At 36.4% G+C, this 72,089-nt stretch overlaps 1 protein-coding gene across 3 annotated transcripts; it reads left to right on the top strand.

Annotated features, from left to right (window-relative positions):
- Positions 1–18,158: 18,158 nt before the first annotated feature.
- Positions 18,159–71,552, top strand: LOC130654399 (H(+)/Cl(-) exchange transporter 5-like). Of its 3 annotated transcripts, none has more exons than XM_057456968.1 (17): positions 18,159–18,627; positions 20,147–20,509; positions 27,116–27,322; positions 27,413–27,493; positions 27,946–28,128; positions 28,218–28,307; positions 34,165–34,289; positions 34,705–34,858; positions 34,964–35,049; positions 47,824–47,948; positions 49,255–49,369; positions 49,620–49,715; positions 53,150–53,208; positions 53,283–53,390; positions 61,363–61,484; positions 61,835–62,019; positions 71,314–71,552. In XM_057456968.1, exons 1-16 carry the CDS (start codon positions 18,256–18,258, stop codon positions 61,970–61,972), a joined length of 2,424 nt encoding a protein of 807 aa, XP_057312951.1. In that variant the 5' UTR covers positions 18,159–18,255; the 3' UTR covers positions 61,973–62,019; positions 71,314–71,552. The 3 variants fall into 3 exon arrangements, with proteins under 3 accessions (XP_057312951.1, XP_057312952.1, XP_057312950.1); XM_057456969.1 differs by lacking the exon at positions 71,314–71,552 and adding an exon at positions 62,132–67,388; XM_057456967.1 differs by having other exon boundaries at positions 18,162–18,627; positions 61,835–61,929.
- The last annotated feature ends 537 nt before the right edge of the window (positions 71,553–72,089 follow it).

The following is a 72,089-nucleotide window of genomic DNA, read 5'->3' as shown; positions in this document are numbered from 1 at the left end:
AAGCCATGGCGCCAAAGAAAACGACTTGGGACGTCGTATTCCATTGAGAGTGGAAGAACCAAACCAATGCTCGCCAGCGCTGGCACGTGGAACCACATAATTTTCGTGTAAGACCTTTATTAGGCGGTAAATGACGATATTACGGCCTTTAGAAAACTCTGCACGTAGTTGTCGGTCTTTTAAAGCCATGAGGCAAAAAAAATCGACTTGGAACGGCGTAGTCCATTGCGAGTGGCAAAATAGATGGATGGTAACTGGCACTGGCACGTGGAACCAAGTAATTTACGTGTAAGCCCTTTAATTGGGCCGTAAAAAGCCTTATTACGGTCTTTAAGGGACTGTGCAAGTAGTTGACGGTGTTCTAAAGCCATAGAGCCAAGGGAAATCACTTGCGACGTCATAGTCTGATAAGAGTGGACGACTAGACTGATGGTAACCTGCGCTGGCACGTGGATCCACGTATTTTACGTGTAAGACTGTTATTAGGCGATAAAAAGCGATATTACAGCCTTTACTATCTTGTGAACGTAGTTGCTGGTCTTTTAAAGCCATTGCATCACTTGAACTTAATTACACTTAAGACGTCTTAGCCCACTAGGAGTGGGAGAACTAGACCAATGCTAACCAGCGCAGGCTCGTGGAACCTCGTGATTTACGTCTGAGGACTTGATTAACCGACTATATGCCATATTAGACAACTTTTAGAGGCAGTGCAAGTAGTTGACAGTGTTCTAAGGCCATGGCGGCAAAGAAAGGGACTTAGGACGTCGTAGTCCTGTGCAAGTAGTTAACGATGTGCTAAAACCATGACACCAAGGAAAACGACTTAGAACGTCATAGTCCATTGAGAGTGGAAGGACTAGATGGATTGTAGCTTGCGCTGGCTTGTTGAAGCACGTGATTTACGTGTAAGGCCTTTATTAGGCGGTAAATGGCGATATTACGGCCTTTAGAAAACTGTGCACGAAGTTGTCGGTCCTTTAAAGCCACGACGCCAAGGAAATCCACTCGGAACGTCGTAGCCCTTTGAGAGTGGACGAAATAGATGGATGGAAACTGGCACTGGCACGTGGAACCACGTAATGTATGTGTAAGACCTTTGCTAGGCCGTAAAAAGCCTTATTGCGGTCTTTAAGGGACTGTGCAAGTAGTTGACAGTGTTCTAAAGCCATAGAGCCAAGGGAAATCACTTGGAACGTCATAGTCTATTGAGAGTGGAAGGACTAGATGGATGGTAGCTTGCGCTGGCTCGTGGAACCACATAATTTTCGTGTAAGACCTTTATTAGGCGGTAAATGACGATATTACGGCCTTTAGAAAACTCTGCACGTAGTTGTCGGTCTTTTAAAGCCATGAGGCCAAAAAAATTGACCTGGAACGGCGTAGTCCATTGCGAGTGGCAAAATAGATGGATGCTAACTGGCGCTGGCACGTGGAACCACGTAATTTTCGTGCAAGACCTTTGTTAGGCGGTAAAAGGACATATTACAGCCTTTAAGGGATTGTGCAAGTAGTTCACGGTGTTCTGAAGAAAAGTACGTCAAGGAAAACAACTTGGAACGTCGTACTCTATTAGAAGTGGACGGACTAGACCGATGGTAACCTGCGCTGGCAAGTGGAATCACATAATTCACGTGTAAAACCTTTGTTAGGCGGCAAATGGCGATATTACGGCCTTTAGAAAACTGTGCAATTAGTTGTCCATCTTTTAAAACCGTGAGGGCTAGGAAATCGACTCGGAACGTCGTGTACCATTGAGAGTGGACGAATTAGATGGATGGTAACTGGCGCTGGCACGTGAAACCACGTATTTTACGTGTAAGACTTTTAATTAGGCCGTAAAAAGCCTTATTACAATCTTTAGAGGCCCATTCAAGTAGTTGACAGTGTTCTAAGGCAGGGACGCCAAGGAAAGCAATTTGAAACATCGTAGTCCATTGAGAGTGGACGGACTAGATGGATGGTAACTTGCGCTGGCTCGTAGAACCACGTGACTTACGTGTAAGGCTTTTGCTAAGCGGTAAGAGGCGATATTACAGCCTTTAGAAGCCTGTGAACGTAGTTGCTGGTCTTTTAAAGCCATTGCGTCAAGCAAAAGCACTAAAAACGTCTTAGCCCATTGAGATTGGAAGAATTGGACCAATGCTAGCCATCCCAGGCTCGTGGAGCCTCGTGATTTACGTGTAAGACTTTTGTTATGCCGTAACAGACCATATTGCAGCCTTTAAGGGACTGTGCAAGTAGTTGACGGTGTTCTAAAGCCATAGAGCCACGGGAAACCACTTGGGACGTCATAGTCTATTAAGAGTGGACGGACTAGTATGATGGTAACCTGCGCTGGCACGTGGAACCACATAATTCACGTGTAAGACCTTTGTTAGGCGGTAAAAGGAGATATTAGAGCTTTTAGAAGTCTGTGCACGTAGTTGCTGGTCTTTTAAAGCCATGGTAGAAAGGTAGAGTACTTAATCGTCGTAGTCCTTTATAAGTGGAAGAACTAGACCAATGCTAACCAGCGCACGCTCTTGGAACCACGTGATTTACGTGTAAGACCTTTATTAGATGGTATAAGGCCATATTACATCCTTTAAGGGACTGTGCAAGATGTTCCCGCTGGTCTAAAGCCATGCGTCAAGAAAAAGGACTTGGGACCTCGTAATTGGACGGACTAGATGTATGGTAACCTACGCAGGCATGTGGAAATACGTGCTTTAGATGTAACAGCTTTATTAGGCGGTAAAAGGCCTATTACAGCCTGTAAAGGCATGTGCACGTAATTGACGGTCTTTCAAAGCCATGGCACCATGGAAAAGCACTTAAGACATTGCAGTCCATTGATAGTGGGAGAACTAGACCAATGCTAACCAGCGCAGGCTCTTGGAACCACGTGATTTACATGTACGACCTTTTTTAGAATCAAGACATCGTAGTCCAATGAGAGTGGAAGGACTAGACCGATGGTAACCTGCACAGCCACGTGGAACCACGTGATTTACGTGTCAGACCTTTGTTAGGCGGTAAAAGGCCATATTACAGTAGAGGCCTTTCCAGGTAGTCCACGCTGTTCTAAAGCCATGGCGACAAAAATAACGCCTTGGAACGTCGTAGTCCATTGAGAGTGGAAAGACTAGACCGATGGTGACCTACGAAGGCACGTGGAACTACGTGCTTTACATATAAATTTTTTATTACGGCGGTAAAAGGCCTTATTAAGGCCAGTAGAGGCCTGTCCAAGCAGTTCACGGTGTTCTAAAGCCATGGCGTCAAAGAAAATGACTTGGGACGTCGTAATCCATTGAGAGAGGACGATATAGACTGATGATAACCTGCACAGGCACGTGGAGCAACGTTCTTTCCGTGTAAGACATTCATTAGGCGGTAAAAAGCCATATTACGTACTTTGGAGGCCTATACAAGTAGTTGGCGGTGTTCAAAAGCCATGACGCCAAGGAACACCACTTAGGACGTCGTATTCCATAAGCATTGGAAGAACTGGACCAATGCTAATCCGCGCAGGCTCGTGGAACCACGTGATTTACGTGTAAGATCTTTGTTAGGCGGTATAAGGCCTTTATACGTTGTTTGGAGGCCTATGCAAATAGTTGGCGGTGTTCTAAAGCAATGACACCAAAGAAAACGACTTAAGACGTCCTAGTCCATTGAGAGTGGGAGAACTAGACCAACGCTAACGAGCGTAGGCACGTGGAATCACGCTATTTTCGCATCAGACCTTTATTAGGCGGTAAAGACTATAATACAGCCCTTAGAAGCCTGAGCACGTAGTTGCCATCTTTTAAAGCCATGGCGCAATGGAAAAGGACTTAACACGTCGTAGTGCATTGAGAGAGACCAACGAGAGAGAGACCAGGTGTGAGATGATAAGACTGCATAGTCTTCTACTTACTCCTGCCATTTTATTCTACGTACGTGATACAGTTATATATATATATATATGTATATATATATATATATCTTAATGTGGAAATTTATGCCTGTACTTATGTGTATGTAGAACTTGTATCTGTAATTTTGAAATAGTTGTATGTAAATTTCTTTTGGCGAAACTGATGATAACCTGCGCAGGCACGTAAACCGTTATCGGGATAAAATACCCGCTCGGGGCTACTCTGCATCCGCTCGATCTTTTCACCTCTGCAAATGATCTTGGTCTTAATACCTTCACAGTCATTTTGTTTGTGTCGTGTGAGGTTCTCTGATCTGTTGAATCTTTGTGTACAAACGTCGCATTCCCAATGCTGAGTTAGTACCTCCATTTTCTTGATATAAAAACAATGACCCTGTAACATACCAATATTGATCGTGTCTAAGTCTTTTTTGCATTGGCCTTGTCCATATACGAGACGCCATGGGGCCTTATCGTTGTTTGTTTTTGGTTCAAAGACTCTTATCTTAATTTTGAATTTTTTGGCAATGCCCTTCAAATCCACAAGCTTCGTGGCACGTACCTATTCTCTTTAGCTTGGGATTCTCGTAGTACTCGCGTGCTAATTTGAGGACCTTTTGCGTAATATGTTTTTCACGTTGCTTTCGATTCTCGCGGTAATGAACGGCCAAGCATCTCCAAAAGCATAGACTGTCCGTTCTTTCGTCTGTCTTGTCAAAACTATAAATGCATCTCTTAGCCCGCAGCCAATCTGGCAAAGGTCCACATCCAAGTAGGGGCTCTCTAGTAGAGATTATCTTGACTTGTACGTGCTTGAATACTATTTTGCCTTCATATGCTCCTGGGGTCTCGATGGTTCTGTCGGGTGGTAAATAAGCCTTGAACCAAAATTCTGCATCTTCCAGATCCAGGCGCTTCATCTCGCATTTATCCATAAAAGCCTCGATTTCAGCCATGCTTGAGAGTGACCCGGAGCTCTAAGGCCTCTGTAAATATCACAGCTAAAGCTGTATACCACTTTCACACGCATGTCTACGTGTGGTGTGATTTTTCGCATAATTGGATCTGTCAATGGCTGGTTAAGGTTTTTGTTGAACCTCCATGTTTTGATGCGGTGTCCGTCTTCTATCATTTCCGCGTCATCATCAAGAATATTATGCATATCCTCAATTACATCAGTATTGGTGGCATGCTTAGATTCTTTCCCGAACATGTGTTTAAGGTCCTCGATTCCTTGGTATTCATCTTCGATGGTGACCCGTTGAACCTCATCGTTGAGAGTTGGTGTTCCTGAAAATTTATCCCTGAACCTGTTATAATAGTAACTAACGGTATCCCGAACGCTCCTTAGTTGGTTAGCGAGAGCTTCGCGAGTTGCCGCTACTGGTGCTGATACTGTATCATATAGTTTACTGATTGCCTTTTTGAAAAAATTCATCCTTTTATTATAGGTACATTTTATTCCAACCAGCAAAAATTTTGATTTGGTCAGGCAGTTGTATGGAAATCGGCCTTAAAGGCCCCATGGGCATTCTTTGGTAGGAGGTGTTGTTTACCCATGGGCATTCTTCGGTAGGAGGTGTTGTTTACCTTGGCGTATTGCATCCTTCAAAGCCTGACGCTTGTCTATAGGTTTTTCAAGCGCTTCTGCTGGGGTATCAACAACATCAAAAGTTTTAGCCAATTCCGACATCTTTATTATTAGTCGTCTGTATCTTAAATAACCGAAGGTGATTAAGACGTATGGGAGGGTGCTTTGTTGTTTTTGTTTGAACCCAGAGGGTTTTTGATTCTGTGAGTATACCACTCAGAGCCTTTGGTTTTCCATATCCAAGGTGTTTTTTCAGTGCTGTTCTGCTTTGCAGGCTTAGCGTACTTGCTCTTTATACTCTATACAGAATGTCGCGCTTGTACTACGCATTAACGAAACCCACCTTTTTAAGTGAGCACTTTCAGAGGCCGTTCCTAGCACTGACATTTAACCGGCATTTTGGCACAATTTTTTTCCCGACTGACACGGTGTGTGGTAGAAACCGGGGCGAGACGGCCGCCTCCAGGTAAGGCATGGTCTTTCCCGCCCATCCGTACCCTTCACCCAGGTCTAAGCCTGCTACCACAATTTTACTATATATCAAGCTTCCTATATAGCTATTCAGTATCACTTTGAGTATTACCTGTGTAAAAATTAACGCATCACCGGTTAGGTCGTTTACGCATCATGTAGAAAACCTCTTGATTATTCAGAAAGGTTTAACATTTCTGAATGGATGAGGCAAATGAGTTTAATCTTGTTGCTACCGCCTCATACTGAAGAGGCGCTATATCTACAACCTTTCTTTTGATTCTCCTCGATCCACATGGGCAGGCGCGGATCCATGAAATTGGAGGTGTTTATTATTTTACTCGTACAAAACCCGCGAGTACTCAGCAGATTGTCGAAACAAGTACACAAGATCAGCAAAAGCCCATGGGTATACAACAAACATGAATGTTGTTAAAGATCCAAGCACTACAATATTTACAGGCCCTACCTCATGTGGAAAAACGCAACGAGTTATCGATCTTTTGGAAAATGAATATAAGCACCATTTCCACAACATAGTAGTTCTGTGTCCAACGATCCGGTGGAACACAACGCACTTGGAGAGATCCTCTCTATGGAAAGATGACTATATTTTTTTGATAGAACCGCAGGATCAACTATTTGAATGGATTGAACGATTATTAAATATCCTCGCCGGTGAGAGCACATTCTTCATAGTTGATGACATGATCGCGGATGAATCAATGGATAAAAAACTCCAGAGCTTGCTTGAATTAGTCATTAGCGGAAGGCACAGGAAACATTCCTTGTGGCTAATAACACAGAGTAATAACACATACCGCAATTCCCAAAAACCTTAGGAGGCAGAAGAAACAGTTATTCATGTGGTACCCGCACGAAAGGAGTGACATGAAATTGGTGGATGAAGAGACAAACATAATTAACGACTGGGAAGCGATCAAGAATCAGTTGAAAAAATCCAAACATGCCTGTTTGTATGTTAGACTGGACCATCCCAGAGCTTGGAGTATATTGGATTAAATAAATATGTTATACATACATCAATTAAAAAATCAGCTGGCTGCTTGTCACAAAGAAATGGATAGAATCCCCCATTTAGAGCGGAGCCTTGAGGTTCTTTTGAAGATCTTCGTGATGTACTTGAAAGGGTAAGGTATCAGACGAACACCATGTATTTTTTCATATTAATGTCAACTGTTCTAATGACATACATCCTGGTGGGAATATAATTGGGAAGGTTATATATTGACCGTTTCAAAATATTTCAATATATAATTAAGCGTTAAAGAAAAATGGAAAAGTACGTACAGAGTCAGCAATTTACAAAGTATTACGATGTGACAGTACCGGTTCTGCGATGCTGTATCAATGCAGGTTCCACTACCGGTTATTGTTCACAGTATTTGGAGAATTTTAGTTATCGAAATGGCTACTGCTGGGAGGGATTTATACATCCGGATGATGATGAGCTTTTGGATAGAGTGCAATCAGGAGAGAAGCCCTGGGCGAGAATTGCATGTGAGGAGGAGGATGAAGTGCTCGAATACGATATTGAGGATCGCAGGGGTCTGCATTTTGTATCAGCGAACGTTAACGAGTGGGGGGTAATTTGCTATGAAATCATAAATGATAAGGACCTAAAGCTCTCGGATCTGGCAGACTTGGAGAAAATTGGTGAGATATTAAAAATTCAAATCGAGGATAGGCGCCTAGTTGATATCGATGACATTGATATCGAACCATTGGTTCACATTAAGTATCAACCATATACTATATACCATACACAACTGAGTGGTTCCCCCGCTACGGGGGAACCGGTGAAATGGCCCTACCAATCTTTCACATGCTCCGGAGGTACTTCAACACCCTCGGGTACCAGTAGCAATTTCTCTGCCACGAAACTACGATCGGGACCTCCATCGAGATAATATAGGAGACGGGTGCCTTTACCTATACGATTTTAACTATACGAGTCTGTACGTCTTTTTGCTCCAATAGCCATCTGTCGCACGTCTCCTTGCATTTCCATGTTCCTCGCCCGGTTGAAGCAAGTACAAATAGAGCCCGTCTTCTGGTAGAGGCTTTTCTTCAGGATATTCCTCGCTTTTCGCAAGTGGTACGTCATCAAGCTTAATTGCTTTTGAAGGTTTCATATGGATCATAGCCGTCTTACTATTGTTCATGCTTTTCACGATATTGTAGAGGTGCTTGACCCATGTAGTACTAGTTTCATCAGAGGAAATCTCTTGGGCATCTTAAGGCTTGAACAATCTTTCCGCGAGTACTTTGTTGTAGCTTTCAACAAAAGCAGCTTTGTCACGTCCGACTTAAATTCCGAACCGTTATCGCATTGGAAGGTCTTCGGATAGCGGAGAGGTCCGGCTTTGTATATATCCCTGAGCATATCAGCGACTTCGCTGGCTTTTTTCGTTCTCAGGGGCCTCGCCACTTTGTAGCGCGAAGCTACATCGAGACCCGTCAAAATGTATTTATAGGTGTTTCCATAGACTTTGTCATGGGGCATGTAGAGCAAGTCAAATTGATGCATCTCGTTTGGCTTTGTGATTATGAAATGTGGGTAGTTGATGCGCTTGGGCCCTTTGACATGTCGGAGCCAGAGCAGTTGGCAAGATAGCCAGTGAGTAACACGCTTCTTAGAGAGATCACTCTGCTCGGAGAGTTGTTTAATGGCTTTCCGTCCAGTCCAGAAATGTTCGGGTTGGTAATAGATTTGGCTTAGCTGTTTAGCTTCCTCAGCCGTAACTATATGTGCTTTTGACATTTATTGTACATGTCACAAATGTTCTTACATATACTTGTACACGACGAAACCCAGCAGAGCCAAGGAGCCAAGGTTAAACGTCAGTTCACCGTCTTGTTGCTATTTGCTGGGTACATAGTAGTCGGAGAGTTTGGGAGCGTTTTCGATCGTCGCGATATAGTACTGTCGCATGCCTTCATTGAGTTCTTTAAGACTCTCGCCAGCTTGACGCTTAAGCTCCCGTCGCTGATTGTACCAATCGATCTTCGCTTGACGATCCTGCACCCACTGGCTTTAAGCAGCTTGGAGTTGTTCGATTGCTTTATCGTGCCTTTTGCGCTCTTCCTCGCCGTGCTCACTGAGTTTGCTGAACAAAAAATTAGACCCTGAAAGGGCCAATGCGTTAATTAACGCTCCTCCTGCCGTTTCTGCTTAGGTAGCCATCTTTATTTTAGTATTCTACACTGTGAAATCTGCCCTCCAAAATATTCAGCTGCACATCTTGGAGCAAGTACACATAGCAACGCATATCCCCAGTTTCATCCGCCTTCTTGGTCATATGGAGAGTGATGCCGTCCGACAATCTCTGCAAGGGCCTTCCAGAACCATGCAAGCTGTGATCTGGACTACTGCGGAAGTCAATGAACAGCGCGTATCTTTCACTGAAAAACTGCCCAATGGTCACTCTGCTATCGTGGGATCCAAAAAGTTCAAAGACTTGTTCCAGATGGTCCTTCGGCAACATGGCGTGGCTATAAAGTTCGTTAGGCTCACTTTCCACCGTGATTGCGATTTTCTCGATCTTGGGGTTGTAGAAGACCTTGTTGTTCCCCGAATAGGCCTTCACTTTTCCCGGATCTACGAATAGTAGTAAGACGCCCTTCAGAGACTTAGCAGGAGTATCGATCTGGACATTGAGGCTGGTATCAGCCTTTTTCATGGTCACCACTTTGCTCCTCAAGATCCGTTCGAACGGCAGGGCGAGACCGGATGTATCGTGACATCATTCCACTGCTAAGCCCCTCGTTTGTCACTTTATCAAACTCGGGCGCGATATTGGTAATTTTATAACCAGCATCAGCTGGCTTGGCTGCCGTGCTTCCAGCAGCCGCCGTACCAGCATCTTTGATGACTTGGTCGTGAGGTGCAAAAAGTATTACGAACTGCAGCCTGTCGTGTAAACCTGCTGGATAGAAGGGCAAGTCTCGTGTCAACTCGAAAAATTTGCGGATAGGGATGGCAAAAGTATTACCATACGCTGCCACGATCGCCTTTTCCTCGTCATTTCCTACATGGTCGCTGGCTTTTACTTGCAGAGCTCTGATGGTGCCATCGTTAGGATTTATGCCCTTTAAAATTAGGTTGTTCTCTCGGTCAAATTTGGGTAGCCACAGATCTCGATACACTGCCAGGGTGTTGTAGTCGGCGATGTTTTGCACTTCGTGACCGTTCAAGCTGATGCGAAGGTTTTGAACCAGGGTTTTGCCGATATTGCTGACAATGGTGCGTTTGGTGTTGGTACCAGTAAGCTCCAAGTCAAAGAGGAGTTTAAGAGAGCCTGGGAAAATTACATCATTCTGTCCCATGCTTGGTACATCGACATACAAATCTTCGTTCTGGTTGATTGTCGACGGAACATGGCTCACCTTGACACGCTGCTTCTTCCCCTTCGTAGCAAGCATTGTCTTTTATTCCTTATGCGGATTTAAGATGGTTTCGTACATTTATTAGTAGGCAATTGTGGGTTGAATAAATGCCTATTAATCCAATATATGAAGGAGATGACTTTACGTCAGAGGAAGATATTCAAGACGAACCCAAGGAGTTCAGTATCAAGAGCGAGCTCATTCGACCAGCACCTGATGTCGGCTTAACACCAGAAGAGCAGGGTCAATCGTCTAACGGAGATATCACGACCTACGCAAGGGGAAAGTTGCTCAAATCGAAGGTAGACGATCTTTATGATCTCCTACGTAAGGAGCTGGGGAAGGAGCCGAGTACGAGACACTACAATTTTGAGGTCGATGGGTACCGGCTTTTATACGATGGTGTAGAGCTCACTAAAATGAATGGTGAGCTCAGGAGTGTTGCCGAGATACGTAGGAGGTTACGTGCGGGGCGATTACGAGCTATGGGGTTCGACGACTATACTATACCACACAAGGGCAGTAATACTATGGCTCAGAACCTCGCGCTAGAGGTTGATCTTCTTGTATTAAATAGGAATGATGAGGAGGAGACTTCGGTTAAAGAGGAGGGTGAGACGATTGAAATGAAAACAATTGATAGCATTCAAAATTTTGCTCGTGACGTAGAGGGTTATGTAGGATCGACGATGAGATCGAGGTTCCTGATATAAGAAAGTTAAAGCTCGACATTGAAAACCAGCAGAAGACTATTAATCGTTTTGCTGTTGGTCTCCTGATTTCAACCATCGTGCTCGCCGTTACGGGAGGTGGAGGCACTGCCGGAGGAGCTTCTGGAGGAAGTACAGGTGGGAAAGGTTTTGTACGAAAACAGCTTAAAAAACTTGGACGATTTTTGAAGTACTTAGCAGGCAAAGCGGGTGCAGCCCTTCCGGGGATTATTGGCAGCGTGATGTCGTTCTTTTTCAGAGTTGCAGCGAGAGTCGTTTAGTTCGGAGCAAAGCACTTGTACATGGCCTTGGCTACTGCTGTGGGTATCGTGGTGGCTTATGTGGGTAACAGGAGGAGTAAGGGCAATCGCACTAAGAGTTTAATTTTCTGATCAACAGATTAGACTTACTTCCACCAAATATATTTGAGGCTAAGTCCTACCCCCAACGTGATAATGGTAGCCTTGGTATCATCATGTTTTTGAGCTTTGCCAAGGGTGGTCTTAGTAATGACCCCCATTTCAGGACTTGGTGCTTGATGTTTCAACGATTCGATATGTTGCCTCGGAGGTGTAGTGAAGGATGCCCCATGTTTGACAGCATGACCCATGGTGTTCAGATCTAGCGCTACACCTACACCTATGTTAGAGGGCGCAATTAGAACGTTGTTGTTAAACCCCACAATCTTTCCAATGAGTAGGTCCATGTTGGAGGGGAGCATGTAGACGCTGGACATCACGGCAAAGTTTACTGGAGTCCGTGCATACTGGAGCACCTTTTGAAACTTGGTGATATCCTCACCTACGTTTTCCTTACGTTTAACCATGGCCTCGAATTTCTGCAGGAGGATCTGTCTAGCCGTGAAGTTATCGGCGTTAGAGCCTAGGATTGAGGCCTTGGCACTCGCTTGGGATCCTAGTAGCAAGATCACGTAAACGCGAATACTTTCGCTAAGCTTCATCAAGCCCTCCGATGTCAGACCCTGGCTAGTGGGGATGATAAACTTGTCCCAATCCCCATCAACCTGCGGCCACCATCTACCATTTGTCAACGCTGACACCAATGCTTTGAACTTGTAGAAGGCGTTGGGGTCCGCACCGTACTCACGACATATTTGCGCATACTCCGAGGTGGAGTAGGGGTTCTCGTACTAGGAAAAGCCTCCTTCGTATGGCATGGGTACCTTTATTCTCGCGAAAATGCGACGCATCTGGTAGTACACGTGGAATTTGAAAATAGATTGAACGAGGGGTACATGTGCTTGGCAGAGATCCCCAACGCCGTTGTCGCGCAATGGCAAGCGAAATTCACCTGGATGTTCCAATAGTCCAAGGCTTGCCCCTCCCAATTTACACTCACAGGATCGTTCAACAGGTTAGTGGGAACTTTGATGGGGTACTTGGTGAACTGTGGGAAGGCCACGGAAATGGTCTGAGTCGTAGAAACGTAGCGGTCCTGATGCTCCAGGTTAGTTACACCGAGAGGCCACTCGCCTCTGTTGGACTTGTACCTTGCTTTTGGGTTATACGAGTAAATGCTCATGTTTCTTTAAAGAAACATGAGGCAACTATATGTCACAGATATAGAGAACCCTACGATTTTTCAGGACTACCTAGGGCAGGACACAAGGATAGCCCTGAAGTTGCCCAGTATCCGCCCTAGGAGGGTGAACCTCTTCACTAAGAGCGAGAGCAACATCCATAAGGCGGGGTCTAAGCCGACTGAAGTCGGGGATTTGGAAGTCTCCATCTCGATTGCGCCGGGTTTGTATAGAATTGAGGAACTTGCGACCACAGTCAACAGTCAAGCGGGAGAGAGGATCAAGCTCTTCGTACTCAGGAACGGAGTCTGTAGACTCCGTGTCAACGAGGGGTACAATGCGATAATCGATCAAGCACTGCAGGACATTATGGGACGGGCCTTTGATAACAAGGTAAAGTTTACCAAAGGCGACCATGACAGCATCTACAAGACTGACGTTCACCAGCGGCTGAGACTCGTATGCTCCCAGTTGGATCCGGATTATTCTCTTTTAAATGGTGAGAAATCCAATATACTAGCCCTGCTTCCCATCAAAGAGCTAAACACTTGGGGAGATATGGTGACATGGAGTTTTGACACTCCTGTATACCTCCCTCTTAAAGGTTCAACAGAAAGGTTAGAGTTCAAGCTCATCAACGAGTATCAAGACGATAAGAACCCTTTCGTTGGAATTACCATGCACTTACTGATACAATAAATGACAGATATTACAAAGCTTTATCCGAGCTTACCGCGAAGTGCGCCTGAGCAAGAGCCTACGGATAATACCCTAGAAGAGAGCCAGGTCCATCGGTTGAAAAAGATCGACGAGATCGAAGCGTTCTTCCGTGATGAGATCAAAGAGCGGGAGAAGCTGAACAAAAAGTTCAAAGTCTGGGGGATAAGATTGAGATATGCAGATCATGGAATGATCGCAGTAACTATGATAACCGCCACAGCTGGCCTTGCCACACTTACAACGGGGTGTGGCGCTCCGATAGCCATAGGTCTGGAAGCAGCGGCTCTTGCAGTAGGTATGGGGCAAGTAGGTTTAAAGAATGCGTCCAAACGCATAAGTGTTAAGGTCCACAAACATGAATGTATAAAAATCCTAGCGGAGTCTAAGCTGAACACCGTGTTCGACAAAATCTCCAAAGCGATACAGGATGGTGTAATATCAGATAACGAATTCACCATGATTATACAGGAAAAGCACCGTTATATGATGCTTAGAGAACAAATACGTCAAAGAACCAAAAAAGCCTTCAATATGAATAACGATAACGAGCGCGCGGAATTGTTGGCACAGGGACGACAGTAGGCCAGAGCAGAACTGTTAAAAAACTTGCAGTCTGCGCAGTATGTAAGCGCTACCTAGACGAGCCGCCTGCGTATTCATAATCTAATGTGTATTAACAATACATTAGATGGTACCAAGTACTTCACCGGTACTGGCATCAATCATTAGGTCACCTTTATATTTAATGGTTCGCTTTTGTTTCGCTTCCAAGCCTCTGATGTACTCATCCAATATTTTCATAGCTGTGATTTCTAGGCATGGCTTGCAATGAGGAACAAGGGTTTGTGTTGCAATATCTCTATATTTAACTTTGTGGATGGCAGTGATAAGATCAGATTTCTTAAGAGTTGAATATCCACGAATACTCAGCGACTTTGCCTCTTTTTTCAAATCATTCATGTTTATTACACTACAACGAACGGGTCCTCGTCATCTGAATCAAGGTGTCGTGTCCTTAAGGTTACAGGTACCGGCTTGTACTTGCACTCTTCGAGCAAAAACTGCAGATAGTGCTTATTCCCTTGTTTACAAATACTGGATATTTTTAAAATGCAGATGCATTTACACGGCTGCTTCAGTGGTACTGGTTGATCATAAAAATCAGTTGTCACCTCACCTTCCCATTCCTTGACCTTTGCGTTCAGATATCGATCATTCTTTACTGGCGAGACTGTGAATTCATTTCCATATAGTTTCTCGATCCTGGCTAGGATGATCTGATATCCCTCCAGCCATTCTGGATATTGATGCATATCGAATGACATGGTAAGCGACGAGTAATCGCTAAAGCGCGAGGCACCCCTGCTATATAAACCCTTTGGTGTTCGAATTAATAGCGATGATATCTTACTGTCATTCTTATAGCCTATAACATATCTAGTATCTTTACCCCCTTTGGCTTGAATTGGATCGCTGAGTACGATGTTTTCAATTTGAACCTCATCGATGCTTAGTACTGTTGGTTCGCTTTTAGAATCCCTTGTCTCTACGGAGTCGTTATAAAATTTGAACATTTATTTATGAAAATTGGACTCCAACTAGGGCTTTTTACAAGGGCAGTAGTCTCCATTGTACGTTACGTACATGATATAATGTTGCCAACGCAGCATTTTTCCACATATAATTAACCTTCGTCCACACTTCTCGCATCTGTCATATTTATCAAGATCAATCCCACATTCATCGCATTGTTCCTTCATCGTTTATTTACTCCACAAGAGCTTGAGGTCCGCCTTTTCATCTTCCGAGAAGCACCAGCCTATAACTCTGTCGGGATGCCAGGCCAATGGAAGCAGCTCCTCCTTAATCCTTGCCTTCTCCGCTTTCCACTGACGATAAGCATCGAGCAATCAAGGATCAGTGCTACTACACATGTCCCGCGTCTTAAACCTGTCGGGGGTATACTTGAATAGATGGGGTTTATCTCGAACCGCCATAGTGCACATGTCCCGCGTCTTGAACCTGTCAAGGTATACTTGAATAGCCAGGGTTCTTTTGAACAACCTTGTTGCACATTTCCTGGGTCTTGAATTGGTCCGGTACATACCTTACCACTGGGGGATCCTCTTCAACCAATTTTTTCCATCTTTCTTGCCTCCAACTCATCTTTATTATCCCGACCTCGGCATGGGATCCTTGAGTAAGGGACTTTCCATACTTAATTGCGCAATCTCTATTTTTTGTTGATGTAAGCAATATTACCAACGGCGTGTGCGCATGCGTTGGATTTATCGGAATCGGAATTTATCGGATTTATTTTCGAATGCTGTCGGATTTACTGATTTTAGGTGGGGGTGGAGGTGGTGGAAGCGGGGTTTTAAGAGGTAAAGGTGCAAAAACTCTCCTCCAAGTTGTTGTTGTTGTCAAATGAAACGAAATTTCGTGGCAAATACTAAATTTTGGGATTCGCAAGTTTAATAACTTTTCACTAAACTTAAGGCGTGAGTATACAAAAAATGTGTGATATTTTAAAATGCTTTTAATTCACCAAAACTTTATTTTGATATATTAATGTAAATATTTTTAGAAAGCCTATATGATTACCTATATAATGGTATAAAAATTATTAAGAAAAAAAAAAAAATTTGAAGGTTCAATAGACACGAAAAAAAAATGACCCCTCTCCTACAAATGCGATCTCTTTTACAAAACTACTAATTTCTCAAGTTTGCTGTTTGCTTTTTTGTGATCACAAGACATTGATCTAAAAACGCTTTTTTAATTTTTTCTTAATGTTTTTTACTTTTGTAGTTATTTAGTATTAAAATTTTTCCCACAATTTTTAACCTCTAATTGTCAGAAAACTCATCATAACTCGCGTTCTACTCATTCTCAAGAAATATAAAAAAAACTTTTTTAGATCAAACATTCCTCTCCACGCTAAGTGCGCTCTCCACCCCAAATCCTTTATAGTTTTGTAAAAGAGATTTAAAACGTAAGTGATACTGTTCTGCCTAGATTGCAAAAACGGCCTGTTTACAACCGGGACAGCCGGATTATGTACGCATGGTCCGATTATGTTTTTTTTGCACTGGTTATGTCGTGGTGACCGGATTATAAACGCTGATATAATGGTTGGCCAGACAGACTGAGATTGGCATTTTCTTCGAACTTTTGTAAATTAAACATTCTTTGGAAAATAGAACACCCCTAAAAACTATACATGGCGAAAGAAAAAAGTATCGATGTAATTCTTATACTTTGAAGTAACTAAATTTCACGGAACCTAAATTATTCTTTTTGCAGGAATTAAGTTTGGTGAAAAGTTATTAAACTTACGAATCCCAAAATTTAGTATTTGCCACAAAAATTCGTTTTATTTGAGAATAACAAAAACTTTGCTACCAGGGCTATTTGCTTGTCAGAAGTGATGACAAATGATATAAAAGTGGTGGGCCCCGATTATATTTGTCTCGAATAATATTTGACTGTCATACTTAAGTCGGCCTGTCTTGATTATGTTCGTTCTATAGTGAGAAATAATATTACACTGTCGTATATAAACAGGCCTGTCCTGGTTATGTTCCTTTTATAAGTGCCAAATAATATTTTTTGAGTAATAAGCCGATCTGTCCTGATTATGTTGCCCTGATTATGTATTTTCTGCCCTGTTCTTAACTGGGGCAAGCTGCTGTACTTAATCAGGCCAATATTCATTATCCGGGCAGAACAATACTCTCTTAAAAATTTAACACTGTGAAAAAGAGCTTTTAAGTTTCTTACAGAAATCTTATACTTCTGCATAATAATTGATCACTATGGTAACGACTATTTGTTAACAGGTTTTTTTTCACATCTTCTGTTGAAGCTGCACGTGTTCGCTCACATTCGCAATTATACACAGTTAAGTATTGGTAAAACAAAAACAAACTCTAGAAACAAAAATCTTTTCGACTAGTGCTAGCTTGGCGATCGGCAGTAGAAACGTTTTACTTTAATCTTCTTTTAGCTGGCAAGTCAAATATTTTTGTTTTGGATTTTCTTCTTTTTTTTTATATAAAAGCTTTATGACGATATGACATTTTTATTCGCTTTTAACTTATAAACTGGTTTTGCCATGTTTTTCACAGTAAATTATATTCAACTTCGGAAGACAAAAAAGAAAAAGAAAATATCTTATGGGAAATAGGAGAAAAACTTCAAAAGAATCTTTCAACTACATACGAAAATCATTTTCCTCTTTGAGTCGGCTATCATTTATAACCTTGAACATAATTGAGTAGTAAAAATTAATACCCAAGATGATTACGTGTGAACAAATATTTGATCTTTATCGCATAACAAAAAAGTAATTTATCAAAAAAAATTTTGGGGGGATAATAATCTATCTTAAATACATTTTTTTAAAAATATTTTTGCACCATTTTAAAGCCCAGATCTTTTTCTATCTAATCACTGAAAAAAATTTTTTTTAAAAAAAAACCCATTTTTTTCGTATACTCATGCCTTAACTCCCGCAAAAAGAATAATTTAGGTTCCGTGAAATTTAGTTACTTCAAAGTATATTATGTTGAAATGTATTTACTACAAGAGTAGTTTATACTAAGAATTACGTCTAGACTTTTTTCTTTCGCCATGTCTAGTTTTTAGGGGTGTTCTATCTTCCAGAGAATGTTTAATTCACAAAAGTTCAAAGAAAATTCCAATCACGGCCTGCATGGCCAGCCATTTATATCAGCGTTCATAATCCGGTCACCACGACATAACCAGTGCAAAAAAAACATAATCGGATCATGCGTACATATTCTGGTTGTCCCGGTTGTAAACAGGCCGTTTTAGCAATCTGGGCAGAACAGACCTGCGACCTGTGACCTGTGGAATATATACACCATCCGTCAGAATCCCTTTAATGTTTGACAGGGAAGCCAATAATTATCACAGGTCAATGCCATCAAGAGTTAGGTACTCAAGAATGCTTCACAGAATAGAATCTATTCCAGAGGAGGGTATAAGCAACCATGAAGATGCTATTCACATTGTTTCGTATCCTGCCTGCTCATCCCATGAAGAAGACGACGAAGAAGATCTCATAATGCAAAGTATAAAACACAGTCCATATGATGATGAAATTTGGGCTAAAAATAAGTCAGAGGCTGATGCACTTGGAAAGTATGATGACTTTCACACAATTGATTGGTCAAGAGATCGGATGAGGGATAGAATTCGATTTCGAAAGTACAAGAAGATGAAATACCAGGGAACATTGTGGGAAAAAATTAAGGTAAATAAGAATGTTTTCCATTTTACAAGCGCAATAGAATTTTTGTTGTTCTTTTGCATAGAATACACTATTATTTTCAAGATTATTTTTTTAAATCTAATTTAAACCAATTTTGTAAAAAGTTTGGAATTTTGTAGAACATGGATATAAAGGGAGAAGGAGTACATGTTTTTATAGAGCTGTTGAAATCATGCTACATGATGCACTGTGGGGTCTATCCAGTTTAAGGTTGGGTTGCTCTGAATAAAAATCACTGCATATTAAAAAACATAGGCCTCTTCTTAATAATGGACTAAAAGCCTCTAGGGAACTTTTCTTATTTTCTTAATTTTATTTCGTCACAAATTGGTCATTTTATCACTTAATAGTTTTTTAGTTGCCTGAAAAATGTATACGTTGTTGTACAAAATATATATATAGCCTTTTATAAATTTTTTTTTATCTTGTTGCTTTGAATATCGAGTATATACAAATAAATTTATTTGGACTAAGTTTCTTACTATAAAGAATAGACTGAAATGTCATCAACCTAGCCCCTATGGAGTTGGTAATTGGAGATTGCAGCTGATACGTGTGGAGGTTGATGAAACACAGATGAAACAAGTCTTCATAATTGCATTATTCCATCCTTTAAAATTTTTTTCTAGTTTTAAAAGTAAAATATTTTCCTACAAAACGAGGTTTTTTCTGTATTGCTGTGCCAAACAAGCCAAGGCCTAATGCCTTGGCTCGTTTGGCATTCCTAATAACTGAGAGGTATAGTAACGAATGAAGTAGTTACATAGAACATATAAATTATAAGCCATAGTTTATAGTCTTCTCGATTTGAATGAAGGTGGCATGCGCGAAAATAGACTAAAAATTATCACAAGAAAAGGACTTTTTTGGTGTTGTGGCCCAGCGAAATTTGGAGATTGCTTTTGAATAGTAAAGAATGTTCATCTTATCTAGATGAAAAAACAATTAGAAAAGCAAATTCATAGTGTCAAGTTCAGAAATCTATATCACTCAGCTAGTCAAAGTTTTTGTGGAACTGGGGAGCAATTAGTGGCTCAGCTATTATCTCATTTCTTGCAACTAGGCGCGTCTTTGTGTATGCTAAGGCGAGGGTGAGTGCTTTCCCCTTATTGATAGGCCTAAAACTCGAAGCCATACACAATAAAAGCAACAGCTAAAAAAAAAATGTGCATTGGTTAGTCTCCTTTAAAGCTGATCAGAACTGATCACAATCCTATACATTAGTTTGATCAGCGTTTTATGTGGTACACAATAATGGCAACAAGCTAACAAATTACTTAAAATCCTTATTTCTGTAACCATTTTTTCCTAATTAAGTGGAATTCATGGGCTTAGCGACTAGTAATCAAATAATCATAGAGATTATTCTTTCTGTGACAGTTGTTATTACAACAACTATAACCAATCCAAGAAAGCTTTTTTTTACAAAAAAATTAACAAATATAACTCAAGAATAAGTGTCAAATTTTGCGTTTTGTATACTAATTTTTTTGGTTTTCAGGGTTTTCATGATGCCTGGTCAGGTTGGGTTATTGTGTTTATAGTTGGAGTAGTATCTGGCTTTGCAGCTGGTGTGATTGACATTGGAGCAGATTGGATGTCAGATTTGAAAGAGGGTGTTTGCTCAGAGCGCTTTTGGTTTAATAAGGAGTCATGTTGCTGGGCCTCAACTATTCAATTTGGGGAAGACAAATGTGAAGCATGGATGAGTTGGTCAGAACTCCTGGGATTAACTTCTGGTGAATCTGGATTTTATGCTGCTAACTATTTCATTTATGTTTGTTCTGCTTTTTTTTTTGCTGCACTTACAGTTGGCTTAGTGAGATTTTTTGCTCCATATGCATGTGGGAGTGGTATACCCGAGGTAATACTTTATTTTTTGTGTTACAGTACTGCTATCAGGAAGCCTAACAATCCACGATCTGTGTGCTCAAAGGTGAAATAATGCCATCGTGGAAGACACAATCTATTGTGTCACGATGCATCATAAGTCTCCAGGCCATTCCTTGAGACGAGTGCGATCGCACGCGCACTCGCCCGCACACTGGTAAAAAAATTTACAAGTGCTTTTTATCGCACTCGTAAATTTTTTCTTTTTCTAAAATATTATAGAATGATGAAAAGGGCTATTAAACCTACAGTAAAAATTCGTTTTTTTATGTATTTTTTTAGCATGAAAATAAACAACATAATATTTATCACGCCTTTTCTGTAACAGCGATGTACGGAACAATCTTTTCTAACGTTTATAGAATTTTGTTATCTATTTATATCTCAACAATCACAGTGTGCATGATGAAATGAATGGTGGCAATAAAATGGAGATAGTTGCGTGTGTCTAATTAATTGTATTTTATATTTATTTTTGATATTCTCTGTGGCCACCTGTTGCTTGAAGGTAGCGAACATAAAAAACGAAAATTATCATCTATACTATTTATCTATTTATTATAACATTTATCAATATTTTCAACAGGAATTGATAATTAAGTCCTGGGCACTAGGTTGTGAAATACATGTCAATTAAACCTAAAAATGATACCTGCTATATTGCTCTATTACCAGAAGCAAATCATTTTAATGTGCTCAATGTGATTGCAAAGATATAAATAGATTAGAATTACATTCAACACAAAAGAAAAATGATCTCCAGCATTGTGTTTCAGAGAGAGCTCATAACATTAGCAAGCAATAGAAAGTTAAAGCAATTTCACAACATTTTTTTGAATAGCAGAAAAAAAGATGTTGTGCAATAATTGAAATGTATTTTTATATTTTCACCACCAGGTGGCTGAAGAAAACACCTTCTTGGTGGCCCACAAATATAATTGTTCGTACACAAGAAGAGTATGAGGTGAATATTCATCTTTATGCCCTTCAAAAATAAATATTAAAAAAAAAATTGTTTTATTCATACACAATGAGAGTGCACAACTCAAAATTTTCCTTTTATATTTCTTTTAATCATATATTTCTTGCAAGACTTCATTTCTATACAGCTTAAATAGCATATAACGTTGCGGTAAACAAAAAAAAAGTTAAGTGTGAATCACACTTGCAGATATTCACATTGCACTTGTAAATTTTGCTTACGAGTGCGATTTTTCACACACCATAGCACTCGTAATTTTTTTAACGGGTGCTTTTTGTAGCTCTGGCATAGTTTTATTCAAGAAATGGCCTGAGTCTCATGATCATATAAAAATCAAAATCAAGTTTGTCATGATGCAATTTTTTCACTCGAGTGGCATATATTTTTTTAAGTTTTATTAGTTTAATAACCATTCAAATCAAGAGCAATTAAAAAAATCACCGTATTCTTTGTTTAACATGATGCCCTACTCCGTTTACATTTCCTAACTCAGTTTGTGTTCACATATTGATGATAAAAATGTATTCCAAACTATTAAGATTTAGCTTCTTTTATAAATTTAAATGTAAGGGTTTATCTGAATTTTAAGATACCGTAATTCATGAGTTACGGCGACGACAGCCCCAGCTTTTTTGCTAGATAATGATCATGTGAATATTCTTGTTTGTCGAGTTCCCTATAGCTAGTCAGATTGAGGAAGAGAGATTATGCTGGGAAACTTTAAATTTCGATTTTTAGGTAAAGAAACAAACAAACAAACAAATTTTTATTATAATATTGTACATACGGATGATTTAAGAATTGTAGCTAAGAATTTGTATGTTTTAAAATTATTGTGTTTTAACTGAACAATGTTGTATTTACATGTTAAGTGTCAAATTTTTTTAAAAATATTTAGTTAATGTTTTTTATTTTTTTATTTTTTTTTCATATGCCCTTTCACAAGGGCACAACTCGCACTCGGTTTTACTTTATTTCTGTGTAATCTTTTGAAATAAGCTCTCCTTATGCAGAGGACAACAGCATGCACACGAAAATAATCTATTTTTAAAAAAAACACCTGTGCGGAGTATTATTAAAAATGGTTATTGAATTTTAAAGTGTGCAGAAAGTTTGATGAACTCAGCACTATCTTAAAAGTCTCTATCAAAATATACATCAGAGATAAGATTTATTCTTGACAATTGTTTTCTACATGTGTGATTTCAAACCAACCTATTTTTATGATAAAAATTTTACAAAGACTTTACAAGGTATAGAAAAGAAAAAAACAATCGTGATCATCTTGTTTTTCTGCTGCGTTTGTTTATTGCCCTCTTGTATTTTTCTTCTTCCTCCCAAAAACTCTTTGGAACACATACTCTCTTATCTTTTCTAACTTGGCTCAGTTGAGATGGTTTTTTCATTTTGCGCCACTGCAGTTGCTGTCTGTACTTTCCTTTTTAAGAATATAACAACTGCAAGGTTCCTTGCAAAATTCTTTTGTTTCTTCCTTTGTTTGGTGTGACATCCTTTTTTACTCCCATCTGCATAGCGGAAACGGGAAAATTATTTACGATTGAAAAAAATTTTCCATTGCACTAGTCGGTTCTACAGACTTCGACAATGGCTCAAATGGTACTGGCGTGCTTAAAATATTTTTTGGAGTCAGCTTTGTAGAAAATTTCTTGGTGTGTAGACAACCTTATTTTGATCAAGAATTGCTAATTTTTAAATGATCCGTTCTTAATTGGCCCATGACTTGATGAAGGACGCCCTGTAAGTAAATATTTTTTGCTTTTATTTCAGCAATCTGTTGAGCAAGCAAAGTGTTTTGTTGCAGGAGGCTTGAAAAGCAGGCACTGTGGTATTGCTGGGCTGCCACAGTATTAATAATCAGTAATATTTACCACACATGACCAATTTGTAGAACAAGTGTAATATGAAAAATGTATTTGTTAATTTACTGACGAATCGATGGATTCCTTATCAAAATCTGGTATTTCAAAAACTTATGTTGTTTTCCACTACTTTCATCACCAGTGCTTTGTAAAGGTTAAACAATCCATTAATTCTGTTTCATTTTCACTGTTTCTTCAGTTTCTACAGCATTATTACGAATACCAGCTGTATTTTCTAGCAATCTGTTTTACGTTACTTCAACACATGCGTTGTTTTTTTCTTTCCAGTCGTTTTTATTTGCGCCTGCTTCAGTATCTGCAAATGTTATCATCATAGCCTAAAAATTAATTATTATTACTATGTGCAAAAATGTTAAATTTCTAGGTCAGTAATTTTCTGATAACTCTTAAAAATTTGGTTTAACATTTTGCTTTGTAATTTTCCTCCTAGAGTTTTTTCTTTTATATCAGATTTTTAAAGAGCCCTATAAACAAGTTTTTACAAAAGTTTTTGGTGGGTTGACTTTTCTTTTTCTTTCTTTTCCTTTTCTTTCTTTTCCTTTTCCTTTTCTTTTTCTTTGCTCCTTTTTTCTTTTTTAACGCTACTTTTGACCTTTTTGTTCTTTCGCTTACCTCCGCACTTTAAAACCATCTTAAAGTCTTGTCATCTATACAAAAGTATATAATATAAAAAGAAAAAAAACTCTATCCATTTTATAGTTATAAAATTAGAAGTCACAAATTACCATTTAAATCATTGATTTCTGCTAGCTCTATTTGTTTTGTGCACTGTCCACAATATTCACTGTCATGCCAAATTGGTTAATCTCATTTTTTATGTATTTTTTTGGTAAGACCATTCATGTTTTATCTGAATAATCAGACATTTTTGTAAACTTTCATGCAGACCTCTTTTGATGAAAGTTGAGATAAATTCTTAACTTGAAGGAACCGTGAAATATAACTGATGCGTTTTGTATTATAGCAATCATTTTTTGTATGACGAAGTGAAACATAACAGCTTTCTTACAAGTGTAAAAAGCATTGTAAAAGTGATCATTTATTTTGCCGCGATAAACCTTGTTCCCAGATATTTTCTCTTGAGCAGCTCCAACAGTGGTTCTATGATTGGATTGGGTACGGGTAAAACCATCCATTTTTTATCCCTTTTGTTAGATTTAATAGCCACAGAAAACACCATGAAACCTCGAGAGTTAACAGCTTTTGTTTTAGTTAAATGTTTGAGAAAACAGGTGTAATTTTTAATTGTTACAACAGCGTGGCTGGCTTGTAAAGAAAAATAAAACAAAGAAATGTTGATGCTAATTTAAACATTTTAAAAACTGGTAAAACACACACAAGAAAAACAAAATAGGAGCTTTAGCTGAATTATGCTAGTGCCCAGATGCCTTTCCTTTATGGTTAATAACAATTGGAACAACTTTACTGATATACTTGATGTATCGCTGGCGCTTTTTCCAATCAAAAGTTTTCCAAAAATCGCATACACTGTTTACTAAGTCATCTTTTACAGATGGTTTTATTTTTTTACGTATTAAGATTTTTTAATTCATGCCATAACATTTCGATATGATTAGGATCAGGAGTCTCAATTGGAGTTGGCCAATAGTTTATGTTATTGTCCTAAATAAACTTCATTGCTAATTCACCTAAGTTAATATAAGGGGAAAGATTATAAAAAAGGCTGTGTTAAAAACTAAAATGTCCAAAAAATTTTTTGTTTGTTTCTTAAAGAATGAAAGAAGTAGACAATATTGAAGTTATCTTGTTAAAAACAGCAGTATAGTAGCACAAAGGAAATTATAAGTCTGAAATTACTTTTTTCTTAGTAATTTTAAACTCGCATTGTCTTGTTCTTATAATTTATGAAAGAATTCAGGATTGAGGTTATCAACAGGTTCTTATAAAAAGTGTATTGTTGTTTTAAAGGTCCTACTTTTATGCTTAATAAATAATAAATGGAAGCAAAGTATCTTTCAATATGTCTACATAAAATAGTTTTTTCATGATTCCTGAAAATATTGTTATTTTCGTGGGACCACGCTTTAAAATACAGCCCACACATGTGATTTATACAGATGTTTTTGGATTAGGTTTGAGGCGTGGCAAGCGGTTTTTCGAAAACATATTTTTCCATGCTTTTCCATCATGACTGTAGATTCGTTGGTGAATATGATGTCATCAAACATGTTTTGTTGTTTTGTTGTATAACTCCAAATATAACTCTAGTCTAGCAACCTGGTTTGCCTCTCTTATTGATTGGCAATATTTTGGACCACTTAACGTCCATCCCAATGTTTTTCTTGTTTTTTTTATTGTACCGGTCAAATCTTCCCAATCAAACTTTTCTTTTAAAACTTTAATGATATGCTAATTTCCTAATGATAGATATGTTTTAAAAGCAAAAAGATTGGGAGAGAATTGAAATAAACCATATGACATTTTTACATTGAGGAATAATATTGTAACTAAATTGCTTTTTATTCATTCTTCTGACAAAAATATAATATAAACTGTTTTGCAATACATCCCTTCAGACAAGCTGGTACTCAGGGCTTTTTCTTAAGAGAGAGAGAAGTTTTTCGGCTTTTCTGTGAAATCATTGTTTGCTTATTAAGTTTGTAAGAAAGTTACACGCGCTAAAAAAATTTTTTTTATAAAAAATTTACCTATTGACCTTAGTTCATCATTTTCTTCGTAGCAACTGTCTATAACATAATGTCTTTTTTCCAAAATCTTTGTTGACCAGGTTTTGGCGCAATCCAACCTGTGTTTTTAACTTTCGCATATACGTTGGATATGGCTTATCGTGATACCGTAGCATTATCTTCTTTCAATAGTATGGATGAAATTTCACTAAGATATCAAAAGTTGGTAATGCCTGTGTATTTGCAGCATGCAAATAATAAAGACGTTCCTTTAAATATGATGTGTTATCCAATAATAAAGTAAATTCATCATGCTAAACTGGAGCAGGACGGCAAATGTGCAGCATGAAATTAGTTGTAAAAAAACATTGACTTGTATACACTATATTTAATCAAAACAAAATTCATTTAAAATTTGTTACGTATAGCCATGTTAAAGAAGGCCATTTCTTATTTCCACGTGTGCGATCTTAAATCTTAAAAAAATTTTCAAGAAGGAAAAGAAAGAACACAATTCCTTAGTTCCTTAACACTGCACAAGGATTATTGTTTTGGCTTGGGGAACACTTGAAGTGTATGTTCTATGAAATTTCATAGCCGGGAATTAAAACCCATGTCCGAAAAATCGTGAATATGTACTTTGTAACTACTTGTGCAACTAAAAATATTTAATGTAAATTAAATTACAAAAAGTTGAACGACGGCTGATAACAACACTAACGATGGATCATATTTCACTAATTTTGGAAAGCTTTACGCAGATCAAAGAAAAACAAGGATTTTCATAATTAAATTGTGATGTCCGTCATAAAACTATTGTGGCTTTCATGATCCATTGCTATTTACATGATCATCATGATAGGTACACAATCTGCTATATAATATTTTTATAATTATGACGGACATGATAGGATTGTAGATCATGGGTGTCACGCATGATACACAATCACGCTGTTAGGCTTCCTGATAGCGTTACTGTAATTATGATAAGAAAACTTTATATGCTTTATGATACAATCAGTGATTTTACATTCATAATATTCTTCTAGATAAAAACAATACTTGGTGGTTTTATTATAAAAGGCTATCTAGGCTACTGGACCCTTGTTATCAAATCTATCACATTAGTTACAGCAGTATCGTCTGGATTGAGCTTGGGAAAAGAAGGTCCTCTTGTCCATGTTGCAGCATGCATTGGTAATGTTTTTGTCCGCATGTTTCCAAAGTATTATGGAAATGAGGCTAAAAGAAGAGAGGTATATTGCTTTGTTTCAAGGTTTAAGAGGGAATGCTCCTGTGTCTTTCTCTTGTAACTCAGTGTTTAAATTAATATTTATTTTATTTAGGTTATTTCCGCAGCGGCTGCGGCTGGTGTTTCTATTGCTTTTGGTGCCCCAGTTGGTGGAGTTCTATTTAGTTTGGAGGAAGTATGCATATTTTAGTTATTGTTCTATCGATTTATGCCAGAATCTGTTTTCTTGTTAGTTGTCTTTGTTTTATTCTGCTTCTACAACTGTTTCATGTAATAAAGTGGAAAAATCACTGTTTACCTGGCTTACACATGTGCTAAAGTAAAACTTTTACAGCCTACCAATTGCAAAGTATTGGCGAATTGATGCTAGTCATTTCAGGAAATAGCTACAGCATCACAAATATTATTTCCAGGGTTGTAGCATTCCTTCTATTGCAAAAGCAATTTACCATCAGCGTTAAATCAGCACTGTGTGTTTAGGGCACTACTAACTTACCCTAAAGATTGCTTAGAAGCATTCTTTAGGTTAAGATATGTGTGGCACAATATTTTAATTTAAGGTGAGATATATCAAATTTTTGCATTATTTGTTTATTATTGAAAAGAATTTCAGATTTTTTTTTTAAGGTCAGCTATTATTTTCCAATGAAGACATTATGGCGGACTTTCTTTTGTGCATTGATGGCAGCTCTAACATTGGGTTACATGAATCCATATGGCAATGGCAGATTGGTCATGTTTTATGTAAATTACCATATGCCATGGCAGATATTTGAATTGATTCCTTTTATCCTTTTGGGTGTTTTTGGCGTATGTAGAGCTTCATTTTTTGATTTCATTTGATATTGTGAGTTTTGCTGAACAAGCGACTTCATGCTCCATAAATTGTATGAATTTAGGGTCTGTTTGGTGCATTTTTCATTAAATGCAACATTATTTGGTGCAAGTTAAGAAAGAGCACTCGACTTGGCAGGAATCCAATAATTGAGGTATAATTTAGATTTCTTTCTCTCTTACTGACTATGTAGTTAATATTTCTTATTAACGTAAACATTTTAAGCTATTATTCACCACCAACAAGCATAAAGAATAGTATTTTTTTCTCAATAACTGAATTTTTTATTGTACAATTTCTGCTAGCTCTCCAAGGGGAAAATAATTGTTCCATTTGCAAAACTTATTTAAACGCAGACCTATTCTATCGTTCTTACCAATACCAATCCAACACAACACACTCCTTTACATAGAGAGTGCTATCATCAGCACCTAAAGGTAGGTTTCCATACAACTGCATTTTCAGCTCAAATAGAAAAAGCTCAAAAGCTTTTTTCCACAAGCATGCGCAATGAAGTAGAACGACCGCTGACTCGATGTAAAAAAATGCTCCCTAGCTTCTCTCAAAAAGTTAACTTATTTAAATTTTCACCGCGTAATTCTTTTTAAATTTTTTTAATAAACACAAAAATCAACTACTTGTTTGGGGGACATTGGTAGTTAAATTTATAAACTAACAATAAATAATAACTGTCCTGTAAAGTGTTCTTATCTTTTTTAGTTGTTGTTTTCTGTGATGCCTTCTTTAATTCGCTGCATATTTTATTTTCAAATTTCGTAGAAAAAGATTTCTGCTTACCACAGCCATTTTATTCTAAATTTTTTTCTCTTACGCAGGAAATTGATTTTTATTAAGTTCAAACTCAAAAAGAGAAGGGCTAAATTGAAAAGTACCATTTCTGTCACGAAAGGAAATCAATACACCTTATTGTAAATTTTAGGAAAGCTTGAAGTATTCAGTAGATGCTGATTATATGATCTTAAGTGCTTACCAAGAGGTACTAAGGGGCAGTAAAAACATCACCTATGAAAATGTATTTTTTCAGTAATAGGCCAATGAAACTTCCGTCACGGAAGGAATGATAGAGACGCTTTAAACTGAATGTTTAACTTTAAAGGTAGATTCTATCGAAGTTAATGCAAAATCATCTTCAATCTTTCTTTTGTAACTAGATGTGGACCTTCCTTTTGAGATCAAAAAAGTTTTCAAAAATAGTTCACACAGACGGATCAGTGCCACCCTGAATAGGGACAGTCATTGTCACAGAAGGACACGTCACGAAAGGACAAAAAGTACACTTTTCAAAAAATGTTTTTTTGTTTCAAAGCACAAAAACTATGTTCAATATTTCCATAACCACTTTCTTCCCTTTTGAACCATCTTCAGATGTTCAGTTGTGTTGTACACTTATCTTCCTTCAGCCAAATCAAAATGGAAAAGGAAATTTTAGAATTTCCACACTAAAACTAATTTTTTTATTTGCAGTTATGACTGGTTGACTTAAGCAATGATCTCTTTTCTAAATGGTACAAAATGAAGTATAAAGCTTTTGTAAAACCTTTAATACACATTTTCATTTTCAACCAAGTTTAGATTGTAAATGTTGGTACATGAAACTAAATTTAGACAATAATTCCATTGATATGATAAAATATAATTGTAAAACCACAGCAGAATTTGTAAAAACTGGAAAAATACTTAGAAACAACAGGAAACAAATTTGTCACGGAAGGACGCAAAATTCTCGTCACGGAAGGACAAAGTTGTCAAAACAATAGACAGCTCAAATAAAGCAGTTGATAAGATCTGACATTATACCTGTGAAGAGCCTACCAAACATTGATACTTTAAGCAATATAAAAGATTTTACAATTATGGTGGTCCAGAGAAAAAACTTTTTGCCCTGAAATTGTCACGGAAGGATATGATTTTTCGGGGGAAATGCCGCACATATTTCTTTCATCATCTTCAAGTCTGTGAAAATATAAATTTACTCTAGAATCTAGTCTTGCTTAGGCCTTTTCAAAGCATAGGTTGCTGTATAAAAAACAATTCATGTGGCCGTGGCTAGTGCTTTGAGTTTTTCATGTATGTCCTTCTGTGACAAATATTTTGAAGTCAACTTCCAACCAAATTCTGAGGTAACCTGTAAAGGCACATGCAAATTTTAGTTTGTAATACTAAATTTGATCATTCAAGTTATGGAAAATGTAAGTTTGGGTACTGGAATACTGTATTTTATTTTTCTTCATTTGTGTGACCAAAAATGCAGTAGTATGGAAACCTACCTTAAGCACAATAGAACTTGTAAAAACTTAGATGCTTTGTTTATTACCCTCAGAAGACCGTCACTGAACGAGCTGATTTCAACATACTGCATCGTGGCATCACATAAGATTAATAATATTTGTTTTAAATATAACGGGTTTTTTTGTATCTGTGACAACTAAGCACCAGAATTTGTATTTTTGTAGTTTTAGATTTTTAATTATATTGTACTAACAAAGATGATAAAATAACTCCAAAAAACTTTTTTTTCAGGAGAGGCGTGCGATCGCACGCGCATGCCTTGGCACACGCCTAAATTGTTTCAGGTGTGTGATTAATCGCACGCCTGAAAAATAAATATTGAGTTTTCAAAATCAACCTTTAAAATCCATTTTGTAGCGTGCGATGGCAGCCCTCAAAAGAATTTTTGGAGCCTCGTCAGACAAAACGTCCGATAGATTTCCGTCATGGTCGTACATTTTTAGATCTCAAAAATTATTGAATAGTCCCGGTCCTTTTATCTCTTTTGCCTGGCCCCTTCGTTGTTGGTAACCAGGTCTTACACAAGAAATCCAGCCATGCGGTTCTTAACTAATGCAGAGGTAAACACCGACGGAGTATGAATGAAGCAAGTCTGCAAAACTGCACTTGGCGGTATAGACATTTTATCATGGATTTAATTGTAGATAATTTCTTCAGGTCCGAATTTAATGGATTTTTTCTTTATGCCTGTAAAATCGAAACCCACGTGCGGTGTGAATTTTTTGGAAGTTTTAAGCCACGTGGGTAAAGATTTTTTTTAACTTGAAAACAAAGCATATTTTTGTCATTTGCTTGTGATGACCTGAAAAGTGAACAATAAATATAAAAATGACAGTATAGTCATGCATACTATTTCGGACATGTAGAAAAGAAAGTTAACCCTTCCTGTCCCGTTCCCGGATTAGTCCGGGATATTGCTACGCTAAAATAATCCCGATCCCGGACAGGTCCAGGATTTCACTAGGACCATTTTAAACGGCCCTCACGGCCACCCTGTATCTTTAAAACTAACAAGATCAATTTTTTTGAACACTAGAATAATTTATCTCTCATTTACGCCCGATCTGACGATTTTTAAATTCGGCTACCGTAAGTTATGCAGATTTGCTTTTTCAAAATTAAAACAAAGATGGCGACTGGATTTAGCACATGCTGTGGCTCTGGATCTTCGCCTTTTAGCAGCAGTAATGCATCATTTGGCCTCTCTATTAATGAACTTAACTTTGAAGAGGATAGCGATGAGGATGTAGTAGCAAGTGATGATCCAATTAACAGATTATTTGGCCAGAGTGATAGTGAAGACGAAGATTTTTTGGGATTTTCTGATGGTGGGAAAGAATGTGTTGATGAAAGTTCAACTGATAATGATGAATTGGCAGAACCTAGTTCGAAGAAAGCTAGAAAGGAACCAAACCCTCCTGGTTGGAACATGGGGCAATGGAAATCTGGTGACAAGAAGTTACAAGAGTTGCCCCATTTTGCTGCAAATCCTGGAATATATGTCGATATTCCTGTTTATCACTAATGAAATTATTTATGATATAACTACTGAAACTAATTGCTATGCTCATGAATTTCTTAAAAAAGCTGGTGATGGTCTTCCTCTTTAGAGCTGGCTAGATGGCCTGTAAATGGAATCTCTACTGAAAAAATGTCAAGCTTTGACTTTTTATTTTGGCATAGTAAAAAAAGATTTACTAAGGTCTTACTGGTAAACAGACACTACTATTTCTACTCCATTTCCAAGAACTGTCATGTCAAAAATGGATTTTTTAACATCATGTCTCTCCTTCATTGCTGTAACAATGATGATTATCCAGCAAAAGGTGAACCAGGTTATTGTATCAATTTTGATATTTATGTTGGTTAAGTTGACGATGCTCCGCCCATTTTAAAACCTATGACTTAGTCATGCATCTTTTGCACAATCATCTTGGTAAAGGTTATATTTTGTATATGGATAATTTTTATACATCTCCATACTTATTATGCAACACCAAACAGCAGCATGTTACCAGTCGACCTCGTAAAGGCTTGTCTGTTCAAATAAAAACAGCAAAATTTAAAAAGAAAGGCGAGTCAATTGCAATGACATACAATAACAAGCTTGTTGCGTTCCGTATCCTAGACAGTAAGCATGTGACATTACTATGCTCTGCTTACAACTGCCAACTTAGTGCTACTGGGAAAAAGTGGCAAACCAAGGAGAAAGTCGAGCATCCTGATATCATACGTATGTACTATAAATATATGGGTTGTGTTGACAGCAATGATCAACTGCTACAGTATTCTGCATTTTCACATCAAAGCCTCAAATGGTGGAACAAAAGTCTTTTTTCGCCTAATTAATTTAGCGATGGTGAATGCATTCATCTTATACCGTGAATGGAAAATGGCAAGTAATGATAATGTAATCAGGAAACGAATTTCCCAAACAGACTTTTGAGTAATTGTGATTCGTAAATTAGTGGAAGAATCTACTAATGCTCTTACTCCTCCTTGTGCTCCTGTCAATTTTAATTCTAATTCTTTAGAAATACACAGACTTTCTGGTAGACATTTCCCCAGAAAAATATCTCAAGAAGAAAAGAAAACCCGGGTTAGCCAATCATGTCGTGTGTGTGTTCCCGCCAGAAAGGAAATGGATCAGCGAAATAATACTCCTAGGAGACAACGACGGAGAAGAGAATCATCTTATGAGTGTGACAAATGCTTTACTCCACTCTGTGTGGAACCTTGTTTTATGCTTTATCATAATTATAAAGATTTCATTGGTAAATATATTCAAATGATGTCCGAATAGAGAACTGAGAAACCGATAACGTTTTAGTATATACATTATGTTTTATATATCTCAAAATTATGTTTTATATATTTGATAAGAAGGTCCTCTTACATTCCTTTTATTTGCTAGTCTATAATCACAATCTAAGCATGGCTAATAGACGGATTGCCAACTTTCCTTTTATAAACTTACAATTTATACTGAATTGTCTATTACAGAAGTCGAACCGGGACTTAGATAATGCTTTATGACCATTTTTAAAAAAAGAGAAATACCTTACATGCATTTTAAACATAGAATATGCTTTAAATTAGTTGTTAAGGTTTATTTTAGACTAATATGATGAAATTTACGAAAATTGTGTTTTTTTGCTAAAAACGCCTGGGATCAGGGACAATGTGTTAAAAAATGCCTGGGGTGGGAAGGGTTAAGATTGAGAGATTCGCTATACCAGTAGACGCTCGATCATCGTGTTTGGGGTTCACGATTTAAAACGTCCCCCACTTTTCTACCGCAAAATGAATGCCCAACATGCCTTTACATCGCATGCGTTACTTGATTTACACGTGCGAATCATCGCACACCTACTCAAATATTCCTGAAAAAAACCGTTTAACTTATTACTTATATCTCGTTTTCATTTCTGAATAATAATGGTGACTTTATTCTCGAATAATTTGTATGACACCATGGGTCAAGTTGTGGTAGATTTTTCGAAATATGTTTTGTTATGCTTTAGCAATAACATATTGGACTTCATAGGGAAGCTTGATGTATTATTGTGCCACTACTGTGGAAATATCAAAAGTCCCTGGACTTCTTGTTATTTTTTACTGTGAGTAAAGGAATACTCGTTCTAACCATGTAACAACGTGTTTCCTAAATTTTTTTATTAGTCCAAAATTTTTCATGCTAGGTATTTGTAGTGGCTATTTTGACAGCCATTATTGCATATCCGAATGAGTATACAAAAGACCAAACAAGTCGGTTAATATCAAGATTGTTCCAGAACTGTGGACCAGAGGATGGCTCGCCATTATGGTTAGTTCTTAGATAACAAGTCTGAGCGTAGCTCGTTTGCTAGCTACACTCAGATTTGTTAAAACAGTTAAGTAAACCACTTTCCTGTTTTAAATTTTTATTTTACTGTTTAATTTTTATTTGTGATTTCACTATTAGAAACATTGCTATTTGTAATTGCTAATACCTGTTTTTAACGACTTCGTCATTGAAGTAATGACTAAATAATTTGTTTTTTGAAAAACCTTTTTATCTAGTAAATTCTATAAAGAAAACAACAAATTATTCCTTTTGGTTCAGGCAGTGATGTATTTAGTGAGAATTCGATATGTGTATATTATTATGAATGCCCAATTTCCACAAAAATATTATTTTCCAGATTATGAAACTTTAAAGTTCAATTGACCTTATGCTTCACACCACATTTTATTTTTAGTGATTACATATACAACGTTACAAACACACGAAACGTTAACAGTGACGTGTACCCACACCGAGCAGTTGGACCTGGTGTTCGTGAGGCTTTATGGAAATTAACCTTAGCTATGTTATTTAAGGGAATTATCACCATATTTACATTTGGAATAAAAGTAAATTTATGTTTTTGTGTTTTGAGTATTGATATAAAGTTGTATTCAGTGAGTTGCTTAGAGAATACATATATTAAAAGTATATTAAAATGTTTTCTAACATAGGTTCCAGCTGGTTTATTCATTCCGAGTCTTGCTGTTGGAGCTTGTGCTGGAAGAATTGTTGGAATCGGTATGGAAGAACTTGTCGAGTGAGTCTTTGTTTGATTTTTTTTGGTAGAGTTGGATGAAGAAAGATGCAGAAGCTGCAACTATCTTGCTTAAAAAAGGTGCAACTACAATACATTCTCATTGGTGGCACACCTAATTCTGTTGTTTAATTAACATTTCGAAAAACCAAAGTAGTGTATGTTATATTGCAGAAGAACTACTTTGTTCATCACTAACATACTGCCAAGCAGTGAGCGGGATTCGATCCGCGGTCCCCAGAACTGGGAGCCGCAGTGTATGTTACTTGGTCTGTGACCACATTTAAGAATATTGAATGACTCTGATTAGTTGCTGAAGGAAATTTTTAGACACAAAAACTTTAGACGTCTAGATGCAGCCACTAAGTTTGTGCAATTTAAAGCAACTAAATGGGTCAACCATTTATATTTTCAAAAAAAAATTTTTTTTGAGGAAACCATTTCAAAATTTTTGGTTGTGTCAACAATTAGGAAATTGAATTCCGCACTTATGGGTAAGCTCATTAATACTTCTAACACCAGTGCTATTAAGGAGCATATTATCACATGCGGTAACAGATCTTCCTTTGATGATTTCGAGGTTTTAACCACACGAGACAAATGATAGTAACTGAGGTCAAAAAGAGCTTATTCTAATGTGTTATAATCTTGTGTAATTGAACAATAAAGATGGGAAAATTTTCCTTCTGGCGCAGTCGCGTGTGCGTACAACAGTGACGTCACAGCAAACCCCCATCAAGTCTACAACAATCCCTAATAGTCACCGCACCCATCCAAGACCTCGTCTCTATTAATCCGACACCATCCAAGACCATTTCATATTAATCTAAGACCTAATATTCACGGATGACGTCACAATAATGTAGAATAAAAGATCCTAATATTTTCTAAAAGAATTCCCTAAAAATCAACACGCACATCTCCGAGGGAATTTCCCTATCATACGGCAAATGAGTAAGGGGAAATTCCCTTAAGGGAAATAACGACGTTAGTTTTGACCGCTATAAAATCCTCCGACAAACTAAAAATTCTATATAATAAAGAGAATGGATTCAAAAACTGTCAAACAATACGCGATATTGCAAAAGGTGGATTAACAGGGTATTATAGATTACGTAAAGCTGACTTTACCTTATTGAATGTACCACAATACGCATGTCCTGTGTCTTAAAACTCATCTTTATTAGTAGTAGTGTTTTCTTGCAACATTTGCTGTAAGATAATGTTTCAGGCTAACCCCAATACTTTTTGAGACCAATCGATGACCCTATCCGGATGCCAGGCTATTGGAAGAAGATCCTCCTTAATTCCGGCCTTTCCCATCTTCCTGTAATAGTAGGCCTTGAGTAGTTCGAGCTCCTCATCCCCAACAACCATATCCCATATGTCCAGGGTGATAAACCAATCCGGCACATACTCGATCATGTTGGGTCTTTTTGCAACAACCTTATTACACATGTCTTGCGTCTTGAATTGATCTGGTACTTATTTGAGCATCCAGGGATCCTTTTCAACAACCCTATTGCACATACTCTGCGTTTTAAATTTCGGGATACCTTGAAACAGCTTCGTTGCACATGTCTTGCGTTTTGAATTGATCCGTCACATACTCGATCATGTTGGGATCCTTTTCAACAGCCCATTACACATGTCTTGCATTTTGAATTGATCCGGTACCCACATTAGCGCGTTGGCATATCCTTCAACAGCCCCGTTACACATGTCCTGTGTTATGAATTGATCCGGTACATATTCGAGCATCCCTTCATCCTCGGCAACAGCTTCTTCGCACATGTCTTGCGTTTTGAATTGATCTGGTACATACCTGGACATCAACTGATTCTTTTCGGCTTTCCTTATCCAATTCTCCTGTTCATTGATTTCTCTCTTTATTATATAGAATTTTTTGTTTGTCGGAGGATTTTATAGCAGTCAAAACTAACGTGGTTATTTCCCTTAAGGGAATTTCCCCTTACTCATTTGCTGTATGATAGGGAAATTCCGTCTGAGATGTGTGTGTTGATTTTTAGGGAATTAGGACTTGTTTACTTGAAAATGACTGTTGAACGGCCGAAACGTGGTGAAGTGTAGTGTTTATTACTTTTTTATAATAAAGCCTGCTCTAATAACCATATATTATTTAAAATTTCCCATCATATATAATTTATGCTGAAATTCCAACTGTGTAACCCATTTTTTCCAAAAGTTTTTTTTTCTCTATTAGAATGAGCATAACCAAGACTCGATAATTAAAACTCTATTCCTACGAGTTGTAAAATTTTTTTTTTGTTCTTACTTATATATAAACTGTCATTGAAACAAAAAACTTTTTTTTTGCAGAATAATAATTAGAGATTTTGCAAGATCTTATTTTGTAAAAGGGACAACATTTGATATCAATTTACAATATACATATTGGGTTTAGTTAAAGCTGCTTCAATATATATGTGCAGGGTATTATTTCCAAAAATGCTACTTTGTGCTTGGCCATGATATGTCAAAATATGCTGGTGGAGCATAATCAATCGCCGGCCTAAAATATAATGAGACCTTTTGATGTTAGAAAAATTAATTTGTTAAAAAACCTTACTTGTTTGTTCTTATTTGGTCCAGATTTAAAAGTTTTGTTACAAAACCTTTATCAGCCTCATTTATATTGCTCAATTCTAAAACCCAGAAAGTATAACTAATACAAAATAATTCTTTACGTCTATCGTTATACCTATATATGTAAATACCTATATGTAAATAGGAATAAAATTCGTGATATGACAAATTTATGAGAGATTTCTTCATTTAAAAGACAATGCCAAAAAAGCACAATACAGTTTACATATTAGTGCCTCACTTAATTTGCATTCCATGCAGCTGGTTAGTTTATCAAATAAGCTCATTATGTTTACGTTTTCATGAGATTTTTGTAGATGCTCAGAAAAAAATAGAAAAATCATCAGGCAAAAAAATGCAGCCGTTAGACTTTTGGGTAAGAGATTTGGGGATTATAAACAACACACTTCACTATATAAGTCAGTTGCATGGTTTTTCCAACAAAATATTTTTTAGAAATATGACAGATAATTTAGCTAATTGGCCCACATAAGGGAACAGCCAGCTTGTCATCAAAGTATTTATAAAAATAGACTGAACAGCAACATTAAGTTTTGTACCCAAGTAGGGTAATGAATTTAACAACATCGATATATAATGGCTATTAGCTATTATGTTCACGTAATTTGGATACGCTGTCTACCTAACAGTTCTGCAGGGAAGGACAAACACCTCACATATATCAATTTAATTATCAAGATAAATTTCCTTTATCATTTAGAACTAAAACTGTCAGTGTGGTTTCCTTTTCCAACATATTTAGCTGGTCTTTTTATCCACTCCACAAAATAAATCGACTGCCTTATTTGTTGTATTGTTTACATAAAACTCCTGCGCAGGACAGAAATAGATTTTTATCAACAAGGCAAAATGCCCTTGGAGCGAGATTGTCGTCCCTAGTTACCCACGCAGCAGATAACGTCGTTATTTCTAACCGTTTCCAAGTTATCTAGCTTTAAACTTAAAAGCGTAATAAAATGGCTTCACTATTTTTCTTTAATGAATTGACGTCGTGCCGTAATGTCTAGTGTGTTCAAGGAATATTTTGGCGAGATCAAAGAAAAATAACACTTCGTATTTTATATATAGAATAGTCCATAAAGCCCACATCCAAATTTCCCCAAACCGCATGCAGTGAAAATTATTAAACCTGAAATGATGACGAGGTGGATTGATCCCAGCCCCGAGTTAGAGCCTGAGTTATACAAAGCCTTTGGAAGAGTAGTGTGACAGTCGTCCCATCCAAATGAAGGTAACGGCGATAGGCGTTGCTTGACCACATACCTAGAATTTGTATAGTGCTGTCCGGAATACCAGCTGACGCAGTCGCTGAAGCGCCACCGATACGGAACGAGTGGGTATTAATGTTCAGCAACCTAGGTAAGTAAGACTGAAGCAGCTGAACTATGTCCATCCGAGTCAAAAGTGTTAAATTTTGAAATGTTACCAAGGGCCAACCAGGACCTGGATGAACGGTTAAGAATTGCAACATTGCGCGCAACGAACAAGCATAGGTGTTAGTGGCACCAATCCGTACCTGACATCCTGTACGAAACGAATCTGTCTTAGATAAACGCTGAGTGACTGTCATATTGGTATGATCCAAAGAGATTGCGATGTCGTTCATCAACAAGTCAGTGGACGCATCAAATTGGTGACGAGATGAACGAGATGAATGTATACTCGGAGCAGCGTAGTAAACCGAAATAAGCCAAAGCGGTTGCTGCCCTCAGCAAAAGGCGATCGTTGGGTGAAGACTGCAAAAATGCAATTCTGAAATGGATTACACACAGGTGATTATAATTAAGAGGCAAGCGACATGGTTGGGAGAATGAAGCACCTTGCACTCGTTAAATACCCCGTAACGTGTAAAACAGTCGACTCATGACCCTAATGTGTTCACTGAAACCATGCATAAGTGAATGGAACTGTAGGCCAGCTAAATACGCTCGTATAGTGGTGTGAGATGCCGTCTGGGCTATCTCTGAAACATACCGGATGAGAACGTCTCCTGACAGAGGCCACAAAGCATGCGACCAGCGGTAGCAAAACCGTTCATAGGAACGAAGACCCACACCATATGACAACCTAGTAGCCGGAGCCAAGGCTTGTTATTAAAAATACGTAGCCACTGGGGAAAGATTGTCCAAACCCCTCGATTGATTTGAGTGGGTGAAGGATCTGCGAACGGGAACAGTTGTTTGAAGCCTTGAACCTGTAATCGAGAAAGAAGATCAGCGGCCTCATTAATGTGACCAGGAATGTGTTGCAGCAAGATAGTAACATTTTGTTGAACAGTGAAAAAGAACATATATCTAATCAGGGTCATTATGTCCCTGTCCCTACAAGTGCCAGTTTACTACATTTGGACTATAGATGCATTGTCGGTATAAAATATTACTTGTTGGTTACGCCATTCAGAACCCCAGGTCGTGACAGGTGAAAATGACAAAGTGACTTCGGCTAGGGTGAAGAAAACCAGTGGTGCTTATACACTGCTCCAAAACCTAAACCTGAGATATCTGTATACAGTCATAAAGAGGCTGTTGTAACCTGCTCTTTTTGAATGAAGCATACCCCATTCCATTCAGGAAGAATTCCAACCACCACCTAATGTCCGCCGAGCTTTGACATTTAAATGAATGGTGGTTCAAGCAAGAGACTGAAATGGACAAATCAATCAACCGTTGCAAAAACAATCTGCCCGGTTTAACAACCCTGATGCAAAGGATAAAGACCCAATTAAAGAGAGAAGATCACGTTTGGTGCACTTTTCCATGTTGTGCCACCTTAGCATAGTATCCTGTAACTCTGTATACTTCTCTGTGGGTAACCAAATGGTTTGTTGAGATGTATCACTCTCAATTCCCAGATATGTAAGTGACTGTTCAGGCCCCACTGTTTTGCCTTCGGCCAAAGGCACTCCTAGTTCAGAACAAAGAGACTGGATAGCATAGAGATGTGTTTCAACCTCTTCTCTTGGCTTCCCACAGACTAAGAAATCATCAAGATAGTGAAGGACAAAAGGAATCCCTAAGACCATGATAAAAATCCAACATAACAAGTCTGCAACTCTGCTGAACAAGAAGGGGGATGAACGGCTACCAAAAGGAAGACATGTATCAATAAAATACTATTCCTGCCAACAGTAACCTAATAAACCCCATTGATCCTGTCTAACAGGACAATGCCTAAACGCACGCTTGATGTCCACTTTAGCCAGAAAGGCATCAGTGCCCAAAATGGACACAAGCGTGACTGCATCATCAATGGCCCTTGGTACCCTTTATTGAAACCTAGAGAAATCCCTGAGACCGCAAAAGAAACTAACTATTAACATGGATGTGTCCTCAAAATCGACTCAAAATAAACAACATTGATGGGGCACTGCTGGCAGTGGATTTGGTTCAATTTTTACGCCTTCTGGAACATTGTAAGGCTGAATTGGCCTCTTCAAACAATTTACACTGATTGCCAGTGCTGTGTTGATTTACACAACACAGCACTGGCGGTTGGTGCAGTGACCGACTTAGTTAAAGTATCTGCAGGTGGCTGTATTGTGTTCAACTAAACCCCTGTGAAATCTGTACGAACTCTGGGGGGGGGGACGAAAATGAAGTAGAAATCTGGGGGGCACGGAAGGGCTGCACACTTGGAGCAGTAAAAGATGGAGTTGAGGCCTGTGGACTTGTCTGTGCCACTGCACAATGTAGAGGGCATGAGGATGATAGATGTCCATAATTCCTACAGCGATAGCAGAGCACTTGAAGTGGAGCGTTCCGCAAATGGCCGTTGTAAAAATTGTCATTGACCTGATTCCAAGAAAGGGTAGAATTAAAGGCCATTTGATACCTAAACATCGATCGCATGTGGACCAGACGGAGAATGTGTATCGGGCAGCAAAGTCGCACATGAATATTGTAAGAGTTTGAATACTCTGTGAGGAAAACAAAAACAAAAGGCCCGAATAAAATTATTCCAGGCAACCATCCATGAGGAAAAATCATTAACCTGAGGACGATTTTTTTGTTGTGGCACCAAGGTAACAGAGGGATTAGACCCACCAGAGACCTTCAGGGTAAATTCATCAGCAGATGGAACCCTGGAAGGAAGCAATTTTCTCATCATTTTAAGTCACTTTCCACGTTACTGTCACTTTCCACCTCACTGCCAAACTCTGATTCGTAATCACTCTCCTCCTCCACAAGCTTTTCCAAATTCTCTGGGAAGGCCTTGTCAAGCCAATGAATTTGACCCACCTCTTTCCACCCATGTTCTTCTATATTTGGGAATTCAGCTTTAGGATCAAAAGCTCTCATCCACAAGTACGCCACAGCACGTGCCCTTTTGCAATGTAACTTTAAAACTTGCTTGCAAGGTGGTGGTGTTGCGATATTGATTATTTTATTTTTTATGCTTTTGATTGAAGAGTTGCCATCGTGCGTTATCTACACTTTTCAATTTATGACTGTATAGCAAACAGACATATTCTTCCAGCTGCGTGGACAAGTCCTCTAATAGCTCTTCATCAAAGCCAAGATCAGCAAACGATGCTTTAAACCTATGATATTTTTCAAGAACTTTCCAACAGATGGCTTTTCGTTTTCAAAAAACGGAATATAAATAATCGTTGCCTGTAAAAGCATGCAAAGCAATCAATGCTGAACATCTTGATAACGATAACTCAATTGCTCCAAGAAAAATGAGTTTCCCGCTTTTTCCACACCAACTGTCAACAATTACCCTATCTTTTTCATTGACTAAAAGTGACAGGCACAATATGACGATGTCTGTGTTGCCTGAGGGTGATCTGACAATGACATGGTGTTTGTGGGATTGTTGTAAGTACTTCGCAGTATGTGCCACAACTTTTGTATCAGCTTCTTCCTGCGTACCTAGCAACCTGTCAAACTCAAAAATTCCTGACGAAGTAATTAACTTGCATTCTTCTTCTCTTGAAAGCACAAGAGTGTTGCATTTAATGGCTTCTAAAACTCGAGATTTTTCATTTTGCAGTGTCTGGAAAATGAGCTGTATAAGTCTTGTTTTGTTTTGGCCACATAACAAAAATGTCAAAAATTCTCTTGGCATTTAAGATCTTGCTGATTTAATGATGGTACTTTGCGATGTACCTCTTTTTGCCCTCTAGCATTTTTGATTGAGTTTGAAAATTAGCTGTCAGCAACAATATCGACACGATCATATCCTCTCGGTAACAAAGATAAAAATTTTCAGGAAAGATCTTCATAGTTGGCAGGAATGTTAGTCATTGTTCTTATCAGTGCCATCAAATCAACAAATAACGCTGTTTTGTTTTTTTTCAAACACTCTCTTCTGATATGTTACTTCTTGAGAATATCTGTTAGCCCGCTTTTTTGGTCTTCCTCATTGATCCATGCTGTACATAAACTAAGTGGGACTTCAGCCAGTGGATACTGCAAAGCCTTCTGAAAGTCAATGACTCGATTTTGTTTCACAGATATGAGAGCGGCTTTCCTAATATGTTACGATTTTTTTACATCTATACTCTTTCTTCCTTTTTTAGTTGTTTTGTTCGTGGTAGATTGGAAACTAAGGATTTTCTCTCTTTTCAGAGATTTATTGAAGGAAACTTCTTTTTCGACATCGAAACTGAACGGGTTGATGTATTCTTTTGTCAAAATCTGTATGAATATGCACAAATTTCTCGGACTGAGCAATTTAAATGCTTTGATTCCACCTGAAAACAACAATTTAATTCTGTTTGCGTAAAGGTGAACTATCCCCAGTTTTCTGTGAAGTGTACATGCAATTAAGATTGTATCTAAATTTAGAAAATGTTGAATTTGAGAGATACCTATTGTTTTCGCATCTCTGTTAATTGTCTGTTCTCCATGTTGATCTGTCAAAATTTGTAATGGGTATCGTTCCTGCCCTTGCACTGACAATCTAGTGTGCTTCAAATGTCTATTAAGCCAGGGTATATGGTTTCAATAACTCGCATTGTCTACACGTAAAAGCTTCCATAACAAGCGTAATTTGTCATGTTAATTGCAAGGTAGAACGGAATAAAATATTCCAAACATAGAATCGCAATGCAAAATCCTTTTCTTAACCCGCTGTGTGAATGAAATGCTGCATTCTCATCATGTCCATGTAGATTATCCAATGCTGAGCTGTTTTAACAAGAAAACTGTTTCTAACACTTTCACAGCACGTTTCATAGTGTGTAGAAACGTTTGCAGAACTTGTGAAGACATCCGCGGTGCTCATTGCCAACAGACACAGAAAATTCTTTCATTTTTATAGGGAACTTCTTGTTGGTATCGTGAATAAATCTTTGCAATAACAATCTTTTCATCGCCTCACTGACAACTAAAAATATCAATTAATGAATATTAAAGACTTCTGTTCCTTTCAAACACACACTAATTGGAAAATCCAAGTGTCCTTATTGAAAAAGGTTTTTTGAATAGCTAGAAATCGAAATAGATTTTATGTATTATCGAGAATAATATGATGATTATCATTTTTGATTGACACAGAGACGTACTTGAGTGTTGAAACCAGGCTCTATTATAATGCGCTCCAGAAAGAACAGCCATCACACCTCCAATTAAAGAAGTTTCCGCTTGAAATACAATGTCTTCCCATCCAGAACATGATACAATATTTCCAATAACCTTCCAATAACCATCCACAGAACAGGCAAAAACACTATGGTAAAAAATGGCTCAAATTAGCTGCGACATTGACTGATTTGAAAGATTTCTTTCATAAAATAAAAGTCTCCAAGATGCATTATGACATTTCTAAACTGAGTAATGCCATGTAGTTTTGAATGCATTAATAACTGCACCAACATCGAGCGTAACATTCACATAACGCATGTTAGTTTGAAGGAAAAAACTCTGTAAGTACTCCAAATATCTGTATATGGTTCGAAATTCATTAACTTTACCATTTATTGGTGGTAAGTATGTTACAGCAGTCTTCGATAAAGATCTCAATGTTTCGGTGTTGCACTAGCCAACCTGAAAAAGATCATTAAACATCAAATTAATTTGCCCAAGCAGTGAAGATATGCACTTAATAGAGCAATGTAAATTCAACTTACCAGAAAATCTTGAATGAATTTGATCAAAGCTACTCAAAGTCACTTTGTTTTCTGATCCAAACCCAAAGAAAGAATTTGATGAAAGCAGATTGATATGGATTTTTGTCTGGTGCCACATAATAACAGTCCAAAAGGAGCTTATGCGCATGCGCAAACAGGGTGATATCCCTTCTTTTGCGTTTTCGTGTAGCGGGACCGACGTGAAAAATGATAATTTGGCGTTCAAGGAAAATGTGAGAAGAAAAATCCTTTATGAAAATTATTTATTTCTAGGGATGGGTGAAAAAAATGTTCATAAAAAAGCAAGGTTAGTAATTTTGTTACAATATTAGCCTGTTTAGGAAAAACTTTATATAATAACTTTCTACGTTGTCTCTGAAAATGTTGTTTTATTATCATCGATGACGACGTTCATTTATCAGCATGCATGCTATTACATGTAAAAACAAATCTATGAGAAATTCAAATATTCTTTAAATTATATATATATATTTTGCAATTTAGTACAATGAGATGGACTGCAGAACCCGATTTGACATTGTTAAAAGAAATACAAGCATGGATCACCTGAACATGACCAGGTATGGGATATTTGAACTACATGGAGGACTTATACTTTAAAGTTTCTCAACGATCAGTACGAGACCGTTTTAAAACAATTTCTGATAATTTCAAGCGATGTATCAGAGAAGAAGAGTCTGCTTCTGGAATTACCCCAGATTACACTGAACTTGATCAAGCCCTACATCCAAGACGATGAAGACCAAAAGAACTTGCCTGCTTCGGAAAAAGCTAAAATTGATGAAGAAGTTGAAAAGGCCTCTGAAATGAGAAAAAGGTCACTTGAAACCTTCAAGGAAACTAACGACCGTTTGGAAAATAGTGATGGTGGTGAGTGTGGAACAAAGATGATTCCTAAGCGTAATAGAAATAGTGGATCTGAAACGCTCCAATATCTCAGAAGTGAAAGTGAGACTAAAAGTGCCTTGAGGACACAAGAACTGCAGTTGAAACAACAACAACAAAATACTATGCTAACCATGATGAACTGCTGCAGCAATTCAGCGAAACTATGAAACAGCAAAAGGAGCATTGCCTTGATACTGGCTCAACAATCATTTTTGTAAAAATTGCTGGAAAAAAAAGATTGACGTTTCCCCATAAACATATGTTACATCTTCATAAACATTTTCTATTAGCTGTTGATATATAAACATTGTTTTCTGTTGATAAACATTTTATATTCTGTTTATATATATTCAAAAATATGCAAAGACAGTCTTTGAATTTCAGATATATTTGTTTCAGCAAATAATTGCCGAAGCAACTTCGCAATTTTTCAAAATCACTTTGGCAGAAAAATTGCCAGAGACAATGGCCAAAAGCACTTAAACCTTCGGAAATTGCGTCGACAGACTTCCGCAATTTCTTCGGCACTTTTTAAAATGAAAAAATATAAATATGATGCCAAGCCTTCACGAGTATCAAACATCAACAAATTCAACTGAGTTAATCCTGATGTTTTTGTTTTTCTTGGGAGCGATAATACAACCTTCCTTGGTCACTCTACCATTTTAAACTGCAGGCCGAACTAAATAAAACTACGGGGCCGATATTAAGTCAACAGAGTGCAGTGCATTGGTTGAAGGGATCGTGTTGTCTACCCTCACGTGGTGATCCTTTTACGGCTAATTTCATTGGCTAACCAAAGACAACGGGGGGGTTAATTGATGTTCATGTTTATGATAAAGAAGTAAAAAATGAAACACATGGACTTTTGTTGCTTATTTATTATTAATAATCATGCACATAATAATGCAACAAAAATGAACAATAAATCTGCTTCTATCATTTATCAAAAACCGAGCTTTCGAACAGGAAGAGTGAGCTTGATAAATACTTTTTGAAAATTCACTTGTAGGTGAAGAAAAAATACCAAAGATATCACATCTTTCGTTAAACAAATTTATAAGAAGTGGTATTGGTATCTCCCTTTTTAAGCTTCATACCAGTTGACAAATTGATTTTCGTGACCTTCTTTTTGCACAACCACTCCATTGTAGCATCAGACTTTGTCAGGCAGTTCAAAACGTCACAAAGGCGGAATATGTCCCCTTTATAAAATCTGAATTCACTTTTACAGTCATCTTCATTCAGTAAATCCAATTCAAATTTTTTGTAGCTGTTATAGCGAAGGTCAAGATTCAAAGATCTGTTTAGGTCTTAGAGGAGTAAACATTTGTCATCATCTATCGAGCAGTTAGCATTGGCTAAGAGAATTACTTCTCAAACTGTCTTGAGTTTGGGCATATTTCGATAAAGTAAACAAACAGTCTGGTTCCCACCAAGAAAAAACATAATGTATAAGTCGAGAGCGGCGACGGCAACGGTCGAAAAAACTTGTGCTCCCATTGCCGTTCCGGTTTTCGTCGCCATTTCGTAAAGTCTCTATTCACCAGACCCGACTTTCGCATCTACATGTACGTCAGTTATAGGATTGTCTGATTCTAAAGATAGCTTGCGTTTTCTTGTTCTAGTAATTCGCACATTAGTGTTTTCAAAAGTTATTGTTCAGATTTTTCTTGAAAAGCAACCATATGTGTTGTATTCAGAGATGTTGATCCCGTCTGCCGTTCCACCTTAACATCAAAATTGTCCACCCAGATTACAGTAAGAACGTAGCTCTTTCCATTTATATAGTATAACAGTATATATATTCTTACAAAAAAAATTGCTCAAAGAAAATATTTTCCAGCTCAAGACACAACAAGAAACTTTAGCTCTGAAATAAACGGCTAAAAATCGTTATACACCCAAATTTATTTCTCTATCAAATAATCTAAACAACACACCTGCTTTTCTTTTGCTTCCCAGTGGGTAGCTTGCTAGCGTTCTCTCAATGCATAAGGCGTAGGAAAGTTACTGTAATTTAGTAGATTTTAGCGTAATGCCACGCTTTGGGACACAATGCATTAGCCATAAGAATGTGACCCGTTATTTTTGTCCTTGGCCTCACCGTGCGCACACACACACAAGGCGTTTTAATATATCTATATCTTTTGACTTGTTTTTAGTACCCATCCTGATTTCTTCTTATGGAAAGACGTTTGTGTAAAAACTCAAGGACATTGTATATTACCAGGGTTGTATGCAATGATTGGAGCTGCAGCCACGCTAGGTGGAGTAACCAGAATGACAGGTAAGTAAACCATGTCCATTCACATAGTGAGAAAAGGACAGGGGCCATATTCTCGTATGTAGGATGATCCACCGTGGTTTGGTCCACCTTTTAGAAGTCTAAAATTATCTCTCCCAACTCGATTTATATATTTCAGGCTATAAGAGTTTTTGTTACTTTGAAATCACCCACAAATATATTGAAAGCACGAGTAATGTGTTTTTATTTTGATAATTTCGTTATAAGTGTTGATGATGATGCTGACAATATACATACCACGCATCATATAGGCTATGGGCATTTTAATAACATATAAATTATTCGTTTTAACCATTTAGACTAAATATAATCTGAAACCTGAATCTCGTTTGCCATAAAGACTTGATTAAAGGCCTAAATGGTGCCCTCTTGTGTATGCGCTACCCTTTTGGTAAAATAAGCGCTTATTCAACTTTGGGGTACATTCTGTTTCATTAAGTTAAAGCTTAACGATAAAGCTTTAGGAAATAAGAGTTATCAAGTTATTCTTTTTACTTGTATGAAAAAACCCAAAAAATCTAACTCAGGCTGGTCATTATTTTTAAACGTGGTTTACATACGCAAGCACAAACGCAAGCAACATACTCATGTTAATTTTAAAAAGACGTTCACACTAGAAAATAAAACACTAGAAAACATAAACATGATGAGTAAAGAAAACATAAGTATTATATCTGCATTTCTATTATATTATGTTTCAATTACCTAAGAAAAGAGAAAAGGAAAACAGAATAAAGTGAAAACAAATCAGCATAAAGCTGCTTTAAAACGGTTCATCACTTTACCCTTTACAAATCGAGCATTTTGAAAGCAACTTACTCTATCATCTTTTGTTCAAGAAATTCCGTTTTCAGTACTTTTATAATATTTCTGACTTCAAATTACCACAGTTTTATTCTAGAGATTATTCTTGCGTCTGTTGTTGCGTCTGGGTTAACATGCTTTTCTGTTTCACGCTACAGAAAGTATGCTGAAAACATGGACGCAAACGTAAGAATATCAAACTTTTTGATATCTTGTGTCAAACTCATGTTTGAGTCAAAATAGTACACAGCTTTTTCTTGCGATTGCGTCACGTTTGAAATAGCCTATTTTGCTATTGTTTTACACCTGAAATCCAAGCCTGAAATTTTTGTAAACCATATTCCTTAAAAAAAAAGAATCTATGCTATTCTACCTTATAGTTTTTACATCTTTCAACTAATTTTCAAAACCGACATTACTAATGGCATCCTGGTTAACTAAAAAGGTTTTGAAATCATTTTTATTTTTCATTGTGTTTATATAGTTTCATTGGTGGTGATAATGTTTGAACTAACTGGTGGATTAACATACATCGTGCCGCTAATGGTAGCTGTAATGACGTCAAAATGGGTTGGCGATGCATTGGGAAAAGAAGGAATGTATCTTTTTTGTCTTTGTGAAAAGTGAACAATCTTGGTAGAGATCGAGTTTTTCGTTGCTAATTCTTCTTTTTTGTGATGAGACATGAGTAACGCCTTTAAATGATGAGTACCGATCTTTTAAAGTTTTTCTTCATTTTACATTATTCACTGCTAACTTAGCTAAGCCTTAGGTAGTGTTTCATAAACAAAACATGTTACGTGAATTTATTATAAAGGCCTGTTTTTTCATTCCTTAACAAGAAACAAGTTATGATGAGCATATTCATTTAAACGGTTATCCGTATTTGGATACGAAAGAAGAATTCTCTCACACAACTCTAGCTGCTGATGTCATGAGACCAAGGTGATGATTTGAAATATACTATGTAAATGACCAAGAGCAACTCCTCTCCAGAATAACCCCTTTTTTTTCTTCAATTTTTGTTGACAGCCCATAACTTATGGAATCTACAACTTGGTCATTGCAAACCAAGTTGTAGATTCCCGAATTATTAGGTCGTCATCAAAAAATTAAGAGGCCTGGGACGAGCAAACAAGTGTCATTTTTGCGAAAAATTTTATGTTACTCAATTTACCTTTATAGTATCTATGTATTGGAAAAGTTTTAATGTACATTCCTTAACAGGTCTAAAATTACTGACGACAGAAAATGTCCAAATTTGCCATTACTTAAATATGGCATCAAAATTCATGTAGCATAATTAAATCTGAAACTCTTTAAATTTGAATATCTTGAGAACGAAATCAATATAGAAAGTGTTGCGGAGCGTGGGACTAAGTCCCCTAAGTTCGCAAGCGAAAATTTTTTGTGGCCTTATTTTGAAAAGATTCCTTGAAACATGGCAAGACGAACAAGTATAACTGTCTTTTCTAAACATGTCAATTTAGTGATATATAAATGAAAGTGGTGGTTGTGAGTGATAAATATAATGGTTTTTTCACGCCCTGTCGAAGATTTGAACCTGGATCTCTCATTTACATGAGTGTCGTAGCCATTAGACCAACAAGGCATAGTACTGTGAAAAGGTTTGTTAACATCGTGGTTCGTGTTTATTTCATGTTACGCACGAACCACGATAGTCCATGATGCGGATTTTTTTAACAATCGTGGACCCCACGATCATGTTTCGTGGACTACACGAACGAAAATTAAATATTACATCGTGGCTTCCACGATAGAGAACTTCTATTGTAAAACAACAAAGACCGTTAGTTTATCAATTAAATCAAAAACCGACGGCAATAAAATAAATTAACACGTTTTAATTCGTTGTCATAAAGCTAGCTCCATAATAGATTTTAATCGTTCATGAATCAAAATGCGATGTAAAAAAATATTTCTATCGCCGCTTTTCGTTTATAACTTTTAAAATGCGATCTAAAAAAACATTTCTAGCGCCGCTTTTTGTTTCAAATTTTTAAAATACGATCTAAAAGAGCATTTTTATCGCCGCTTTTTGTTTTTAAACTTTTAAAATTCGATCTAAAAAAACATTTCTAGCGCCGCTTTTCGTTTATAAACTTCTAAAATGCGATCTAAAAAACATTTCTATCGCCGCTTTTTGTTTTTAAACTTTTAAAATTCGATCTAAAAAAACATTTCTATCGCCGCTTTTCTATTTTAAACTTTTAAAATGCGATCTAAAAAAACATTTCTATCGCCGCTTTTCGTTTATAAACTTTTAAAATGCGATCTAAAAAAACATTTCTTTCGTCGCTTTTCGTTTTTAAACTTTTAAAATTCGATCTAAAAAAACATTTCTAGCGTCGCTTTTCGTTTTTAAACTTTTAAAATGCGATCTAAAAGAGCATTTCCATCGCCGCTTTTCTATTTTAAACTTTTAAAATGCAATCTAAAAAAACATTATCGCCGCTTTTCGTTTATAAACTTCTAAAATTCAATCTAAAAAAGCATTTCTATCGGTGCAAACAAATTTAACTTGACATTTCGTAAAAATACGATCGCGTCCATGACGAAAAAGTATACACCAAGCAAAAAGTACGAATATGCTTTTTTAACTTGATAAAACCTGAAACAAACAAATTAACTTTAATAAAAGACTTTTTTGAAAAGAAAAAAATTAAATTATACTGGTTATAAAAATCGTGGAGCTCGCGAAAATAATCGTGGGACACACGATCCTTCGTGGAGATAATAATATTAGCGTGGTGGCCACGATTGGGCTTAATAAAAGCAGCGGAAACAGCCTGTTGTTACCCTGTCCAGCCAAAAATCAAACAGCAGTATATGTTTATTTTGTACAATTTTCCCTGACAGTAGGATAAAAAGCTCTTATTTCAAACTGAACAAAAACTTCAAAAGAATAACAATTAATTAGACTAGCTTGGTACCTAGCTAGAGCTGAACTAAAACATGATATCACGCATTGGTGGAAAGATCAGGTCAAGTTACAGAAACAGAAATTATTGGGACATTATTTGTATACATATCGGGAAATTAAATACGAAATAATGAATATATTTGAAGATTTTCAAAACATGTTGACGATTGCATGAGAACCGTTTTGCAGAGTTTAAAAAGCTTCAGTAATAAAAAATGTTGAAGTGGAAAAAGTTTCTCAATACACATATATATATATATTGAAATAATTTTCGTTTCTGTAACTTGAGCCGCACTGGTGTATGCTCACTGGCAGGGTTAAAAAAGTTTATTTCCTGACGTGTGTACAATATAAATAGCTGGCTACAATCGTCCACGAAAATATGCCTCTCTATTCCGCCTTAATGTTAAGAACTGTCCTTTTGTGGCTAAGCAACGTAAGCAATTGCACGTGACATACCTGTATATAAACATTGATCACGAGTGAGAACAGAATTATCTCACTCACGTAGTACATGTAAAGCTAGCTAGATATAGCTAGAAAATCTGTCTGAAAGAATTAGCTATAGCTAGCTATTTTGCTGATTTTACCCAAGCAAAAATGGCTAACTTATGGGAAAATAACCAGATAAATTACTGGGCAACCCAGTCAAAAAGTTGACGAAAATTGAAAATTTTGATGTATAGGTGCGGAAATCCTATTACCCTACACCGTCCCTTATATTTGGCTATTTAATAAGGAAATAGGCTACGCTCCGCTCCGCAAAAAGCGTTTAAAAAATTTAAAAACACTTAACTTAAACTGTATAATATAAGTCCAACATCATTTTATACCTCGGTTTCTACAAATTAAATTCATTAGCTAAAGTACAAATACTGAAGTTTTGAAATTTCTCTATTTAACAAAACGCTCTCAAAACACTGCCAAACATAATCCCCCCAGATTAGTGAAGATATCGAAGTAATATACACAGTATGAACGATTATTATTGTGTTTTGTCATTGAAGTTTGCGTTTCATAGCAGCGATACAACAAATGTGATAAATCGGAATAAGATCCAGCGTACTATGAAATGCTATGTAAAAAGGACGTCAAAGAGTTTAATCGAGTGTAATTAATTTATTTTGAGTTATTTTCGCATTTTCTTAATAAGGACCTATTTAATTTGCTAGGGTGTTGCTTCTGTTTCAGGTTCCATGTTGAAAATCTGTCCTTACTAACTGAACGCACGAGTAGTGCAGCTGGTCTTTGTAATAAAATGTAGAGTTCCCTGTAGGCGTGACTATCCACTTCATCAATGCAGTATGTCTGGTCGAACGAAAAGGGAATACACTCCCTAGCTGTTTAGCCAGCACTGACAAAAAGCCACTCTGACTTACTTGAACGAGGTTCACATCTACTGGTTATTAGTTGTATGTAGCATTTTTTCCCATAGACGTAATGGTGCGCCTCTGATTTGCATAGCGAAAACAGGTTCAACTGTTGGAGAAATAGGTATGCCAGTTTCCTACTTCCAGCACCAAATTTTAGTTTATTTTTCACTTATCTTTTGCATTATTTTCTTCAAGAACAACTATTGGATGGTACAAAGTATAATGGTTTCCCTGTGATAGTTGATCACCAATCACAAATGTTATGCGGGTTTGTTAGTCGTAGAGATATCAAAGTCGCTACCCGTGAGTTTAATTGTTATTCTGTATGCTTGTTTCCAAGTGTTAGAGAACGCTGACCAATATTTTGTTTTACTATTTTCTAAATCACAAAATGTATTGTCACTGTTAAAAAGACGGCAGTGTGTCTGAAATATGTTATTCTTTACTAACTATTTTTTCATGTTTGCACAACAAGTTTTTTGCAGCTCCTTGGTTGGTTTTAAATAATTCAGCAACTCTACCTATCGACTTCGGGGAAAGTTTATAGAATCCGCCGCGTGTACAGGTCAAAACGCCGGCTAAGCCACCAGTAATCAAGTATTGAATGCGTGCTTAGGTGGAGGTAAACAGTGTTACACACCCAGATGTGGCTTTTAGTGAAGGTAACGCCGGGTTAGGAGACACAGAAATGAAAAAAGACGCGAAATAATTGAACCCTTACCTTAAAGTAAAGCAGGAATAAAATTTCCAAAATAAACGCTCTGTTATTAACGTTTTTTTATCTTTCTAGAAAAAAGTAATACAAAAATAGAACAGGTTCAGCCTTGCTGGTCCCCCAAACATTTTATAGCGTTTGTATTAACTGCTTCTTACAGGGGTGTCAGTTTTGCCAAAAGATTATCCGAAGGCCAAAAGTATTGGGTAATCTTAAACCTCATTGTAGCCAGGTTTGAACCTAAGCATTAAATTCATGGTTAGTGATGCACAAAGTTAGGCATGTAGCAGGAACAAAAAAATATAGAATCTTTTTTGTGTATTATTAACACAATAATTAAACGGTTTAGACAAACTTATAATCTGTGAAAAGTTAAAGCAGTACAAAAGTTTGTTGGCTATAATCTTTTTAAAATTAATTATTAAACCAGGAAAAATGAGCATTGCAAACTATTCTGTAAGTGTCATTTAAATGCTGGCAAAATTGTTGACTAAAATTATGAGGGAGTTGAGTTAAAATAAACTAAATATGTATGAACTATATTAACTATATATCAGAAAATCTAGAAGGAACTGTTTATTACTAAGGTCTTAGAAAGTATGAGGTTAAGAAATGATCATATTTCAAAAAAGTATGTATTTTGTAAGTCATAATAAGATTCAGACAAATTTCATTGTAGGGATATAATTTCGTGTTTTTGTTCACCTTTTTTAAATGTATTTTAATTATTTAAAATACATTATAGCCCCTTTTACCTTAAACTTTTGTATATATTTTTGGTAACGTTTTCTTTTTTTGCTTTAAATTTTTTTTTCATTTTTCATGTAAATCTCTCCCCTTGCCTCAATTTTTCTTCCAAAATTGATATACCGGTTTGAATCCGGCCCCTTATGTATATTCCGGTATTCTCTGTACCGAGCATAGGTTAGTTCCTAAAAATAAAATGTGACAGTCAAAAATAAAAATATGCAACAGGATGCACCACGAGAAGGTACGCCACGGGATTTTGTATCCCGCCCTATACTCAGCTAATTGAACACGTTCACAAAAGTAACAGACTCAGTAATGACAAGAAACAACATGGCGAAGGAGGGAGTAAAATTGTTATAAACAGTGAAATGATTTTTATGGGACAATTAATTTGAACAGGAGAATTACTGAACATGGCAAACATACCTTTAAAGAGGTACTCAGTAACTTGCCTGAAACGCCACACACCTACCTGTCAAGAGGTACACAATGACTTGCTGCAGTACAGCCCACATACCTTTCAAGAGGTAAACAGTAACTTTCTGTCAAACATTGTATCAGTATTTGGCAATTAAAATGTTTAAATACTTGTGGAAAAACAACCTTCTTTGTGAAACATCTATTCCCTACATAACCTTGTTAGTAAGTATTGACAACCTTTACTTTTACTGCAGCAAATGACCGTGCTCGTGAAAAAGCAACATACAATTGACCATGGCTAAAGCAAGGTCTATGCAAGTATATACCATTTCACTAAGAACGTTGTTACTTCATCAAGATCGAGGCGCTCATTGATTTATATGTGTGCAGTATTCATCTTTATAAATATATTTATACAAATACCACTTTTAATGGACACACACGCTTCCAAGTTAATATGTGCTATATATTTTTTACATAGGAAAGGGTTATAAGGCACAACCAACCTATTATCAACATCCAAGCTTGGAATTCTTACCGTTCTGTTATTATCATGGCGATGGTACATGGAATATCCGTTTACATTGACAACGGTTACTGCTCAGGAAAATTCCTAGTACACTCACCGTCTTTCCTGCACAGAGATGTATTATTTAGGTGGCCACATGGCCAATGGATCATAAATGACTTTATTATATCATAAAGTTCAGCATCTTGGTTTTGATCCGGAATCTGTGCACAAAAGAGTCGATATCATCAGCATTTCGTAATTTAAACTCATTTTGTAGATGTAAAAGCATATAAACATGCAGCAAACCTCTTTTCTGAAATTCAATAAAAATCTACAAGTGCACACGGAACTCCTAGTACACAGTTTTTAAAATCTTTTTTCAAAGAGAGTAATTCTAATTTAAACATCCTTGCAACCAAATCTTGTCTATCAGAACCAGATTGACTAGGCAACAAATTAGTAACAAATAGTCGATAAGGCCCGTGGAAAAGTCCACTTAGGCAAAAGGTCAATAAAAAAAAGTTGTTTTAGATGTTTTGCTGACCTCAGCAGTGCAGTGCGGATAAAAATATTCGCCAAATTTGTTTATTCTTTATCTGTATTGTGTAGAGGTTGAAACGCTGGGGATGTTGGGCTTCCTAAGTCAGCCAAAAATTGTGTGTGGCGTGTTGATTATATCATTACTTCATATTATTACTGTGTGCTATTATTAATTTATAATATTATTTACTAGGTTGTTTTAGATTTTTTGCTGACGTCAGCAGTGCAATTACAAAAAAATTTGGTGAAATTTAGTATATTCGTTGCCTGTACTGTGCAGAGGTTAAAACGCTGATCAAGAAAATGTATGTGATCATGTGCTTTTGATGAGCGGTTAATGAGATATAAGGGTTTCAAAATTTTGCTGACATCAGCAATGGCCAGTCAAACCCCCCAATTTTTTTTTAAGAAATTTGTATACATCCTGCCTTCATTGTATAGATCTTCACCCGCTGATCAAGAAAATGTATAGGATCGTGTACTTTTGACAAACGGTTGCAGAGATATTGGGGTTTAAAGGATTTTTGACGACGTCATCAACCCGTCCATTCCGAAACGGATTTGGGGACCCAGGTTTGGGAAAATTACCCAAATTGGTCCTAGGTGGTCCCTAGTTACCCACGCGGTGAAAAATCATTGATGTCATCACCTCGTTTCCAAGTTATATGGCCTCAAAGTTTTCAGTGCATTGTAATGGCTTCACTAATGTTAACATACTTTCCTTTGACGTCAATATTATTTTAACATTAAAGTTTGGTAAATTACAGAACAATTTTATAAGCGATGTTTTATAGACTTTATCAGAGAAAATTGCGAAGAACATAATTCACTTTGGAAAAGTCACAGACAGACAGACAGACAGAAGCTCCGTATTATTATAAGAGATACTGCAACATAAGGATTATCCCTGAGAAGAACATTTTGTATTACTTGCATTAATTGGCGATTAGAATCAGCGTGTGTTGGATTCTCTATGCGCACATTCTAAGCATTGGCAGCCTTTACAATGTATAATTGACTAAAATGGGGCACTTTATTTTGACTGGGTGGCTTGTGGATGGCTCCACAATGTTGACACAAGTTATTAAACACACCTGCAGAATGTCTAAGAGATAAAACATTGGTAATCCTAGCTAAGTTTAGCTAGTTCAGAAGTAGAGGCCTAGCTCAATGACGTAAAAGGTCTGCCTTAAGCCTTACTGCATCTTGTTGGGCTAAGTCATTTTCTTATGTATGTAGATGAGGACGTAGATTTGCTCTATCAGCAGCCCAAGCTAAGCGATGATGTAAAAGATCAGCTCTGCGTCTTGCTGCAGCTTGGTAGATCAATTCAATAGCTTTATTTACACGATGACGTTGTGCACCTACCTGTCTACGTAGAGCTGCCCGTTCATTAGTTTCATTAGCACGTCTTAAATTTTGGCGCACACCTTTCACTTCCCTGGGCCTGTTCTACAGTTTTATTGTCTCTCCTTTCTCTTTCACGTTGAGCATGTTCGGTCCTTCTTTTGGCACCATCACTTTGGAAGAAGGAAAAGGAATTTCCATTTACGACACGGCCGTTTTCTCGCGCACAAACAGACAGACGGAATACGGCTATTATTAAAGAGAAGATTTAACCTTTTCCTCCTTCTTTCTCACCTTTGTTCTCTGTATTATTTTTTCCCTTTTCTTTATTTTCCTCACCTTTTACATTAGTTATTATCTTCTAAAACCACTAGATTTTTGATTTCCGCCGACCGGTACGCGAGGCGAAATCCTCGCCTTGGAAATATAAAGAGAGACAGTGCAGCTAGGCTGGACGTACGGGGTTGTCTTATTTAGGCTAAAACATATGCGCGGACCCTGGTCATTGCTCTTATTTTTATTTTCATTTTTGATTTTCTTTGTTATTACCTGATAAGTCAATAGAAAAGCTTCGTTTCTTCTTCAACAACTACGACCTTCTAGTATTCTACGTTCCTTGGCCAAATCATAGTCACCAAAAGCACTTTGAATTCCAGTCGAATTGAACTGAATCGTCCTTTGGCTGTAGGGAATTTCCTTTAGGTTCGGCTTGTTCGTGGGAATTCCAGAGTAGTTTATATTATAGTATACTTGATATGATGTTATGTTTAAAATCGTTTAGTTTGATCACCGACAATTATTAGGTAAAAATCTGGTGTTTTTTAGCTGATCTGCACATGTCTTTGTATTGTCTAGTCACCAAGCTTTAGAATAGTTAGAGCTACCAGAAAAGCTAAATAATAGTTAGCCAACTGGACGTAGGTACCTCTTTTTCTTAAGTTTACAAGGGTTTAATTATCCATTTGGGTGACTTTTTGAAAGCTTGAACCCTTTCTCAAACCAGGTTGGTAAATTCCCTAACCCACCAGAAGCTTTCCCAAAATATTTTTTCAGGCTTCGGTTGGATACGTTAAACCTTTCTAATTCTCGTCCATACTCTGCAATTGGCCGATGGGGAATTTAATTCCAGCCATTAGGGGGGGTGGGGGGGGGGGGGGGGGTTAATTAAGCAGGTGTGCTTATTCAAGTGGCGGTTATTCTGTAATTTATGGTGTTACCGTAATTCAGTGATAATTGCTATGAGTGTAGCACTTGGATTTGTTATATTTTGTTTATATTTTTATTAAAAATAATTGTAGTCAAGCCTTGAAACGCCTTATAACAATCTGAACATGTTCTTAAGTTTCGAAACTTATGTTCTTATATACTTTGTCTTGGAAGGGCTAAAAAAGTGTTTCGAACGTAAAAAATGTCGCTTACCATTGTCGGGTGATTAAAAAAAATTCATACTGAAAACGCAGTTTCCTGCAGCGTGGCGCTTTGCCCTATGATACTTGCGTTCTTTCTCCAAATTGGATTTTTTTTTATTTTTGTATATATTAGAAAGAATCACGTGATTTCAAAATATCTACACCCATGAGAATGTTCTAAACACCTTTGACATCGAGACCCTCGTTAATGGGTATTTCTTTCACATAGGATGTTTACAAAACCTTCTAGAAGGGCTACTTTAAATCAATTTTGTCCTCAGAACGAAAGATATTTACGCTTTGCTTACTTTATTGTTTTTGTTTAGGTTTTTAAGCTTCTTAAACTTTGGTTAGAGATACCATGCACCGGGTTTTTGTTCTCTGAGGATAGTGCGACGCTATATGACATATTTTACTCCCATACTTATTATCTCTGCTGATGGACGGAAATCTTCAAGCCGTCGGTTTCTTGTTTGTACTTTATTTATTCTAAAGATGGATGACGTAGTCCAAACGTGTTAAAAATTAAAAGTTGTTTTTAAATTTAAAAAATATTATTGATTTTTACTTCTGTTCTAAAGTTATCCAGAAAAAAAGCTAACAAAATTAACTCAGTAACCTCACTCGAAATGCTGATCTTCATACTTTTTTTGCCAATACTATCATTACTAACGTCTCACAAAACTTTCACAAGAAGAATGTGACCTGCTGAAAAGTGGACTTTACCTCTAGATATTATTATATCCATCTGGTTATTCTTCCCGCATCTATGGTCGTCTGAAAATACACGAATTTAAATCAGGCGACTCTTTTCCTAAGCTTCGTCCTATAGTATCTTCTATTGACATTGGCACTTTTAACTAATTTCAATGTTCTCTTCTTTCACCACTTGTCCCTACAGAATACTACTTTCTCATTTGTTTAGGATTTTTTTATAGCGCTAATTAATTTGCCTAACGTTGAAATTATTGACATAGCAATCAAGTTAATTTTCAGAAATAATCCTAACGAAACTTTTTAAATTCGCTACATAACAAACGCATTTTGTCTTTAATGGAGTCTTTGATGCTCAAATCAATAGCGTAGCTATAAGCCCTCCACTAGGACCCATCTTAGATATATTTATGGGTACACATAAAAAATGTGGTTGTTTAATTATTTTAACAATAAAGCTAAATCATATCGCAGATATGTTTTTTTTTTCTTTCGAATATCTTAACAACTAACACTCTAACATCACATTTATTATAGAAAAACAATGTAATAATAGCATACCTTTTGTAGACTTACATATTTTAGACACTAATAATGATTTAAGTCTTACATACTTGCAATGTCAATTTCAGAAGTTTTACTTCCGTTACATACAAACTAGTCTAGTTACTTCTTGGGTTCCTTTTCATCATGATGTGTAAAATATAAAAAATAACTTACGAAAGAATTTATACCCGTCTAATAGTAATTAATAGTTTTTTGTTACAAGTTACCCAAATCGAGTGCATTCTGACCAAGTAAGCAAGAAATTAAATCTAAATAAATTATTTTAAACTCCAATATGTTGGTAAGTTCTAAAATTACAATCCTTTATAAGGGTACTTATTTTTGCAAGTACTATTTTTTGCAAGTTTGCGAATTTCGGGCGATTTCGCGAAATTAAATACTTGCGAAATATATTTAAACCTCTCATTCACGAAAATTAATACTCGCGAAATAACGAAAAATCGCCCATTCGCAATACACGCGAAAGAGAGTATAAGTTGAAACTTGAAGTTCACGTTTTTGATTCACATGATTGCACTTAAGTATCAGTCAACAATAATAGTGTCATTTAATTTCTACGTCAGGACATATCTGGTTGTTACATTAACATAACAGGGATGTCTGTTGACCTTACTATTGCTATTGTTTTTGTTCTTTTTTAGGGGGTGTTTTTTCTCGGTAGATTTTTCATGTATTAGTCTCATGGTCAAATACGTTCCAATGATTTTTTTATCTAATAGTTCAAGGTACAATTCATTCCCTAAGTTCTTATACCGTGAGACTACTATCATGGACGTAAGTACATTTACTTGACAAGCCACTCCAATGAAAAGGCTTTTACCGTAATGATTGCTAGTTACCTTTGCTGAACACGAGCTCCTCTCTCTAAGATAAATTTGGTGATCCTTGATATCTCCATCAGGAGATGATCAAGGGAAATATTTTTAACTATGATTTTGTTCCAAAGATTATGACAAGTACATAATTGTTTTTTTACATTTTCGTTTTGTTTTTGTCCAAAAAGGTGACGTGGTTTTCTATGCTATCATTCTATTCGATGACTGGCTTATTGCCCTTGTTTTGTCTTTATTAAGTTTTACCCAAACATGTTCTGCTTTAAATCCTACATTAAAGCCACATAAACAGAATTTCCTAACACTGAATTTTGTTAACTTTGCGAGGAGTAAGTTGCCTCACAACTATTCCTTGCAAGGTTAACTAATTACTACTTCTGATTTAAATCTATCCTGAGTTTCCTAAACTTTAGGCACACAATGCTTTAATTTTCGTTGTGTAATTATTTACACCCTTGTCTTTTATTAGTTCACGGCAGACTTCGCAATGAGGAGATAGTATGTGCTTCGCAAGTGTATTTTTCAAAACGAGCACCTGCAGAATCTTCTAATGGCATACCGAATCTAAGTTTGCGTCATATTTTGGATGCGGTAAGTGATGCTCCCATGCTACAAAGAAAAACGTTTATGGGAAGTTACCCAAATGAGAGAAATTCCCCTGTGTAGTAGCATATTGCAAAGCTGTCTTTTTAACTTTAGGTTTAATTCCTTAAAAAGTACACTTTTTCAACTATTTTCAGTTCGAGTTAATAGTCAGATCTTTTTAATGATTAATTTTTAAGGGATACTTAATATTTGAAAATGTGCTAGACAATGTAGACAATCTTGATAAATCTTAGTAAAGTGTAATTTAAATTTTCACAGTTTCGAGCATGTTGAAAAATTACCTGTCAATTTAAAATTAAAGGAATGCTATAATATTTTACTTGTAATATTTCTAGAGTCCGTTTACAGTAACTGATGCTACTCCAATGGAGACAGTAGTGGATATGTTTCGAAAACTTGGTTTGCGCCAAACTCTAGTCACACATAATGGGTATACAGTATTTATGCGCCTTGGCACCTTTATTTTGATGTGAACGTTCTGCTGCGAGATATAAATACCAGGGTCGGATCCAGGATTTTTGTAAGTATAGGCTTAAGCAGGTACATAGTGGAAAAATGGAAGCAAGCAATTTTATACACACCCTTTAGGTCTTAAATGATTATGGAAGTATAATAACACTCCTGTTATTTAGGGTCAAAATACCCACAATCAACAAGCATCTCTACGGTTTTTACCATTGGTAACAAATATGTTTAACCCAGGGCTTTTAATAGCCTGGATGATTTAAAAATGAAATTACATCTTAAAAACGAATTGTTATTTTGGAAATATTATTATAGTATATAGAAATTTTAAATTACAAACATTAATTTAGTAGGGTAACTAACCTGTATTTTTAACACAATCCGCAGGAATGTGTGTTTGGTTTAGTCTTTCTTCGTCTCCTGAAAAAAGATGACACATTGGTGAATCTTTTGGGCGGAGCCAACTCATGTACGAGATTACATGAAAAAAGTAGCCGAGGCGGTAAAACATTTTATTTATAAAGTGGGTCGACATTGATTTTTAAAAGAATGTCTTAAGATCTAGTGCTCATAATGTTGTATTTATTATAGTGTAGTCAAGTTTAGCTTAAGAGAAACCTATTTCATATTTCTGTACAAGTTATTGACTCAAACCTCAGGTTTGAAACGCAACTTCAACAACGAAAAGTTGTTTCATGGCACGCCGTTTATTAATTTTTGCGCAAAAGGCGCTTCTTTTGCTTTCCGCGCAAAAGTTTTGCTGATTTTTTCTGGCATTTTGAGTCTGATCACACTTGTGTTGGTTGTTATACACTGGTTACTGGTTATTTGTTGTGAATTTTCATGTATGTATTTAGTCCTTACCTTTCAACTATGGTTTTATGTTGATTTCATTTTATTTTGAAGCTTAAACATTTTGCTTGCATCATTTAAGGAACTTATAGCTAGCTAGCTAGCTAAATTAGGTGCATTTTGAAAATTCATTCTACAGACTTTCATTGTATATTCTTTTATTCTATATTATTCTACTTTAAGGTTTATGCCAGTGTTGCAATTGGTTTTGTATCTTCATTATGATGATGCAAAAAATTTTCATTTCAGATGAGATCACCCCAGTGTTAACATCAATTAAATATATAATTAGAAACACAAGGTTTCACTTTATTATAGACAACAACATTGTTGGTTACGTCACAAGTTATTGTTAATGAAGTCCAGAGTTTTGCGTTTGTTGTGTTATTTAGATTTTTCAAATGGAAGTAAATAACCTGCGTAGCTGCTTTGTATAGAGCCTGCGTGTGTACCGAACAATCAAACAAACAGCTCTAGAGTATAGCATCCGTATTAGATCATTAGACTTTGGAAATAATTTCAGTGTACCTCACATTGGAAAAACACATCACAGACTTAAGACGTAAATAACGAAATTAGGACATTTCAGCTGAATCCTTTTGTACTCAACCCGAGGAAATGTCCACTGTTCACCTTGATTACCTTGTTTACAATTTTGCAAGTTATTTTATGAAATCAAAACCATGAAGTTATGTGGCGAGCGGAGTCACCAGATCGTCGCTGGAGTTGTTTGTTTAAACAATCAAGTAATAAAAGGATGGTAGAGGATATATTTTTTTTTCACTTTCAAAAACTACAATTACAGCAATAATAAAAAAAAGAGAAACAACATGGTTGCCTAATGTATTTTATGTATATTGATCGTTTAATATCGATATCAAGGTTTATGAGAATAACTGTCAGCTCCTTTGCCTCAGTTTTAACGTTTATTGTTGCGTTAAATAACACAATCTTTGAGGATTTAAGTCGGAATTTACTGTTTTTAACCTTTTTTTTCTAGCTGCTACTTCCATTCCGATATGTTTGTAAAGATTTTTAAGAATCACATCCAAGCTGTTACTTTTTTTATAAATTCCTTGCCTTTCATACAGTGATATTTTCTTCCTCACCCGCAAATTAGTTGCCCAAGATCGCAGTTATATGTAGCGATGGTACAAACAGGATTTGCCTATTGGGTTTTACAGAAATTTTTTTTTCGCTTACCCAGTGTTGTATCTTTGCTTTTATTATATACTGTAGTCAATTGGGGATATTCCTTTTTTATTTATGGTTTTTGAAAACATTTTATCAAAAAAAAATATTATTGATATTTTTTTTATAGTAAAAGTTCTTCACAGTGTTTTTTTAATGCGGCATCACCCTCTAAATGCAAGTACTACTGCTACTCCTTACAATAAAACATTCCTACAACAGCGGAGATAGTTGAAAACTTTTTTGTTTTAACTGCCAGAAGGTCATTTGGACCTATTGTCAGTTGTGAGTGATTAAACCGTCTCAGTTTCTTGTTTTTCTTGCATCGCAGATTTTAACCATGTTTTAATTGATTTATTAAGATTGGATTGTGTGTTCAAACCGACAGGTTTTCTTGTTTAAATTAAATGCAACTAAATAAATAAAAATTAGAAAATTAAATGTTGATAGTTTCCTTAATGTGATATATTGTATCCTAGGAGCTGTTATTACAAGTGGGTAAACCTATCAAAATTTTTCAAAATAATTCTAAACTGACTGGTTATTTCGTTGTCACCAATATAAAAAACGCAATTTCAGCTTTATAACTTCAGTTAAAATTGAATTAATGATTTGAATCTAAATATGTTTTGCTCTCATTCCATTAGATCAAATAAAGCCAAAAGACTTTTCAAGTATTATAATAGTTCCGGACTTCCAATAATAAGCCATTTTCATAGACTCTGATAAACTGTTTTCAACATCATATCAAAAATACACGTTCAAAAAATATTAAAAGCAATTTTCAAGATTAAAAATAGGCAAACAAGGTTTAAATAACAATTTTCGTGTCAAATGCTTTATCCAGTCCAGAAAAGGATAATATGCTTTTAAAGCGCAGCGCTAGCATATTCAACCTAAGTTTATGCTGGTGAAAATAAAGTTAACTGGATGTCTTTAAAATCGATGTAGAGAATTCCAAAAATTCCATGATACAAATTCTGTGGTGTAAAATTGATGATTCAAATAGTAACTTCTGAAAAATTTAGTGAACCATGCCGTTTCATAACTTTTTTAAATGTTGCAGTTTTTAGATGTCCAAAACTTTCTACTTCTGACATGGCAGCGACACCTTTAAATATCCTAAGTAACCTTAAAACGGAGACTGTCCTAAAATCTCCTAAATAAACTTAAATTTGAACTCAAATTTTTGATTTTTTGTGAAATCTAAAATTGTTTAATGCTTAATGCTAACATCCGTTGTTTTTTTAAATAGTAACCTTGTTATTGCGTTTTGTGTGACAAAAATTTTCCATGTTTTTCTTGCAACAGGACTGATGAATTATATTACATAGTGACCGCAATTTGAAATGAACAGCTTCTCTGACATCGAAAAAAGAAAAATTCCATTCCATTACTAATAATCGATTATTAGTAACTTTTTTTTTCAATTCAACATTTCTTCCATGATTTATTATTCTTTTTTCATTGTTTTGTCCTAAAATTTGACCCAAAAACCTAAAATTACAAATTTTAAATCTGTGAACACCCTGGCTGATGGTGGCTGTTTTGATAACCGCTGCTCTGAAAAAAAAAGTTAAAAAAAAGAACAGGAATACAATTTTGGTCATGTAATTCACAAGGTATACAAAAGTTAAATGTCTTTTTCAGATTTCCCACGTTTGCTACATTGAATGCTATCACCCCATGCTTGAGAACTTTTAATACTTTATACATAAACGTAAGGACAATTGATTTGTCTTAACCATAGCAGTAACCATGTACTTTCCTGTGATCATTTCATAAACGTGCAATAACTCTAGTAAAAGGAAGATATTGACTTAAAAATCGGCTATAGGATGTTTTGAGACTGGTCAAGTCGAATTACCAAAAAAAATGTTTACACGATTTCGGAATTAGGATACCATCTTTATTATTTTTTTGCGGTGGGGCAAGTTGGACTTTGAGCCCTCCGTTCTTCGTAGCAAAACTACAAAAAGTGCTTTTACAAGACTGGCTATTCTGAGCTATTTACCGCCTATCCTGGCGAGTTTTTGTTTATATGGCATGTGCTGAAATTTCGTATAATTTTACTCCAAAACAGGCTTAAAATATGATTTAATACTATGCATGAGCAAAAAACTCTAAAGAAAAGCTGCAAGTCTCTTAAAACACCCCTTATATTCTAGCACATTTTGTAGGCTTCACTACTGAAAAAAAAGGTTTAGAGTCTAATATGTCTCTCTGCGATAGAAAATTAAGGATAATATCCTAGTTCCGAAATGCGTATCAGCTAGCTATACTTATCCAGTTTGAGAATTTAGGCATTTTAACAGGTCGATCAGATGTTTTTAAATAAAAAATACAAAATTTCATTAGACAATATTAAATTGGTATATAAACTTTTTTGTTAACGTTGTGTAGAATAGTGGTGTTCAAATCCCACATAATATTAAATTGGCAGCTACACAAAATAATACTTGCTGGACTGGGTGTATATATGGTCTCTATGGTTGTGACAAATGAGCCAATATTGGACGTAACAGGTCCAGGTGAGATCCTATAAATTGTGTCCGTCCGTGTGTGATTCCGCCCGTTACTAGCCGTTTTCAGAATTGGCTCTTTTTTCTTCTTGATTTTTTGCACAATGACCGGGAACAATAGACCTATTCATAAATTAAATTACGCACTGCGGTCCTGGCATAGGAGTGAGGTTAGTGCTGCATACTTCATCGAAAAAAATTGATTGCAGCAGGGGAGAATTGTGCTGTTGTTTTTCGGGCTATTTGAGGCAGTATAGTTGAAAATAAATGTTCCTAGCAATAAAATAGTGCTCATTTTGCGTACACATATCTCGTAATATGTTATCCCTATTGTATATCAACACGCGTTGTAAAAATTGCTTGTTTTTATAAAGAATTGGTACCTGGAAGTTAAGTTTGGTGTTTTTTATCACTAATTGTTTTATTCGGTGTTTGTTCATCGATAACAACAGAAAAAGAACTTGTATTGGAAGACTTTGATGAGCTCTTTAGTGATATTTTTGTGGGTAAGTACGTTTCTTGACACTATGCAAACAAGCTGGTTAGCATTCTTATACCTAGAAGACTGTGTAGCTAGCTATAGCTTATAAAAATTAAAGACCAAACTAAATTTTCTAGATCCCAAATCAATTACTTTGGAAGAAGAAGATATGCAAGGTGAAGATGTGCATGTGGAAAGAGAAAATTTGAGTAACTACAAATTGGATAACTTAAAAAAATGGTTGTTGCTTCGTGGTGACAGCTTGCATGACATTGAGAGCCTAAAAGATGCACAGATCAGGTAAACCTGAAGCGGTAGCATTATTACCATAAAATAGACAAACATTTTTTATATATTTTTATATATATGTATAAAAATTTTTTTTTTCTCAGAGTCAATGAAACTACATTATTTAGTCACCTAGGCATAGCTTAACACATAAGCTTATATAAACAATATATTTATGCATTTCAATGACAAGTTTTTATTTTTTATATATATAAAGATATCGTTTTAGAGTTCTGAAATATTTCGAACTCAAAGTGACATAGTGGATTCAACTAAGAAACTAAAGCAGATAAATTAAATTTGATATTAAAGCCTTAAAATTGTCAAATGTAACACCTGGGTCATGTCCTGAATCACAATGTAATAAATAATCGTGTTTGGGGAAAGTTGTTAAAATAAAAAAGCCATTGTGTAAAGTATGTGTAAAGCTTCTAGTTGAACAATACTTCGACGAATGATCAGTTTACGTAAATCAAGATAACGAGTATTTTACAGTTAAATGTATTTGTGCGGCCAGTCTAAGAAAGGCAGATAGGTTGATGTTCATTGCTATTAAAAATATCGACACAAAAATAACTCATCAAAAGTTGTTCCTAAATCAAAGCATGTGCATTAAAGCAATGTGCATTGTCTATAGCGCAAATTAAGGAACGCATGGAAAGAATACCTGTTGCTGAAATAAATTTAACTTGTTCAACCAGGAACAAGATGAGCAGCAACAGATGATCCGGATGACAAAGAACTCATCAAATACCTGACTTCAGATGAAATGTATTATGCATGCAATCTAATCTAAAACATCCCACAAAATTTGTTAAAACAATATATGGGTATGTACTAGCTGGATCATGTTTGAGCTACCAATGTTAAGTAATGCCACATGACTTTCAAGTCTATAGCTCAGTGGAACAGAAAGCTAATGCAAATATTTCATAAACAAATAGATTGACGAAATTGCTAACATGGGAGAGATAGAAATAATGAATGAACTTGTAAAGCATAGTCAAAATGCAAATATAATCAAGGAGAATACTAGCGATTAGGGCGATAACTCTGATTGGTTTGAATTTCGAAAATTACGATTTACTGCTTCTCTTTTCAATAAGCTTTGGGATTTTACAAAAAACCACCCAAAGGACTGACCAGCTAGATCCATTGCGTATGTTTGCAATGAGAAACCCAACAAAATTTTAAAAATGAAAATGGAATATGACTATTCCATGAATCAAATGCCACTTTGTATGAGCGTTATTTTAATAATGAATGTGATGGTCACTGTGTTGTTCTGTGGCTTGGTAATTGATTAAGCAAATGTTGTATTTGGTGCTACTTCGGATGGCAATGTTGTGCATTACGAAGATTAGGGAATCATTTGATTCAATGTTTAGAGCAGTACAAAGATGTAAATCCCCCAAAATATCTGCCTTATGTGAAAAACATGCATTATTTATGTTCAGGACACATAGTGTGACTTTGTGCTTGTTGATCGAGTGAGTTTTCACAAAGATTGAAGGACAAGATATGAAATTTTATTTTGATTACATATTGCCACAACTTGTTGAAAAATATAGGAAATATTGAAACATTATTCATATCCATATATAATATTTAATATATTGTTTATATTAGTTGTGATTTATATTATGGTAATTTTTTTATTATTGTTGTCTCTGAATTATTTGCTCCACGAGAATACGTTCATGGGCTATCTGTTGGCTTCGAACTACCTCTTTATCTGTAAGTTAATCTCGTCAAGCTAAAAAGGATGTTATAATTAATTCCACATTTAAAGGTTCCAAATTTTTTGAAATTTTAAAACCATGCATGTTTTTTATAAGCAATTGAAATTTCAAAATGAGACTTAAGGATGCTTATGAAAAGTACTTTTTCAGGCTCAAAATATGCTTAGGTTATGCTTAATGGCAAAAAGACTTATTATAATGTGCTTATGAAAAACACATGATCAGTGCTTATTTGAAAAAAAAATATTGCATTTGAATTTTGAACATCAGTAATTACAACTTAAATCTTACTACATACTGGTTAATTCAGTCATAAAGAACTGCTTACGAAAAAAAAAACATAAAAACTTTACAACATTTTCTTAGGCTTTACATAATACTTAGCATATGCTTAAAAAGTTACTATGCTATGGATGCTTATAAATGTCATGCTTATAAAAAAAAACATGTAATATTGTTCCCAAATTCCTATAAAAAAGGCTCCAATAATCCACTTTCGATAACATTTTTTTGTCTGAGATTCCACTAGGATAAGCAGACAAGATAAAAGTGAAACCACCTCCAGGAGCAATTTCCACCAAACCTTTCACAGTTGTATGACTTTTATAATCTGAGTAAAGAATTTTGTGAAGTAACAAGCAATTCAAAACAATCAATGATACACCGTGATACACTGTGATTGTACCCTCACTTGCTTTAAATAAAAATCCAAGGTGCTTAAATGTCCTCTTCTCAATTTTATAAGTTGAAATTAAAAAACTTTCAAGTGCTGAAAATGTCTTTTTACATCCACGACTTGAATCTCCTTTTGCAGACTGATTATTATTTGGGACAACATTTTCTCCCAAGGCACCAGCGTTCATACTGACAAACTATTAATACTGACTGAAGTGTTTTTCAAAAATTTTGGTACTTGTGGTGGCCTTACAACCATCACTTCCATCCTGGCGTTTTATCAGGTTACACTATTTTAAGCGCTTGGTCAATTGGAAAGTTGAAAAAACTGATACCAGATGGCTTTCTGACATTATCAATAATGTACTCGCGTGAGAAACAACCATCACATTGTCTGCGAAGAGATACTTTCAGACTTTTCGTACATATTTTCTCCGCCACGTTTGTTGTTATTTTTTCCTGAAAAGCGTTAGTCTCACTTTCATGTCGATGCTGCATTACGTAATTTAATTTATGAATAGCTCTATAGACCCTTAGATTTGACGAAGTCTGTTTTCTGAGAAAAAAATCTCATGGGCTCAAAAATGGCAGATTTATGCGCAAAATGAAATTTTTTTGGTCCAATAATAGCGGTTTTGTGGGCAAAAAGAATCAGAACGGTTCAAAAAATAGATTTTAGAACTTAGAACTGCGATATCAGTTGTTTTAATTTACAATTTTTTTTATAATAACTAGTACTGCCACTATTCATTATTTACACTGTCTTTTTTTCGATTAAATCGATTGTGTTGTTCTAAACATGAGTTAATTAAGGTAGGTCTATTGAAGTTTCGCTTGTTTTGTTGTAAAACATGAATTCAATAGTTACAACAATATAACACCGGTTGCATATAAACTTGGAGGCTAGCAACAATTAACTATGTAACACTTCGCCAGCAAAACATGGAAAAATTCTTACAGCATATTTCCACTACCTATTCTTTTACCTAGCTAAGGTATTAAGACCTGCACAGGCTGAAAGCCTCTAGGTTTCCCCACCTTCCTCAGAGACTTAACTTAAAGATAATAATATTCAGCAGCGCTAGTCCTAGATTTGTTCTTATTTACTGCTGGGCAGTTATAGTTTATGAAGCAATAGATAGGGTTAGTATATATCAAAACTTATGCAGGTATGATCCATTCTGCTTAGTCATTATCGTACTTGCAACGAATAATGGAAAGTCCCTAACTTACTTGCGAGTTAAAATTGAGCCTGTTTGCAAGAAAAAATAGTAGGTAACCCCAATTTTCAAGCCTCAAAGATGCCACAGCGTGTTATCGGTTAGTAAAAACAATGGTGCAGGCATGAGCCCAAAGTTCTGGGACGAGTTACAATTTGGCATCCTCTTGTCAGGTTCGCCCGTCTCGATATTTATAAAAATACTCAGGCAAAATTAACCAGCTAAAACGTTTGCATTACTTTATGATACTCCCAACGAATGGAATCCGATTTAGATGACATTTTTTAATGTAAGAATTAGCATACTTTGCCTATAGCTGGATTCGACCCTGAAAACCGTATGTTACAACTTATTAATTGTTTGACGAATTATTTCCAGGAAACTTTTGGGCATCATTACAAAGAAGGATGTATTGCGACATATAGCACAAATGAAAAACATGGACCCTGATTCGATATTATTTCATTAGTTTATGCAAATGCTAAGCAATAGTCATGGCATTTCTTCTAAATTTGTTTTATTGTAAATCTTTATTTATTTCACGTAACTTTTTTCAGTTTGAAGGTATATCTTTTATAACAAAAATGTTTGAATGTTAATATTCATTTTCCGGTGAAGTAAGTAGTAGTTATTGCTGTTCCATATTGCGTTTATCTCGCAAAAATATGTATGCTTATGTATGCCTAAGTATCGCTGTTGTATAATAAGTTTAGTTGAACAATTGAATTAAACACAAAATTTCTTCAATGCCCTATATACAGGGTTCCCACGCCTCCTCATAACTCCCTTTTTCGTGGTTTCTGTGTCCTGTAAACATTATTTTTTTTGTTGTGTTTGTATTTGAAGCAAATTTTCTTAGTTTGAGATGCCAGTCTGTCTGTATGCTCCTTCATTTTTAAAAGTACAAGTTTTTCTCCTCAAATCTCCTCAATCTTTAACCTCATAATCTCCTCAAATTTTGTTTCGAAAAAAGAGTGGGAACCCTGTATACATAACCTTACTAACTTAAAAGTCACAGTCAAACTTAAAATCTGTACGATGGAGAGCACTAGCACATATATATATATATGACGTCAATGTTTTTTAACCGCGTGGGTAACTAGGGACCACCTGGAACCAATTTGGGTAATTTTCCAAACCTGGGTCCCCAAATC

The sequence above is a fragment of the Hydractinia symbiolongicarpus genome, chromosome 8 (genome assembly GCF_029227915.1).
Source record: "Hydractinia symbiolongicarpus strain clone_291-10 chromosome 8, HSymV2.1, whole genome shotgun sequence".
Lineage (NCBI taxonomy): Eukaryota > Metazoa > Cnidaria > Hydrozoa > Anthoathecata > Hydractiniidae > Hydractinia > Hydractinia symbiolongicarpus.
The sequence above is the reverse complement of the archived record's forward strand: the minus strand, read 5'-3'. Positions and strand labels throughout refer to the sequence as shown.

Coding starts and splice junctions, on each gene's coding strand:
- LOC130654399 (XM_057456967.1), top strand. CDS start 18,256: ATGTTTGACAGGGAAGCCAATAATTATCACAGGTCAATGCCATCAAGA. Junction 28,308..34,164: donor GCAGGAATCCAATAATTGAG/GTATAATTTAGA, acceptor TTTTCATGCTAG/GTATTTGTAGTGGCTATTTT. Junction 53,391..61,362: donor AGATATCAAAGTCGCTACCC/GTGAGTTTAATT, acceptor GTCTTTTATTAG/TTCACGGCAGACTTCGCAAT.